The sequence below is a fragment of the Lissotriton helveticus genome, chromosome 11, assembly GCF_964261635.1.
Source record: "Lissotriton helveticus chromosome 11, aLisHel1.1, whole genome shotgun sequence".
Lineage (NCBI taxonomy): Eukaryota > Metazoa > Chordata > Amphibia > Caudata > Salamandridae > Lissotriton > Lissotriton helveticus.
Genome location: NC_136072.1, coordinates 1,202,326,657 through 1,202,398,745, shown reverse-complemented (window position 1 = coordinate 1,202,398,745; position 72,089 = coordinate 1,202,326,657).

The following is a 72,089-nucleotide window of genomic DNA, read 5'->3' as shown; positions in this document are numbered from 1 at the left end:
CCAGCACCACTGCCAGAGTACTGAACTCTCCCGCACCACTGCCAGAGTACTGAACTCTCCCGCACCACTGCCAGAGTACTGAACTCTCCCGCACCGCTGCCAGAGTACTGAACTCTCCAACACAGCTGTCAGAGTACTGAACTCTCCAGCACTGCTGCCAGAGTACTGAAATCTCCAGCACCGCGGCCATAGTACTGAACTCTCCAGCACCACTGCCAGAGTACTGAACTCTCCTGCACCGCTGTCAGAGTACTGAACTCTCCAGCACTGCTGCCAGAGTACTGAACTCTCGAGCACTGCTGTCAGACAACTGAACTCTTCAGCACCACTGCAAGAGTACTGAACTCTCCCGCACCACTGCCAGAGTACTGAACTCTCCCGCACCATTGCCAGAGTACTGAACTCTCAGCACCAGTGCCAGAGTACTGAACTCTCCAGCATCCCTGAAAGAGTACTGAACTCTCAGCACCAGTGCCAGAGTACTGAACTCTCCAGCACCGCTGCTAGAGTACTTAACTCTCCAGCACCACTGCCAGAGTACTGAACTCTCCAGTACCGGTGCCAGAGTACTGAACTCTCCAGCACCGCTGCCAGAGTACTGAACTCTCCAGCACCGGTGCCAGAGTACTGAACTCTCCAGCACCGCGGCCAGGTTACTGAAGTCTCCAGCACTGCTGCCAGAGTACTGAACTCTCCTGCCCCACTGCCAGAGTACTGGACTCTCGAGCACCACTGCCAGAGTACTGGACACTCGAGCACTGCTGTCAGACAACTGAACTCTCCAGCACCACTGCCAGAGTACTGAACTCTCCCGCACCACTGCCAGAGTACTGAACTCTCCCGCACCACTGCCAGAGTACTGAACTCTCCCGCACCGCTGCCAGAGTACTGAACTCTCCAACACAGCTGTCAGAGTACTGAACTCTCCAGCACTGCTGCCAGAGTACTGAAATCTCCAGCACCGCGGCCATAGTACTGAACTCTCCAGCACCACTGCCAGAGTACTGAACTCTCCTGCACCGCTGTCAGAGTACTGAACTCTCCAGCACTGCTGCCAGAGTACTGAACTCTCGAGCACTGCTGTCAGACAACTGAACTCTTCAGCACCACTGCAAGAGTACTGAACTCTCCCGCACCACTGCCAGAGTACTGAAATCTCCCGCACCATTGCCAGAGTACTGAACTCTCCAGCACAGCTGTCAGAGTACTGAACTCTCCAGCACTGCTGCCAGAGTACTGAACTCTCCAGCACCGCGGCCATAGTACTGAACTCTCCAGCACCACTGCCAGAGTACTGGACTCTCCAGCACCGCTGCCAGAGTACTGAACTCTCCAGCACTGCTGCTAGAGTACTGACCCCTCCAGCACCGCTGCCAGAGTACTGAACTCTCCAGCACCGCTGCCAGAGTACTGAACTCTCCAGCACAGCTACCAGAGTACTGAACTCTCCAGCACTGCGGCTAGAGTACTGACCCCTCCAGCACTGCGGCCAGAGTACTGAACTCTCCAGCACTGCTGCTAGAGTACTGACCCCTCCAGCACTGCTGCCAGAGTACTGAACTCTCCAGCACCGCTGCCAGAGTACTGAACTCTCCAGCATCCCTGAAAGAGTACTGAACTATCCAGCACCGCTGCCAGAGTACTGAACTCTCAAGTCCCCCTGCCAGAGTACTGAACTCTCCAGCATCCCTGAAAGAGTACTGAACTCTCCTGCTCCGCTACCAGAATACTGAACTCTCCAGCACCACTGCCAGAGTACTGAACTCTCCTGCACCGCTACCAGAGTACTGAACTCTCCAGCACCGCTGCCAGAGTACTGAACTCTCAGCACCAGTGCCAGAGTACTGAACTCTCCAGCATCCCTGAAAGAGTACTGAACTCTCAGCACCAGTGCCAGAGTACTGAACTCTCCAGCACCGCTGCTAGAGTACTTAACTCTCCAGCACCACTGCCAGAGTACTGAACTCTCCAGCACCGCTGCCAGAGTACTGAACTCTCCAGCACCGCTGCCAGAGTACTGAACTCTCCAGCACCGGTGCCCGAGTACTGAACTCTCCAACACCGCGGCCAGGTTACTGAAGTCTCCAGCACTGCTGCCAGAGTACTGAACTCTCCTGCCCCACTGCCAGAGTACTGGACTCTCGAGCACCACTGCCAGAGTACTGGACACTCGAGCACTGCTGTCAGACAACTGAACTCTCCAGCACCACTGCCAGAGTACTGAACTCTCCCGCACCGCTGCCAGAGTACTGAACTCTCCAACACAGCTGTCAGAGTACTGAACTCTCCAGCACTGCTGCCAGACTACTGAAATCTCCAGCACCGCGGCCATAGTACTGAAATCACCAGCACCTCCACCAGAGTACTGAACTCTCCAGCACCGCTGCAAGAGTACTGAACTCTCCAGTACTGCTGCCAGAGTACTGAACTCGTCAGCACCGCTACCAGAGTACTGGACTGTCGAGCACCAGTACCAGAATTCTGAACTCTCCAGCCATGCAGCCAAAGTACAGAACTTTCCAGCACCGCTGCCAGAGTACTGAACTCTTCAGCACCGCTGCCAGAGTACTGAACTCTCCCGCACTGCTGCCAGAGTACTGAAATCACCAGCACCTCCACCAGAGTTCTGAACTCTCCCGCACCGCTGCCTGAGTACTGAACTCTTCAACACCACTGCCAGAGTACTGAACTCTCCAGTACCGCGGCCAGAGTACTGACCTCCCCAGCACCGCTGCCAGAGCACTGAACTCACCTGCACCTCCACCAGAGTTCTGAATTCTCCAGCACCACTGGCAGAGTTCTGGACTCTTCAGACTGTGGAGGTGTCTGTCCGAAGCGGTTGGGACACCAAGCCCTCAGTTTAGGTCATCCAAAATGCACAGGTCTTGGGAGATTCCTGGGAACTGCACAACACTGCATTTATCACCCACCCGCATCACGTTCCCCATTTACCAACCACCTGCACTACCTTCGGCATTTCCCACCCACCCACAATATCTTCTGCAGTTACCACCCACCCTCATTGATGTCTGCAGTTACCACTCCCCCTATCACCTTCTGCAGTTACCATACCCTCACCACCATTTGAATAGGAAAGCCCTGCGTTCTGCCACCCAACTAGGCTATAATCTCTTTGATACTTCCCTCTTCACTCAAATGCATACAAATAATATCCGGTCTCCTGGCATCCCCCCACCACCACACTGTGTGCTCCCCTCGCCGTTCCCACCTGGAGCTGTGCTCTCTGCTCTCCTTAGGAGCAGAGACCCAGAGCCCCTCTGACAGGCCCTCTGAGAGTCCTGTGAGAGGAGCCTGTGAGTCCTGTATGAGGCAGCAACGGTGGGAAACACATGTTGTTTGCCATTCTTATCACCTTGCAGTGCATCAGCAGATGTAGCCTTTGATATTCAGCTCGTGGCATCCGTGACAGGCTCACAGGACCTGCAGTCACTCCTCCAGCTGATTGTGCCCAACACATTGGAGTTTAATTGGCATTAAAACAGGACCTCATTCAGGAGTGGAAGAAATGCCAAACTCTTCCTTTAGTTGCTGAGAACCCGGCGCTCCTCCTATTCAAATTCAATTTGCATTTCATTACAGACTGTTACAGGACTCACGTTGAATTACAGTCGAGTGCCCAGAACATAAAACTACTGCAAGCACTACACTAATCAAGGGGAGGCGAATATATTGCCTTATTAAAAACAAACATTTGCCTGCGCACAAAATGCTTTTGACTAAACCCCAAACCTCAGTTTTGTTTTCATGTCGATATATTTCAAGAGGCCAGGATTGGAGGCTGAGAAAGGGGTGCACGTGTCTCTCGGTTTGTTCTTCTGGGGGGCGGGCGGCCCCTCTTTTCTTTTTAATGCAGAATAAACACGAATCTGGTTTTCACTTTGGAGTTTTTATAGTATCCTCATTGATTTATTCGCCCTGAAACTGCCTCTCTTCTGTGCTCAGTGAGTGATGCTTTTGGTGGTTTTTCGTACCCAGGTGGTTGTAAATATTGTGAGCCTATTTACAAGCTCCTTGCGTCACTGGTGCGTCACTTTTAATATGGGAAAACGTGGCATACCGGCGGCGCAAGGGGATTGTAAATAAGCCCTTTGTTTGGACGCCGCGTGCGCCCTCTCGAGCTCTCTGATGTACACCCAACACTGGCTCCTTGCTCTGCTTGTTCACTGACTCCACCTTTGCACACGTGCCACACCGCGCATGCGCGTTGCGACAGTGCACGAATCTGCTTGTTTCTCATTGAAAGTGTCCAGAAGTTGGACATCGACTGCGTTAAGCCGCATGACCTTGGATTACAGTCAGCGTGAGCTGAGTGTTGAGTGAGGCGTTAGTCCTAAGAGCGCGTCTTATTGTCGCGTGAATGTATTAATTACCCCAGGACTGGGATCTGGTCTTCAGCCATCTCACAGCTGGAGATCAGATTCCGGTGGTGGTGAAGGCTTCAAATACTTACCGGCAATTGCATTACTCTGAGCACTCTTTCACCCTAATTACTTAACGAGGCACAGCATCCTTATTCAGTAACTAATAGCGGGGGTGGGGAATGTAATGCGGAAGCAATGTACGTTGGTGCGCTCCATTGAGGATTAACAATAAAGAAGTCCAATGACGTACAGAGCTGGTACTCTCTTCCCCCTTTCACGTCACCGCAGCACATTACTAATGCCGCCCGGCTCCTCGCTTCCACATCTTATACTCTTATACACCCATCTTGCTAGTTGTATCACCTCTTTCATAACTCTATTAAATCTCTCTACCTGCCCATTTGCAGAGGCATTGTACAAAGCTGCTCTTGAATGTTTAATACCATGTTTCTTCAAAAACAATTAATTTTATCAGATGTAGGTTGCACTGGATAGCTTGATTCCAGTGGCATGGAGAGCACAGGACTCATGTCTGAGCATACCCAGCCCACTCGGGGTGACAAATGCAAAGACAACAGTTGATGGACAGAATGCAGAACAATGTCATACATTCACCCCAGTACAGAGATCTAGGCCTAAATCCATCGTTTTTTGCTCACCATGCGATTCCAGTTTGAACCCAACCATATTCAAGTCAGTCTTGACCCTGTGCCCCCCTGGGAACAGTCCAGTCCGAACTGCCAGGCCAGGTCCTCTCTGGACTAGACACAAGCATCCTAGGACCGGTTTTGGGCTTTCAGCCCTCATCAGCCTGGATAGCTTGATTCCAGTGGCATGGAGAGCACGGGACTCAGTCCCACTCGGGGTGACAAATGCAAAAACAACAGTTGATCGACAGAATGCAGAACAATGTCATACATTCACCCCAGTACAGAGATCTGGGCCTAAATCCATCGTTTTTTGCTCACCATGCCATTCCAGTTTGAACCCAGCCATATGCAAATCAGCCTTGACCCTGTGCCCCATGGGAACAGTCCAGTCCGAACTGCCAGGCCAGGTCCTCTCTGGACTAGACACAAGCATCCTAGGACCGGTTTTGGGCTTTCAGCCCTCATCAGCCTGGATAGCTTGATTCCAGTGGCATGGAGAGCACGGGACTCAGTCCCACTCGGGGTGACAAATGCAAAAACAACAGTTGATCGACAGAATGCAGAACAATGTCATACATTCACCCCAGTACAGAGATCTGGGCCTAAATCCATCGTTTTTTGCTCACCATGCCATTCCAGTTTGAACCCAGCCATATGCAAATCAGTCTTGACCCTGTGCCCCATGGGAGCAGTCCAGCCCGAACTGCCAGACCAGGTCCTCCCTGGAATGGAAACTGGAATGGCATGGGGAGCCAAAAAACGATGGATTTCGGCCCAGATCTCTGTACTGGGGTGAATGTATGACGTTCTTCTGCATTCTGTCCATCAACGGTTGTTTTTGCATTTGTCACTCCATGACCGTCCTGACTCTTTTTCACTAACCTCTCTCACACCCCTTTGGGAGGAATAACCTTAACCCCTCTTAACACCACTCCATTGCAGAAGGACAATTCTTCCTTTAATTCCCAAAACGGAGACCCATCGCCTCTCATCAGGCGCTCCCTAGGCAACCTTTGGTAATGTATTATTTAACCATTTGCATCTCAACATCTTTCTCCATTTCTTGCCGCCACTCTGTTTCCGACATCACCTCCTGCTCCAACTTCTCCCCCATGCCCTACAATCCACCCTCATATGTTAATCGGAAAGATGCTTATCTTTATTAAAACATAGATTGGGTGCAGTTAGTTTCAGAGAATTTACCACCTATAGATAATCTGGGTGATGCAGATGCATACCAAATTGTGAAGAAACTATAGCAAGAGCGGTATAATAGGAAGATTTGTGTAGTATTAGAAAAAAAATTCTAGAGCTCAGCATGAGGATGAATCTATTGACCAATCTGTGGCAGCACTCGGAGTGTTTGTTGTTAATTGTAATTTTGAGGACATATCATATGAGCAGGTATTAAGAGACCAATTATGGATGAGGAAGAAATCTAAGACGATACAAGAAAAATTATGTTCACGTGGCGAAGTGAGCTTAAAAGCTGCCATGGGTGTGGCTAGGAGCACAGACGTGTCTGGGAAATGTCTCCAGACTGTACGGAAGGGATCTAGCGGCAGTAATGTAGAATCTGTTAATGCTTTACAAGTCCAAAGAAAGTAAAGAAAAAGGAAAAAAAAGTGATCCACAAAAACCTTTATTTGGCAACTTCAAAATTGTGCCCCTCTGTGGAAAACATTTGCAGAATGCGTAAAAAGATTCGCCATTTTAGCAGAGTTTGTAAAGAAGGGGTCTCATTTATGAGGCCTTGCGTCAGTTTTGTGCTTCCGATGCGTCACTTTTTGTGACGCATCGGCGACGTAAAACATGCGTCCTGTTGCGCACTATTTACAAAGTGACGCATCTAAGCAAATGCGTCACTTTGTAAACCCCTGCGCTACATTATACCTGTGTCAGGTATAATGTATGCAGGGGGGGGCGTTCTGACGCAAGTAAGCCTCGTAGAAGTGACGCAGTGAAATCTATGAGATTTCACTGCGTCACTTCTAGGACGGAAATGCGTCAATATCTTACACCTGCCTCACAGCAGGCGTAAGACTGACGCAGGCCCTTTCACATAGGACTTGCCCATGTGAAAGGACGCATTGCTGGAGTTGTGTCAGTTTTGTGACACACTCCAGCAATGCGTCACTTTTGCGCTTACAGATACGTCAGAAATACTGACGTATCTGTAACTCCTTGCGACATGATGTGTCATACATTAAATATGACGCATCAGGTATGTCGCAAGGAGTGCGCACTGAGAAGTGACGCATCGCTGCTTTCACGCAGCGATGCGTCACTTTTCATAAATGAGGCCCAAGGTGTCAAGAGAAATGGGGAGAGAATTTGGCCTAACGGCTAGGGCGGTCGACCTCGAATCTGGGGAACTGGGTTCAAGTCTCGGCAAGACGCTGAACATCCTGTGATTCTGGGCAAATCAATTAATCTCCCGTGCCTAACAAAAATGAATGTGTCCTCATGTAATGTAACTGGTGCTACGTAAAGCGTTCTGATACCCCATTCGGGTCAAGTTCGGGCTATATAAAACCCTGTTAAAATTAAGGATGGACGGGCGTGTAGTAAATGCCATGGGAGACTCTGGTGCCTGGTGCTCAATCATGAGCAGAATTGTGTTTGACAAATCATGATCAAGAAGAGAATTGTATCCCTTGGCTGTGAACCCTGGCAGTTATGCAGGTCACACAATACCCACGGTGGGTGCTGCTCAAGTACGAATTGAGCTTGGTGATAGGAAATGCAGTGGCAATGGGCATGTTGATGGCAAAGGTGGATTGATCTTGAGATGCCTCACATTAATGAATGAGGTATCAAATTGGGTCCTAATAGAGACCCGCGGGGTATGTCGTACCCGCTGGGGTATGTCATACCCGCTGGGGTATGTCGTACCCGCTGGGGTATGTCGTACCCGCTGGGATATGTCATACCCGCTGGGGTATGTCGTACCCGCTGGGGTATGTCGTACCCGCTGGGGTATGTCGTACCCGCTGGGATATGTCATACCCGCTGGGGTATGTCGTACCCGCTGGGGTATGTCATACCCGCTGGGGTATGTCGTACCCGCTGGGATATGTCATACCCGCTGGGGTATGTCGTACCCGCTGGGGTATGTCGTACCCGCTGGGGTATGTCGTACCCGCTGGGATATGTCATACCCGCTGGGGTATGTCATACCCGCTGGGGTATGTCGTACCCGCTGGGGTATGTCGTACCCGCTGGTCTATATAGAACAGGGTTCGTGTGAGGAATGGACGGAGTACGAGACCTGGAAGGGGAAGTTCCCTGAAGTCTTTAAACAATCCTTAGGTAAATAGAAGAAATTTAAAGACCATATTATACTTGGAGAGAATGTAAATCCTGTAAGACAAGAGGCACGCAATGTGCCAGTAAACTATGGGTCTAACCTCATAGACATGTTGAATGAGCTGTGTGAAAAGGGAATTATTGAGAGCTCTGACTGGATTTCACCTGTTGTGATTATTAATGATATGTGATGGGCAGACCCTGGAGGAACAAGAACGCGCTTGACCTGGAGAGTGGAAACATCGAAGTTCCAAATATTAACTCCAAAAAAACCCAACTCCTGAAGCAAGTGCTCCCTGGTACCAGGCAGGATTAGAGCTCTCGGAGTAAAGCCAAGAACTTTACCTGAGATTCCAGCATTCAGGATACTACTGAAGAGCGCCTTCACAGCTCTTCCAAATGATACAAAGCATGACGGGCCTCATTTATGAAAAGTGACGCATCGCTGCGTGAAAACACCGATGCGTCACTTTTCACTGCGCACTCCTTGCGACACCAATGATGCGTCATATTTACAGTATGACGCATCATAGCGCGAGGAGTTACAGATACGTCAGTATTTCTGACGTATCTGTAAGCGCAAAAGTGACGCATTGCTGGAGTGTGTCACAAAAGTGACGCAACTCCAGCAATGTGTCCTTTCACATGGGGCAAGCCAAAAGTGAAAGGGCCTGCGTCAGTCTTACGCCTGCTGTGAGGCAGGCAAAGAAATTTACGCATTTGTGTCCTAGAAATGGCGCAGTGAAATCTTATAGATTTCACTGCATCACTTCTACGACCCTTTCTTGCGTCAATACACCCCCCCAGCATACATTATACCTGGCGCAGGTATAATGTGGCGCAGGGGTTCACAAAGGGACGCATCTACCTAGATGCGTCACTTTGTAAGTATGGTGCAACAAGGCACATTTTTTACGCTGCTGGTGCGTCACAAAAAGTGACGCACTGGCGGCGTAAAAGTGACGCACGGCCTCATAAATGAGGCCCAACATTTCTAGTGAATTCCATCGCATCTTATAACCATTATAATGAACTCTTCTGGGGTATATCATCAAGAGGGGGCAATAATTATCACTAAGTTCACTTAGCGCTAGGATAATTATCGCTGCCCAACTCTGAATTTTATCACGGAGATAGCGTGCTATCAGCAACGCTCATCCCCACAGCGATAGAATTCAGAGTGCAAGCTGCCAACTGTGCAATTATCACTGGAAATCCAGCGATAATCGCACAACTTTTGGCAATAGCTTACTGATAGGGCCTCACATACTAAGCCATGATATCCACCTTCCATAGCATATCATGGCTAAGTCAGTTTCAAAGCAGGCGTAAGGAAAGTAGCGATAACAGAGGTTATTGCTACTCTTCCTGCCGCTATGCTGCTTTGCATGAGGCTTGATAATAGGAGAAATGTCGCTTAGCGACATTTCTCCAGTTATTCAGGGGAGGAACGCTCACTTTGCATCTGATTAGAGATGCAAAGCTGGGCGTTAAGGGAAAGTGCAAAGAAGCATGGATTCACGCGTTAGCATGTCCTTACTAATAGGGCGTTAAAATTAATGCTGCTTTTCAGCCGAAAACGGATGCTAAAGCGGCGATAATTTTACCTCCGGCCCTTGCTGATATGCCCCTCTGTGACCTCGGCCGCTTGCTCTACACCCCTTTTCTCTGATTCAGATTCTGACTTTCCTCACCCCTGCTGAACTCGGATTCAGCCTCTCTCCACTAGAGTGGCTCTTAATCTCCGAGCCCCTTTCTCCAACTTGTTTCTTCATTGTCTTCGGATTGTACTTTACTGTTCTTTATGAAGCTCTCTCCATACAAGTTTTGCACAGTGGGGAAATTATAGGCTAATGTTTTGGGGCAAAATGATTGAATTTCCACATCATATTTTAGATGGGTATTTAAGGGATATTTTATGGTGAGCCTGGGGCACTTGCTTCTAGAGCAGATCTTTACAAATTTATTTGAAAGAGTTTCAAACTTGACATTAATAAATCCTATATATGACATTGCCGTGAGTAAGGACATCTGAGGGCAGAGGCTGTAAGATTGATGTAACCTTACATATACCTGTTATCTAAACCTGGGTAACAGTTGCAGTAACCTACGGCCTGATTTACGTCTTTGCGGTATAGACCTCTGTCACAATGGCGATGAAGTATCTGTACTGTCAATGCTGGTGTCCGCTCCAAAATTATATGGGACAGACTTTAAGTTTAATCATGGTGTAGGCTACTCTGTCTCAATATTGATAAACCCCTGAGACGGCCAATCAATTATGGGCCGTTACAGTATGACTTCAAATTCCTTCCACCTAAATTAGATGGGGGACTTGGAGGTCAGTTTATGCTGCCCGTCACCATCAGGAAACCCTAGTCAGAAGGGGAAGTGAAAACTGCTATATGCTCCCCTCACTTTGGGAAACAACTCCCACGGTGAGAGGAGCCCTGTCTTTTTTATTTTAAAAAGAAAATCCCGCTTTGAGATTTTCTTTTTGGAAAAAAAAAGAGTTTGGCGCAGTCATCTGCTTTCTTCCTTAAATTGATATGTATGTACTTTACGTACACTCCAGATTGTATACTGGGGAACCCTAGTCAGTTCCTAGTATATGGTACACCATGACCCAGGGCATAGGTACCAAGTAAAGAATTGGGGGGACCCCCTCTAGAGCATTTCCTTTTAGGTCAGGGAGAAGAGGGGAAAAAGGAACAAACAAATTGAGAAAAACTCCCTCGTGACCTATTCATTTCTCAGGGTAATTACTCCAATTATACAGGCATATCAATACAACACATTTGTGTTACTTTTGCATTCTTTTTTATTTTTCAAATTCCTTTAACATTCAGCTAATTCTTTTTTCATGATTTTCTTAAAAACACATTTTTCTTAAGTATCAAAATTCCATCATAAATAGCAACAAATTATTCAAAATCCACATTTCATTGTAACTAAACCTTTATACATATATAACCAGTTAGACAAAAGGACCAAAGCAGCAGACCTGGTCATGCACAACAATTCATTTGTTTCCCAATTAATGGTGGTGCAAACACTTCTAACATCCGCTGCCGTAGGATGCGTAATTTACAAGAATATTGAAACAGAAAAAGAAGGTGCACTCTAAGAAAAATCAATATCCGAAGTTGCTTTTTTTTTTTTTTTTGTTTTGTATAAATTCTTCTTTATTTTGGATTTCTTTCAAACATCAAAGGCACAGCCAACGCATTTCGTTCCACTCTTTGCCTTTTGGAACTTCGTCAGGGCTGTAATAATTATAAACATATATACACACATAAATATTCAATTGGCAAAACCAACAAAAAGATAAAAGTACAAAAAAAATTTTTACAAAAAGAAAAAGATAACATTTATACAAATGTATTACACATACAACAAAGCCGAGGAGATACAAACTCAAAATAATACACCATATTTAAAAAAAGGGGAGCTAAAATCGGTTATACCATTTCTAATGTTGCCATAACATCTTTACAGTATAGCCAGAACAAGTGACTGCCATGATTGCATTGATATAATTTTTAGAAAGCATCATATATGTTGAAAAGACTGTCATGGTTTAATGCCTTTCTACTGATGTTAAATGAAAGGAAAGAACGGACAAGTGTCATACTTTCCAAAATGATATTTATCATTTCAAGGAGCATTTCGTTGAAATCATGTAGTTCTGCTCTCTCTTTATCGAGAAAAGATCGTACCGCAGTTTTATCAATTTATATCAATGCAATCATGGCAGTCACTTGTTCTGGCTATACTGTAAAGATGTTATGGCAACATTAGAAATGGTATAACCGATTTTAGCTCCCCTTTTTTTAAATATGGTGTATTATTTTGAGTCTGTATCTCTTTGGGTTTGTTGTATGTGTAATACATTTGTATAAATGTTATCTTTTTCTTTTTGTAAAAAACATTTTTGTACTTTTATCTTTTTGTTGGTTTTGCCAATTGAATATTTATGTGTGTATACATGTTTATAATTATTACAGCCCTGACGAAGTTCCAAAAGGCAAAGAGTGGAACGAAACGCGTTGGCTGTGCCTTTGATGTTTGAAAGAAATCGAAAATAAAGAAGAATTTATACAAAAAAAAAAAAAAAAGCAACTTCGGATATTGATTTTTCTTAGAGTGCACCTTCTTTTTCTGTTTACATATATAACCAGGCAGAGAACAAAAAATACCACACATACCACTCTCACTCTTTTACAATCACAACTTCACACATCTGGGTTTATAAACACGTCTATTTAGTTGTTATCTTTATTGCCCAATATGACCACTCTAATTGGTGGGATCTTAAAAGGACACGTCAACGCGTTTCGGTGGGTTTGAGCAGCAGTGGAAACCACCTTCATCAGGACCCGCCAGATAGAAAATATGTTCTCTAAGACCTGGAAATATTCATAGTATTTCTTCAGAGCAGATAACAGTAAATCGTCAAGAATGTTTCTTACAACCAGGCAGTGACCACGAAAAGCTTAAATAATCTTTACAATGAGACTGGAAGAGGATGTCACTCCTATTGATGGCACTAAAACTACCCTCCCTTACGTACGGTTCGGAACTTTTCAGAGGCAAAGATGCTAACTTCGTGAATTTAAAACAGTCAGATCTGTTTAAATACATCTTTCATATACCAAGATTTGCATCACAAGCGCAAGTCCGCCTTGAATTTGGGCTATCGAATCAGCAGCAAGTTAGACAAGCCGTGTTACTAAAAATGTGCTGGAAACTAAGAGCAGCACAGGAAGCCACGTTGATGGGTCAGTGTTGGTCCGAAATTAATAACCGAGTAAAAAACGCATGGAAAACATCATTGGAAGAGCCGCTGATACAACTTAACATGCAAGAGGCATGGAATACAAATTACTCTTTCGCGGCCTTTAAAAAAATAGCCAACAGTGCTGCAAAACAAAAATCCTGGATCACCGACAAAGCCGCACTAGTAAAGAAAAAACATGGCTGGATGGTGCTAGCCACGTATGAGAGAAGTGCTCCGCAACCATACTTAGTCAACTACATATCTCCATCCACTCTACAAATGCTCCTAAGAACACGCCTTGGAACCTACATGTCCAAGGATCAGACTCCCGCATGGAAGCAAACATGGCAGACACCGCTTTGCAGACTATGTGGCCGAACCGAAGAAACACTGACTCACATACTGTGCATTTGCCCATCCTTGTCCATTCTGAGACGTTATTACTTATTAAATACATTTCGTTTACACCAAATCAGAACATGTCGGCCCGCCGTCATGTTAGCATTGAACAGTTTCCAGCTGCAATCAGCCTGTAGGGCCACCAAATTCCTACAGAACGCGAGCATCCTAATCATGAAAGCAGAAAAAACGGTGACCCCCAGCCTTACAATGAAAGACGGATGAGCAAGAAAAGGCTCAGACTACTGACAATGTAATACTGTTTTAAAAAAAAAAAAAAAAAAAAAAGGGAACTACGTTTTAAAGAATGTTAATGTATTTTATCAAAGGCTAGCTCGTTTATTTTTTAGTTTGGTTTTGAATGTATTCAATATTGTAAAGGTTTTAATTAACCAAACACAATAAATTATTTACTTACTTACTAAAACTTTTTGGAAATTCCTGCTTTTTTTCAAATATCTAGCCAGCCATATACCTCTAGGGCTCCACAGGGGAGGATTCTTCTTTAAGTGAAATAGCTCCAATGTTTGTACATCTGGACAAGAGGACACCTTGAAATTATGTTCCTTTCCACTCCATAATCATTCCCTTTCTTTCTTTGGGTAACGATGATCAACCGTCTCGATCAACAGTTATTTGGCAGTACGTCACGTCACTGTCACTATGATATCGCGTTCGCCTCCGTCACAGTCCGTCTCCCTATGTGATGCCGCCCGACCGAGGCATAGGTACCCCAGAGGCCTCCCATGGGCTGCAGCATGTATTATGCCACCCATGAGAGGCCATTCAAAATGACCAGACAGGCCGGCTACAGCAGTCTGTGAAAGCCAGTGCTTGCACCACTTACTTAGATATAGGTTCACTATATCTATATAAATCAAAACACTTAAAAACCTATCAGCCATCCCTATGGCAGACCTTATCAATCCTGAAGACAGGGTGCTGGGTTTTACGTGAGAGGGTGCCCCTGCATGACTAGGGCCAGTCTGTCTTCTCTCTCGACTGTTGCGAGTGTTAGAACACATCACATGATCTGGTAGGCCGGCCTTTATCCGCAGCCTTGCCCAGATGCCATTCTCCACGAGGGAACCCCAAGGACTGAAATGCTTCGCAGCACTGCCAGTACTTCAGCGTGGGGTTTGTCAGACGGAAAGCCAGATTCCAAGCTGCCCAGCTGGACTGCTTTCACGTGTCCCCTCGCAACATTGTTATGCGTCTGGAAACCTTTTTTTCGCTACTCCTATAATCCTACAGCGACTAGCATTCCTATCTTTGGATCCATACCTCCGATAAACAGATTAAGGTTGCCTTTGAGCCAGATATTGAGTAGTGTTCAATTTCAAACAACACATTCACATCTCCAACTGTACACAGGAGATCCTTTCAGCTCGAAGTGAAGCATTCGACATCGGATGATCCAGATAACGTTTACTTTACTGGTTCCTGAACGTGGTACCTGGTTGATCCTTCAACCCCACTGCCAATTTTTGGCCTCAAAGCAGTATCCTGAATCCTGTTCTGACCCCCTCCTACCTGTAAAAAATATAGACTAGACCCACCACTTCTGCAACGATAATAACTTGTAGCACTCCTGACGAACGCACCCCTGGTGCCGAAACACGCGTCGAGAACTCCCACCATACAGCCACGTTGTACTAGTCCTTGTTTTAATATATGTCCTTACTTTAATATTTTAGTATTCTTGACTGTTTAGATCAAATTGTCTACTAAACTATCATAATTAGACATGAATGTACTATATTTAGTGTGTAAAAGATTTTGTATCCGAAACCATTCTTAAAATGCATTCTTCTTTTACCAAAAATATGAATAAAATGACATTTTGTATGTTTCTTCTTTACACTGAGTTCAAAATTATCAGTTGAGTCTTGATGAAACAAATGTGGATGTAATGTGCACCAATTGAACTGCCTAGGAATTGTTTCTGCAACTGTTGTCTGTGATGCAGACAGACATATAGGTTAAGTTGCATTATAACCTTGCGGTAAAAGCTAACTTTAAAATGGCTGCTTAGAAACATGTTGTGTTTGGTGTCAAACACCTTGGAATCATACCTCCACACCAGTAACTGGTGTTGAGGTATGATTCCACACTTATGAAGCGAGCTTTGTGGGGTCACCGGTCTACCCGGTACCAGCTTTCCTAACCCGGGCCCCACAAAATGGACGCTGCCAGCCACAAACACATTTCTGCCCTCCTGCTGCTGAGCCAGGCTTGACCAGAGGTAGACCTGATAATAGGTTACCTGTCACAGGGAGGTGTAACCACCTCCCAGACAGGGTTTAGTGTATTGGGGCTGTGTGGGAGCACTCTGAGAGTGCCAGAAAGTCTGCACTGGGGTCACATTTAGTGTCCCTGTGCATAGTCCAGCTCAAATCAGTTCTGGGAGCCATTGGCTCCTGCTCTTGAATGAAACTGGCCACCCTTCTGCCTGCCCCTCCCTTAGGAGGCTCCCTGAATCCGTCCACCCCTTCCCACGGGTATAAAATGGGTTACCTGGCTACAGGACATTGGATTTTACCTGGACAAGATTCTGCTAAGAAGAAACCAAGGGGCATATTAGCAACAAATAGCGATATTTATCGTTAAATGAGCTTAGCGCATTTTTTTTCTCGCCGCACATCACTGGATATTATCGCTGATATAACGTGCTATTAGCAACATTTATCTCAAAAGCGATAAAAGATCCGGCAATAGCGGCTCAATGCATGAATATCGCTGGAAATCCAGCGATATTCAGGCATTAATGCCAATAGGGTCTTAACCTGAATATTCACCTCCCATTGGATATACAGGTTAAGAAGTGGTCTGAGCAGGTGTTAGGTTTTGACGATATTCGCGCTTAGCGCACATTTTTTTATCACTTCACCTGCCTTGATAATAGGCGATAGCGTTGTTTGTAAGCGACTACTTTCAGTCGATAACAGTGTGGATACGCCCACTTTGCATGTCATTAGCGATAAATATCGCTGACATGCAAAGCGGGCCCCACACCACTCGCTATCGCCTAAAAGCTGTCGCTAACTGCTGTTAGCGGCAGCTTGCTGATAGGGCGAGAAAAATATCGCTGCTTTTGCGAGAAAAAGTCCATCAAAAGCGGCGATAATGCCCTTGATAATATGCCCCCAAGTACTTTGACTGTCTGCACGACGCTGGACGACTGAAGAATCTGCCTTGGAGTAAAGGAGTTACTCCCCTGCCCTAGCAGGCACCTGAGTGCAGCTGACCGGCTTGCTACTCCTGAGCTCCTGTGGACTCCGAAGATGTCATCAACACAGGAGGTGGGTTTCCTGAGGTCCCTGAGGTTGATCTGCCCTCTCAGCAATTCTGAGGCCAGTATCCCTCGTGGGGACTGCGTGACCCGAACCCCTGTGCATTTGCAGTTGCATATGCTTCTTGGCAATTCCTGAGCTTGTGCATTGGACTCCGAGTAGTCCTGACCCCGAGCATTATTTGCACCGAAGAACTCTGGCCTCCTCACACCAAGTACTCCATGGGCTGGTACTTGATGAACTTGCTTGAGGTCTCCTCGCGATCCCCAGAGAGGTGTGGTACAGCGGCCAGGGAAGCTGACTTCGGAGCACAGGGCTCTTGGTTCCATCCCCAGCTCTGGTGGCAGATAAGCTCAGCACCATGTGACTCTGGGCAATAGCTCACTTAATGTCCACGACGGCCAATAGTGCCTTGAAACCCTTAAGGGTGAGTAGTTTGCGCTTTACAAATACCGGATGGATGTACAGGTATTTTCATGGCTTAGTTGGTCCATTGGCCTGTGGGTCCTGGCGAGGGCCACCTTGTTTGTTCTTGGGCTTCCCTGGCTGCACCAGATGTACCCTGACTTTTCATTGCTTAGAGAGTCCCCTGGACCTTTCTGGTCCACACCATAAACTGTTTGTCTTTCCTGCATGCGTTGCATTTGCCAAAGCTCGTTCGTGCTCCAGACGGACCCCGACCCCTCAGCACTTGTCCTCCTTCATGGGACAGCTCACCTCCAGATCCTGGTCATCCTCGATGTCTCCCGGTCCTTGTGGCTGAAGAGTCAAGCATCCCGTCAACACAACTGAAGCACCTGACATCAGTGGGCATTTGACTACTGAGCCCCTGGTCACCTGAAGTGACCCAGACTCTGTCCCCTCGGCTTTCAGGTTCCTCTCATCTAGAATCCAGGCATGGATTCCATGACACACTCCTCACCTTCTTGGCAGCAGTACTTCTTTGCAGCTCTCCATTAAAAACGACGGAGGTTTCCGACACCACTTGACCCCTGTGCACCCGGCTCCTCTGGGATAGGTAACTCGGGTACCTTGGTATCAACAGGTGGGTTGGTCTTAGAACCTCTTAAGTTCTAAAGGATTTGCTAAAAGTCCTCCTGAAGTGTCTTTAACTTGTAAAACTGTAACCACGACTTTCGCATAGAATTGTACCGAGCCCGCGCTTGTGTTCAAACACTGCACCCATCCTCCATGGGGTCCCAATCCTCACACCTGGGGGGGGTTCCTTGGGGTTAAGGAGAAGAGAGAAGACCCCTCGTGTTTCAGGGAACAGGGTACTATATGACCTTACAAGTCTAAGGGATATCACTGGAATGACTTATACACAATACATAATGGTTATATCACTGTGAGCCCACCTGGTCCATACCAAACCCTTCACAAGCAGGTCAAAAGCTAAAATGCAGCGTTAACACTCTTTATTAAAATTTAAAGATATACTTTGTTAAAATTTCAGAAAACACATGTTCTGAAGACATACCATATAAAAAACATTTCATACATTAAAAAATAAAATAAATAAAGAATTACGTTTCTACATAAATTTCTGAGGAGTACAGTACATTACAACAATTCCTAATAAAGTAAGCACAGAACATAATAATTCATTCCACAGCTTCAAAAACAAACAATAAACCCCATCTACTTAGATAGTTCAAACAATTTTTCTACCAATTGATAAGATCCAATAGCCTTTACACTGATAATACAGCAACACCAGAAGTATTGATTTAACGTATAGGTGATGCCTTCTGGGCTTTACTTGGATTCTCTAATGCACAGTGCGTCGACGCGTTTCGGTGTTAGTGCCGTTGATCTGGTCACACCTTCCTCAGGACAGATTTGTATGGGGTCATCACTTTCGTATGATTGGTGTCCTTCTAAATATTAGAAAGTTAACCATCAGTACAAGATAGTGTCTCTCCTAAACACGCATCACATTACATTTCTCGGGCATGTCATTAACATTTGTAAACTTTTCTCTTAAACATGTAGATACTCATTGCACTTTCAACATGTTCTCTAATCTTTGGTTCACGATATCTGCAGAGTATAGCTCATTTCCTGATACCTTTCCTTACTTTAGCTTGACACTAATCTCTTTCTTGGCCTAGCACATTTTGCATTCCAATAACTTCATGTCATCTGTAAATATAGACATCCGTTTCACTGTCACATTCACATTATTCTAATTTCCTTTCTGCCAGATGCATTTTATGTCTTATCAATATAACACCCATTCCCCTCCGTTGCATTTTAGTTTTTTGCCATCTATAAGAAAATTGTTTCCATCTGGATTACCATATATTACTACACGTGAGACTAATACCAACCTTAAATTTTATAATTAAGGATTCTGATGTGGACTGCTAACGATCACCTCGGGTATGAATATCAATCTTTCCCCCGCTTATTGGTGGATCACTGTTGGCCGTGGTAAAGTCTGTGGGGATTTTTTTTAAAGAAGAATTTCCTTATTTACAATCTTAGGAGCAAGCCAAAATTGGACTTCTGTCCTTTCATATAGCTACCCACCTTATGATGTTAGGTCGATGTCGCCAAAAAGTTAAATACGTTAGGCGACTCCTGTCCGCCGTTGGTGATTATAACATTCCCACCTTGATTGTTGTTTCGTCTTTGATCTAAGGGGATTTGCAACAGTGTCCCATTAATCCCCATTCCCTATAGCACTATTAATTACCTGTTCTGCTCTAATCATATCATTTAATTTTAATTTTAAGAACTTGAAAAGCGCGGCTGTCACCATTGCAGGCATCCTGGCGCTAACAGAACCCAAACCCAATAGAAGCAGAAGCAGCAAAAAAGTACCAGGGGAAAAAGGCTAGCCAGGGAAAAGCCAGGTTTTCACCTTTTTCCTAAACTGCAGAAGTTCATTAGTGGCCCTAATCTCGATAGGGAGAGTGTTCCAGAGTCTGGCGGCCGTCACCTGAAAGGATCTACCACCAGCTCTGACCTTCCTAAATCTGGGAACGACTACCAGTTTAGCATCCGATGAGCGAAGGTGTCTGGAAGGAGTATACCAAACAAACTTGGACCTTAAAGGAGCTGGACCGCACCCATGGAGAGCCCTAAAAACTATACAGAGGGCTTTAAATTGGATCCTCTGTCTAAGAGGAAGCCAATGTAGCTTTGCCAGGGCAGAAGGTCCGTGAGATCTCCTAGGCAGCCCCAACGCCAATTTAGCCGCCGCAGATTGGACCCTTTGGAGTCTGTCCAGTAGATACTCAGGGGACCCGAGCAGGAGGGCGTTACAATAGTCCAACCTGCTCAGGATGGTACATCTAAGCACTTGGGCACGGGCATGAGGGGGTAAAAGGGGCAGAACCTTCCTGAGTGAGCGCAGAATGGCAAAGCAACCGGCCGATGTTTTCTGTACCTGGGTGTCCATACTGAGCCCGTGGTTCAGCATGACCCCTAGGTTGCGGACAGAGTCCGCAGGCCGTACGGTGGAGCCAGATTCCGGGGGCCAGAAATTGTTAGGAAACGGTCGAGGGATCCTTGTTCCAGCGTTAAAAAGCACTTCAGTTTTCCCGGCATTAAACTGAAGCGAGTTTGCCTTTAACCAGCTTGCCGTGTTCCTTAGGCAGGTATGTAGGACCTCCACAGAGATAGACTCCTCTCCTTCCAAGGAGAGAATCATCTGCGTGTCATCGGCATAATTAACAATTCGAATGCCGAATCCTTTAATAAGCGAGATTAGTGGCCTAAGGTAAACATTAAAAAGAATAGGGCTGATGGCAGAGCCCTGAGGCACTCCATGCAAGACCGGGGAAAAGGATGATTGAAAAGGAGGCACTGAAACCGCCTGCTGCCTGTCCTGCAGAAAAGAATGGAGCCAACGCAATGCCGAGTCTCTCACCCCTGCCTCAAACAACCGCCTCAGCAAGATCTTATGATTTACTGTGTCAAAGGCGGCAGACATATCGAGCAGGATCAGAAAAGATGCCTGACTTCTGTCTGCGCGCCTTTGAAGTTCATCCATGGCGGTGATGAGGGCTGTTTCGGTTCAATGGGCCGGCCGAAAGCCGAATTGATCCTTGTCCAGAAGGAGAAGTTGTTCCAGGTGGGTGGAAAGACTGTTGCTAACCACCCGCTCAACTATCTTGGCGGGGAATGGCAGCAGTGAGATGGGCAGATAGTTTTGTGAGCACTCAGGATCCAAGGAGGGTTTTTTTAGCAGGGGGGAGACTAACGCCCGTTTTCAGTGAACAGGGACGATACCAGTCACAAGGATTGATTGCAGATAAGATGGAGTGGGGGAAAAAACTCATCTGCAAATTCCTTCCAAATTTTAGGGGGGACCGGATCCAAAGGAGAGCCGGAAGCAATCCCTCTCGCTATATTGGAGACATTTTCAAAAGTAAGCGGCAGGAACCTGAGCAATGACCTTGACGTGGAGGAGTGTGGCTCACTGATTAGAGCGGCAGACCCTGATGCAGAGGTCTGGCCCGGTACCAGGGTTCAATTCCCGACGCGGCAGGGTCCTGAGCCCAAAAATGTCCACGGACTCGATAATTCTCGCCTTGGTGCCTATTCTAATCATGGGGTCCCTCGCTGCAACTCTGGGCAATAGTAGCTTAATCTCCACTACGGCGGCCCACCCGCTGCGGGATGCCTGGCTTTCACCCTGGGGATACCCAGTAGGGGTTATCTCACAGGGAAAAGCCAGGACGGGTTCCCAAGGCAAGCGCCTTGATGCCTTCGGGTGATACGTGAGCTATATAAGTCGCAATACATTTACATTTACATTTCCAGAGCCAGAGCCGAGTCAAGTGCAGGGTTAACCGGTAGGACAGGTCCAGATTCAGGGAAAGAGTCACTGTCAAGGGGAATGTTCAGATCTTTAAGAATCAAGTCAATTTTTTCTTTAAAGAATATGGCAAGATTGTCACAGAGATCTTGGGACGGGACAATCACATTCTTGTACGAATCCGGAGTAGTAACGCTATTTAAGATGTTAAAGATACTCCTCGCATTATTGGTGGAATTACAGATCAAAGAGGAGTAGTATTCGGCTTTAGATCTTTTAATAAGATTTTTATAGGCAAGAATCTTAGTTTTCCATATTTCTCTAGAGAATTCATTGTAATCGCGTCTCCATTTCCTCTCTGCTTGTTTACATCCTAGTTTTAAAGTTTTGAGGTCGTCGTTGAACCATGGAGCGGAATTTCTACCTCTAAAAATCAGAGTTTTTAGAGGGGCGCGTGAGTCGACGACCAATGAAATACTGGTGTAAAAGGAATTATAGTTTTCATCCGCACCTTTGTTCACATCAAAAAGCGACTCCAGATGGAACAGTTCGCCAGAAGAGTGTGATCGTGAGAGCGCTTTCCAATCTCTACATTTAATTTCTCTAGTTGGGGCCGGTGCCTTATGGGAATCCAATTTTTTGTATAGAAAGAATTTAACTAAGGAATGGTCTGTCCAATCCATTGGCAGGGTGTCTCCCATGACAACCAGATCTGGTCGCGCAAAGACCATGTCCAAAAGGTGGCCAGCTTTATGGGTGGCTGTGAAAACCAGTTGGGAGAGACCGCAGCTGTCACAGGCTTGAAGGAGGTTTCCAAGAGCTGAGTCAAGTGTACCATTACGCCAAAGATTAAAGTCACCGATAATAAGCAACTTTTGATGGGATACGGCGATATTGGTTAGGGTAGAGATTAACGCTTGTTGCTGTAACAGGTTGAATGATCCTGGCGGGCGATAGCAGACTAGGCCAGTGACAATTGTCCCAGGGCGAGTCAAAATGGAGAGCCCCAACATCTCAGTGCCCAGAGTAGGGTCTAAGTTAAGGACCTTAATGTTGCAGGAGGATCTAAAGATCACTCCCACGCCCCCGCCTTTGCCAGTAGGCCTAGGGGAGTGGAAAAATGTAAACCCGTCAGGGCAGGCAAAGCCCGGATCGACCAAGCAATCTGGCCGAGTCCAGGTTTCTGTCATGAACAGAATGTCTAGTTATCATGCTTACCTCTTACCTCGTTTAGATCTGTGTTTCTCGGGCTATCTCGGTTCGTAGTTCTCTCTTTCCTTATGTGTTCGTTACGTTTTATTTGGTACACGCGTATCTAAATTTTAAGGGATAAAATACCATGCAATTACCCATCAGGCAACTCAACTGGCAGCATCCCTGCCCTATTTGTATAAAGAGAAAAAGGATTCTAATTCCCTTCCCTTACCTTCTTTTTAGAAAGTTGTTATCGTTATGATGCTCCGTATTCCCAGGGTTTTATTATGTACTCGGAGGCTGTATGTCGGGATGGCTCAATGAGTTATGTAGAACTGGATATGTTTTAGGGAGTAAAAAACATCATTTCGTTTTTGTCCTATTTTGTTATTTCGGCTCAGCTTTTTTTTAACATCTCATATAGTCAATCTCTCACTTCTAGTTGATTTCTTCCTCTCAACTAGAAGTGAGAGATTGACTATATGAGATGTTAAAAAAAAGCTGAGCCGAAATAACAAAATACCTCAGTCTTGTCTGGGTTAATTTTTAACAGGTTATCCGTCATCCATTGCACTGTGAAGATGTGTTGTTTTCCCTTCCTCTTAGCCCTGTCTCAAAGACTCCTCCAAAAGTCCAACTCACCCCTTCCACATCACGCTCCACCCCAAAGACACAGGATCCCCGGCCCCCTGAACCCAGCCCAAAACCAAAAAGCCAAAAAACCCCTCCCAAAGGCCAACCCATCCCTTCCACATTCCACTCCACCCCAAAGAAACCAGATCCCCACCCCACTGGTATCGTATGACACAATTTAATGCACACATCACGATAACTGATAATGAGTTGGGAACATGTCCATTTGTGTGGAATGTGCATGTGCAGTGACAGTGATCTGGGGACGTGGGCATCATACAAAATGTTTGACCAAGCCACCCTAACACCAACACCCTTGCCTGTTCCATGGCGGAAAATCATTTTGACGAGAAGTCTATGAAAACAGGTAGTAATATGCCTTACCGTCAGTTGTGTCCATGACGGTGTTGGTTTTTGATGTGATCAAGCAGGTACAGCAGTGGCAGGACGTGTACGATCAGCTCCATGGCAGCACAGGACGTGCAGACGTGAGTAGAGGTGAGTTTCAGCATTCTATACCTCCCCTTCTGCCTTCTCAGATATGGTGGTTGGACCGCCGCGGTCATGCCGGCTGTAAGGCAACTGGTAATTTGGCGACAGTTTCACTGGAAGTCCGAGCCTCATACAGACTCATTGGCCTATTCCGCCACCCCTGTGGTGAGAGTTTGTTGGTGGTTGCGGTGGGACCGCGGTGGTCTTTCATCTATGTAACGGCATGTCTCGTAATATTGCTGGTCAGAACACTAAGATTGCACATTTGCACCACCACTGCGGGTACATCGGTCTCAGGACTGACAAACTCATAATCAGGACCAAGTGCTGTAAATTATTAAAATTAATTACGGCAGAATTTTAACTAAATATTTATTTATTTTTTAACTTTGGCACATTTTTCATATTTGTATAAAATGGTAAGACTAATTTTAAGTTTCGTTTTAGGGATTTTGCCATTGGAGGATGTGTTTAGGTTTAGTATTATTAGTATAGGTTAGTGTTTCATTGTCGTGGACTGGCTAATTGTTAGAGCTTTGTTTTAGTATTGGACTGTAGTGCGGTAGGCCTTAATTTATTATGAATGTTTTAATTTAATGTTTTTATAAAGTGTATTATATGTATGTATTAAAAAATTTATGTTATTTTAATGGTTGTAATTATTAGGCTATTTTTAGGGATGGGTGGTAAACCTTCCTCCTGACACCACTTTTAACAGAAGCAACTCAATTGCAAAATCCTAAGTGATTAGGGCGCACCTTAACGGAACACAAATGTGCCAAGTGGTTGTAGTTTATTCTTACTTCTTCGCATTGCAATGGCACAGTAGGTAATGTAGGCAGTGCTGCACAGTCTAAGAAGGTGTCTACAATGGTATTAGGGAGCAAATAGCCTTCTCTTATGGTATTTTCCAAACAACTCCCTTCAATTGGGGCAGAGCTACAAGGAAGTGCAAGCCCTTTGGCTGCGCCACGCTGCGGCACTTGCGAAGCACTGGAATGCAACATAGTTACAAGAAAATGTTGCATCTCTGTGCTTCCCCGTGCGCACACAAACTGCTGCCATGCACTGGCGCAGGCACCCTTGCACCATGGTGCAAGGGTGCCTGCGTCATGGGGAGATTGTTTTTGTGCAGGAAGGGGCACCTTCCTGCACAAAAACAATCACTACAGGCATTTTCTTCTTTCAATGCGTGCTGTAGAATTCAGCACACATTGAAAGAGGAAAAAACGAGGAGAAATTAAAACATCCTCGTTGCGCCTCGCTCCGCCACCTCTAGGGTGGCATAGCATTCAGACGCATCTCCAGATTCGCGATTTCTCGTATATCTGGAGATGTGTCGTGTTCCATGGGTGTTGCGTGGGAACAGCCACAGCAACACCCATGGAGCGCCCCTTCCACGTAAAGTGCTGCGTGTGAAGGGACCGTATTTACAAGGACAGGAAAAGTCACGCAGGGTGGCTTTTCCTCTCCTTGTAAATATGGAGGAGCCCCCTGCACCACCAGTACGTCACGAAAAGTGAGGTATTCGTGGCGCAGGGGGCTTGTAAATCTGCCCCTATGTCTTTGCTGCAGGACTCATGGAACTTGGTTTGCCCTGGGCCTAACTTTCCCAAAAAAAGCTGATCACTTTGATTTCTAGATCACTCACAATTTGTCTTGGTGTCAGTTGCAGGCTCAGATACTCTACGCAGATCACATCAAGGATGGTTAATCTGTGCACTTGACCAGTAAGGCTGATCATGTGTCAGAGAAGGATTCACCAATTTCAAGGATCGGTCTGTTCCTTCAGCAGTGTGTTTTTCTTTATGCCAATCTAGATTAAAAATCAACAATGGACCCCGCATATGCTGGAATGGTTCTGTGAACATAGATGGTTATGCAGACTTGTCCAGTGATGCCTGGGTTTCCTCAAAAGGACCATCCGCTATGGACGCCCAGCTAGGAGTGAGAAGAGAGATCCAATGGAGGTGGAGACAAACTTAAGACAGACTTAAGACAACTTAGGATTTTGTCTTAAATTTGTCTTAAGAGAAACTTAAGACAGACTTAAGACAGACTTAAGATAGACTTAAGACAAACTTAAGACAAAATCCTAACTTAAGTCTATCTTAAGTCTGTGTTAAGTCTGTCTTAAATCTGTCTTTAGTTTGTCTTATGTCTGTCTAAAGTCAGTCTTAAGTTTTTCTTAAGACAAGCTTAAGACAAAATCCTAACTTCTGTGAGTACTAAAAGTAGTAAGTTCAGGATTTTGTCTTAAGTTAGTTCTGTGAATCGGGCCCTACTATCTTGCTGATTGGACATGTTAAATCAGTTGAACTCTCTTTACACTGGTAGGAAATGAATCAATAGGTCACAGGTAAGACAGGACTAAGGGAAAAGCGGAACTCTGAACCAAGTCAAAGTTGGATCGCTGGGCTGAGGTACAAGGGGGCCCTGTTACCGAGGACAGGGAAGATGTGTGAACCTAGAGAAAGGAGGAACCATGACCTGAGATACAAAGAGGACCCAAAAACCGAGGGCAGGGATGATTCATGGACTTAGGGGAAGGATGAACGATGGACTGAGATACAAAGAGGACCCAGAAACCAAGGCAGGGATGATTTGTGGATGGATGGGAAAGGAGGAACCATCAAATCAAATCAGGGACATTTTTATCGCGCACAAATAACATCCAGGGAGTCTCATGGCGCTAGCAGATGGCTCTGACATGGGAAATAGGATGCTAGGATGACTTAATTAGCAAAAAAGTCAGGTCTTCAGCTTTTTTCGAAAGAGGCTGTGTTCAGAGATAATGTGGACACCAAGGGGAATTTTGTTCCAGGAGGCGGGGCAAGAAAAGAAAATGCACGACCGCCATTTCTGGAAGTTTGTATTCTTAAGGGTGTCAGCAGGGATTCGTTACTGGATCTGAGTTCTCTTTGGGGCTTGTACCATCTCGGTTTCTTGGACCAGTATCTTGGACCACTTTTATACATATGTTTGTGCACCAAGCAGAACAGTTTAAAAAGAATACACTTCTTTACCGGGAGCCAGTGAAGACTTTTCAAACAGAGGGTAGATGAAGATCGTCACGGGATGCCAAGAACCAACCATGCCACGGTGTTCTGAAGAGCCTAGAGTCCATTCAGGTGATTTTCGTTTATAGAAAGTAAAAGTGCATTCCCATAGTCCATTCTATTTATGATTAGACCCTGTACTAGTGGTTTCCTGGCCTCAACAGAGATCCACCTAAAAATCTTCCTCAAACTGCGCATTAGCCCAAAGCAAGTACCCACAATATGATTAATTTGGTTTTCCATGGACAATTTATTATCCATGTAAAAACCCACATTTTGGACTGACTCCTTGGGCGTTGGACAACTGCCTAATTCGATTGGCCACCAATCTTGGGTCCAATGTTCTGCTGCTTTGCCAAAAAGCAGAATTTCTGATTTGCTACCATTTAACTGCAAATGGTTAGCATTCATCCATGACTCAACATGGATCAAGCAGTTTTTGAAACGTTGTTTTGTTTAATTTAAATCTGGGCCCAATGTGATTAAGATCTGGGTATCATCGGCATAGGACAAAACGTCAAAGCCGTAGGCCCTAATCACTTTAGCCAGTGGTGTCATATAGACATTAAAAAGCGTAGGGCTCAAGCTCGAGCCCTGTGGCACGCCCATTCTAACAGATCTTTTTTCTGCCTTGTTTTTGTCAATCTGGACAGAAGTAGACCGATCAGATAAATAGCTTGAAAACCATTTTAGGGCATTTCCTCTGACACCAATCTCCCACAGCCGTTGTATTAAGACGCGATGGGAGATGGTGTCAAAGGCCGCAGACAGATCGAGCAGGACGAGGATAGTTGATTGATGATTATCTAATGCCAGTCTGATATTATCAACAACCTCGACCAACGCTGTTTCCGTGCTGTGGGATGGCCTAAAGCCAGACTGTGACGGGTCTTGGAGTCCATTGTTTTCAAGATGACTCACAAGCTGTGTGTTGGCGAAGGATTCCAGCATTTTTCCAAAATACGGAAGTAATGAAATGGGTCGATAATTTAACAAGATGTTGGGGTCGGCTGTGGGCTTTTTTTAAATTGGTCTAATTTTTGCCGCTTTCCATATGTTGGGGAAGTCTGCGTCTAAGAATTATTTATTAAAAAGAATAGTCAGATGTTCTACTAGCACAGGGGCAAGTATAGAAAAGATTGTAGAGGAAATCTGATGAGAAGGTGATCCAGACTTTATTTTCAGACCAATTGAAATGGTTGTATCACAATCGAATTTTAAAAATTCGCTCATTACATGTGGTGGGTCAGAGGTCAGATTTACCAAAGCTTCGGACTGCCCTATATTTCGATTGGGAAGACAAGAGTGATGAATGGCCGTTATTTTATCCTAAAAAAAATTTGAGAGAGCATTGGTCCATTCTTGAGAATTAGGTATTTCCGACATACTTCTGGAGATAGTAAATTCTTTTAGGGTTTGAAAAGGTTCTTTAGATGAATTTTCCGCTTTATTTATCCGTTCAGTAAGAAATACTCTCTTTGTCACTTTTATGTTATGCATATAGCTGGAATGCAATGGTTTATATTTTTGCCGATCGGCCTGATCTTTGCTCTTCCGCCATTTTTTTTCAGCGGTTCTGCATAGAGATTCCGTGTTTTTTACTTGATCTGTAAAACAAGGGGCCATTCTAATCTTACGCTTAACTTTACTCAATGGGGCAATTTTATCCAAGGCTATCTCTATGGCATTTTCAAATTGTAGTGCTGCTGTACTTGCGCTCATGGCTGGTGTGAGTTCATCTAGATAAACCTTTTCTAAAAATGAAGGTACTGTAATTTTTTTCAAAGGCCTACGCAGTATCTGTTCATTTTCCAATGCCATCTTGGCAGTAGTCATAGGGAGAGAAAATGTTAGTAAGTAATGATCTGCCCAGAGTAATGGAATAGGAGAATCAATTGGAACATCTGGAGAGTTTGAGAAGAGAAGATCTAGCGTGTGACCGGCCCGATGTGTGGGGCCAATCACCTTCTGAACAAGGCCCAAGGTATTCATATTAGTAAATAGCTTTCCAGTATCTAAATTAGATTGTATGTCTGCATGATGGTTAAAATCACCTATCAAAAGGAATTTATTAGCATCCAGGACATGTGGTGCAATAATCTTAAGTAACTTGTGGCCTGAGATACAAAGTAGACCCAGAAACCGAGGGCAGGGATGACTTGTTGACCTAGGGGAAGGAAGAACCATGGGCGGAGATACAAAGAGGACCCAGAAACCGAGGACAGGGATGATTTGTGGACTCAGGCAAAGGAGGAACCATGGACTAAGGGACAAAGAGGACCTAGAAACCAAGGGCAGGGATGATTTGTGGACCTAGGGGAAGGAGGAACAATGAACTGCGATGGAAAGAGGACCCAGTAACGGAGGGCAGTGAAGACCCATGATCAGTGCCAGAAGGAGGGGACATTGCAGGTGCTTTCATCCTTTGATCCTGGCCCTGTGTATCAACCACAGAGCAAAAAGAACTATTGATGGACAGAATGCAGAACAATGTCATATATTCACCCCAATACAGAGATCTGGGCCTAAATCCATCGTTTTTAGCTCACCATGCCATTCCAGTTTGGACCCAGCCATATGCAAATCAGTCTTGACCCAGCGCCAAATCGGAAAAGTCCAGCCCGACCTGCTAGTCCAGGTCCTCCATGGACTGGAAACAAGCATCCTAGGACCGGTTTTGGGGTTTCACCCCTCTTCAGCCAGGATAGCTTGATTCCAGTGGCATGGAGAGCATGGGACTCACGTGTGAGCATACCCGTCCCACTCGGGGGGACAAATGCAAAATGAACTATTGATGGACAGAATGCAGAACAATGTCATACATTCACCCCAGTACAGAGATCTGGGCCTAATCCGTCGTTTTTCGCTCACCATGCCATTCCAGTTGGGACCCAGCCATACGCAAATCAGTCTTGACCTTACGCCCAATGGGAACAGTCCAGCCCGAACTGCCAGGCCAGGTCCTCCCTGGACTGGAAACAAGAATCCTAGGACCAGTATCGGGGTTTCACCCCTCTTCAGCCAGGATAGCTTGACTCCAGAGGCATGGAGAGCACAGGACTAACGTCTGAGCATGCCCTTCTGAATTTAGACATGGCATATGGGCAGGTCTTAACTGGGGTGGCGTGGTGAGCAAAAGAATGATGGATTTAACCCAGATCTCTTGACTGGGGGTGAATGTTTTGATATGTTCTGCATTCCATCCATCAATTGTGTGTCTTTCGCTTTCAACCACAGAGTGCCTGGCCTCATTACACCTTTTTTTAACCCACGAGGCTCATCTTAAGAGTTTTTGAGGGTTCACAGAACAATTTATTGTGCGGAGCTGTGGGTGGAATAGAAGGAAAATGCTGTAAATTAGATCCATCGGCACATTATTGAACTTGCACAAAGATCCCTGGAGTGCCATTCTTTTGAGGGATAATTCTCATATTGTGAACCTTTCATACAGTTATGACAAAGGAATTGTAAAAAAGGGGAATTAACAAGATTCCAGCAGAAAGAAGACGCACCAGGACGGATTGTAGACATTGTTACTCCGCAGCTGAGGCGAGCTCTGATGTCTGTGTGTTTCCAGAGCTGGTTTCACTTCTCTGCTGGAGATGCAGCACCTGCCCTCTCAGTGACAGGCTGAGAATCTTCATCTCAGGTGTCAACTGTGGCTCATTCTTGCAACGCACCCCTCCTCCTGTCTGCGAGGTCACCTTGGCGGCTGATGTGTTTCCTGATAACGCTTCAAAATCTCTTGTAACTAAAAGTGGAGCCTTCGAATATCACGTTCAGGATTCAGGGGGCTTAAAATCTTGTGAAATCTTTATGAATAAAACAGTGTTGATTGTTGGAGACAAGGAAACCTTTAAAGTTATGAAACAAAATCCTGATATGCCTTCTAAAGTGGGTGTATGACGTTACAACGCATACTTTTACAACGCATACCTTTACAACACATTTTTTACAATGCAACATCCATTACAACGCATTCCATTACAATGCTTGCCATTACAACGAATTTTTAAAGACAACCTTTACAATGCATTCCATTACAATGCATAATACCTTTACAACGCATACCATTACAAAGCATACCATTACAAAGCATACCATTACAAAGCATACCATTACATTGCATGTATGGTAAGTGTTGGATAGTGTTGGGGTAAAAATTACTGTTCTAACTCCAGGGGGTGCAACAGTAGGGTAAGTGTTGGATAGTGTAAGGGTACTATGCATTGTGATGGTATGCGTTGTAATGGTATGCGTTGTGATGACATGCGTTGTAGTGGTATGCGTTTTAATGTCATGCGTTGTAATGGTTGCGTTGTAATGGCATGCGATGTAATGAATGTTGCGTTGTAAAAGTTTCGTTTTAATGGTAGTGCGTAGTAAAAGTTGCATTGTAAAGGTTGTTTCCCTTCCAAAGTGGTACAAACAGGAGGCTGTTTGTGTGACTTGCTCAGTTGTCAATACATTTCTCTCTGTTAATCCTTAGCCCTATAGCATATTTTAAATAGAATCTTTAAATACATAGGGGCATTATCTTATAATACTATTGTGGTGTGGACAGTCACCTGATGCCCATCTTGTTGCTGCCAGAAAGTCTGATTGGTTGAAGGTCCCATCAATTACCTTTCAGAAAAGCCTAATTGGTTGATTGCTCTTTCTGTAGCAAGGCAGGGAAATCTCATTGGTTTATCACTCTTCGTGTGACAATTCCCATGCATCTGATTGGTAGATGCTCCATGCTGTGACTCTGCCACAGCTCCATCATTCTCAGGTCAAGTTGTAAATTCCTTCAGTCATAAAGTTGTTCTCATGATTGTCTCTGCTTCCTCTACTGACAAACTCTCCTGACGTCAGCATGGCAGGCATCTGTAAGCAGCAAAGCCTCACTGCATCTCACTATAGAGACGCCTTGGAGTCACCCTTCTCCAATGTCATTCTCTCTTTGACGAAGGACAAAGACAGCTCTTGCGCTCCTCGACCTCTCATTGGCTTACCATGTTGTCAATCACTCTGGTACTGGACCAGCACCCTTTAACTTCCAAATGTAGGCTAACAATACACAAATCTAGAATCCGCTGCGTGGCACTCATGACCACTCAACCAGCATCACCTCTGGCCTGAACCATTCTCACCCGGATGAAGGGGGGGCATCCGTGCATGGACGCAGCCAAGCGACATCGGAGGGAAGCCAGAAAGGATGGATGTGATCAAGAAAGAACCACAGCCCCTGGGAACTGCTCTAGCCTCAGCCAGTCCACTGCTTCCGTGCACCCTGTGCACATCAGACAGGAACAGACACGTGCAACTCAACGCTGGACCAGCTGCTATGGGAACGGTACAACCAGAACTGCCAGACCAGGTCCACCCTGAACTGGAACACAAACAAACCCAGACCAGTTCTGGCCTCTTTGAGCCTCTTCAGTGGGGCAAAGCATGGTTCCAGCGGCACAGTGGGCACAGGGCCACATCTGGGCACAGCTGTCACACTTAAAGCGTTGCACTGAGGAAACACAATACTAATGGGTGGAACGACTGGATTATTCTCAGCCTTCTGTAATTACTTGGACTGCACCCCAGCCGTGTTTCCTTTTGCCCCCCAGGCCGCCTCAGACAGGACCCAGCCTTATGGAAATCACCTTTGGAGGGACCCTTTTCACGAGGGCAGGTTCAGTGCTGGTTTGGATAAGGCGTGCCTCTCTCTAGGGTAGAACAGTGGGAGAAAAACGATGGTTTGAATTGCTAGGCTGAGGCATTGCCAGTGATTCGACTTTTCACACGCGTTCCTCGCATCACTTTTTGTGTTTGATGTAATAAGTGGTCAAAGGTCTGTCCAGATATGGGTTCCCTGCTCTCTGTGCCACAGGAACCAAGCTCGACCTCACAGCAGGCGTAAGACTGACGCAGGCTCTTTGACATGGGACTTGCCCATGTGAAAGGAGACATTGCTGGAGTTGCGTCACTTTTGTGACACACCCCAGCAATGCGTCACTTTTGCGCCATATAAATACGTCAGCTTGCGCCATGATGTGTCATACTGTAAATATGACGCATCATTGGTGTCGCAAGGAGAGCGCAGTGAAAAGTGACGCATCGCTGTTTTCACGCAGCGATGCGTCACTTTTCATAAATGAGGCCCCAAGTATGTTGTAATAGTTCCAGATTATCGAGGCCCCTACTACCGCACAGAACGCTTGACATCATTGTACTAGAAAGGCCAGCTATTTACTTGTTGCAATTTGTCCAACGCTTATTTATCTGCATAATATGAACTTTATAGCGTTTATTTTTTGGTCAACATCTGAAAAAAGAGAAAGGAGTATTTTTGAAAGGTGGCAGCAGTTTTCATGCTTGTCAATTGCAAAAGTAGTAATTGCAGTCAGAGGGGTAACCTGTAAAACTCTCCTACAAACTCATGCATACATTGTTTCGCTGTGAGCTCCTTCTCATGTGCTAAAATACTCTAATTCTGCATCCTATCATGAATCATTTTGCAGCGGAAAGGTGTGAGGACACGGGATAGGGTTAAAGAGGAGGCTGTGGTTGAAACCCTAGAACCTGCACAGATACATTCATTTTATGAAGCGCCCGGAAAGCTTCGGCATAATCCTGCACCAGTTCACAAATGGTGGCAACATCTGCACCATCTGCGACTTTGTTTGTAGCAATGGCTTTGCAACAATTAGTTGTCCTGCAAGAGTAGCTTTGCTTACATTATTTAAGTTTAGGAGATGTGCACACTTGAACATATCAAGAAAATGAAGCAATGAGGGAACCAAGATAGAAATGGCTTCAATAAGTTCAACGTTCTTCTGGGAGAATCTTGTCTCCATTTCAGCTGTTGCTCAGTCCGGGATGATCAAGAGGGAATGCCTGAGCACTTGCTGTTGAGATAAGGAAGTCTCTGTTTCAGATTGTCCAACTGCTGAAAGTACCACTGAATCCACTCAATCGTCATTTGAGAATCCTCCTCCTTTTTGGTCAATTATTAACATGTGTGGTTTCGTCTGACACGTCATCTGAAGACCAGTACTTGGTAGAAAACATCGGATCCGCACGCATAAAGATTTCCCAATACCATGAACATTTTCCCTTTGATTGTGAGACAATAAGCCACATGCTTCTGCCTTCAACTCGGATGTAGCATCGTCATCACGATATATGTCTGATATAAGATCGGAAACTGTCTCAATGTTTTCAATCACACATTTTGTAACCTCATAATAGCTAGTCCATCGAACTTCAAGAAGATGTTTGCGAGTCAGTCCATTATATCCTTGACTCACATAATGACGATGAAAGAAGTTGTGCAGCGCATTACAAAGATCAAAGGATCAATTTGCCCTTGGCTCACTCTGGATGGCATGCATGACAACACGATGAAGCTGATGAATACAACAGCGTATGTAAGGAATATATTTATATAATCTTCTCTCTATCACAGCCTTAAAGCACCCCTTTCATCCACTCGTCACTGATGCTCCATCACAGCACTGACTTGAAATGTCTTTTGCTTGAAATCAAAGGCAACCAAGTGGCTTAAGATCCGATCAGCGATATATTCAGCATCTAATTGTTTCATCTTTAGAAGACCAATTAAATGCTCCTCGGCTTGGCTTTGCTCACAAAACGCACCATGAGGGACAGATTTTTAATATTGTATTTATCACGGGTGCAATCACTTTTAATACAAAAACCTTTTGAATCACAATGTTTATACTGCTTTTTGACTTGTGAGAGAACCATGCCAGTTAAAGTATCTATTACTTCGCTTTAGATATATTTAGATACATATTTTGTATTTAGGGGAATAGAATGTTTAATTTCAGCTAGCTTTTTGTTTTTCAAAGTGTATTGGAAAAGCTTGAAAAATAATCCACTTGTTGAATCAAAAACATCTTGTTTTTAACCACGCAGGGAGAGTTCATTTACAACAAGAAATTAGGGGGCATATGCAACATTTCATATATTAGCGACTCACAATTTGCAAATTTTACCGAATCGCAATTTGCGTGTTGCAAAATGCGATGCAACAAAAAGATCGCAAAAATAATTCAAATCAGTAAAATTCGCAATTGCCAATTGCGATTACGCTATTTGCGAGTCGCAAAAATTGTGATTACGCTATTTGCGAGTCGCAATTTCCGATTCCCAGAATACTATTCACCATTATGATGTCAGAACCGGGAAGTGGCCACACCCATCCAGTTACCTGTGTTGTGAGACAGATGAGGAGGAGGAAGAACACTGGAGAACAGCAATTGGGAAAAGTTTGTGAGTTGGAAACTGTTACAGACATCAGCATGGCAAAGGAAACACCCCTGAAGGAGTGAAAAAGGCAGAAGTTCTTAGAGAAGAAATTGGAACTGCTAATTGAAGAGGTGGGGAGGAGCCATGACAAATTATTTGGTAAACTGTCTATGCAAGTGCCAGAATCTGAAAAAAGAAAATTGTGACTGGCAATGCAAACCAAAATTAATGTTGTGGGAGTTGCACACTGCAGCAATGGAGAGCTGCACAAAAGATGGTACGACCTGTGCAGTCGTGCAAAAGAAAGGGTTGCGGAGAGGCTTGCAGAGGCAAAAAAAATGGAGGTGGATCATCAAGCCAAGCCAGCCTCACAGCCATGGAGGACCTTGTGGAGTCCACCCTGCAGCCAGAGGCAGTAGTCAGAGTCACAACAATTGATTCCTCTGCACCACCCAGTACCTCCCAAGGTAAGATGCATGCCACTTAATTGCCGCATTTCAGTGTTAGCCAACAAGCATTGTAAATCAGATCAGGTTTGTGCAGGAAAAATGAATCCAGCACATGTTTTACTTATGACACACCAATGCATTATGGGAAGTGTAGTCAGCAAAAGCACAAGGGCAGTCTGGTGTCTAAAAAAAATGACTATTTACACTATGGACGTCAGTCCACACACACACACAATTGATAAAATAATTTATTGTACAAAAGTTTGTAATTAGTAAACATGTTGTAACAGGATGTTAATAATGCACTGTTCTACATCATTGATACACTTGACCAAGATTAAGAGGAGACTGATGGCCATGCACCAGCAGAGAGTGAGTCTCACTCAGAAAGAGGACTTGCTGTCTCACCTACACCTACCGCACCAGCGCCAACAAAACGCAGGACCACTCTGGCCCATTGCCAGCATTTGGTAGTGAGGACGATGGATAAGCAGACCCCACAATATCAGACGAAGTAGTAACACCCACATCCAGACCACGCGAGCAGCTGTGTCATGGGAAGATGCACGCGTGGAGAAGCAGGGCATCAGCACTGTTGAAATCTGGCGCAGCATTAAATCCACATCGCATGATGGGCTGGAGAGTGCCATGTTACGGGTACAGCGCCTGCAGGTGAGACACATGCATTTAATGCAGGGAAACCTTACAACACTTGCATTACTACTGCTGTGCTGGAAGGTAGCAGGGAGGACAGGGAAGATCTTAGAGAACTGACTGGAGTACTCAGGGAGCTATGCAAGGGGCTAAAGGAGGATCAGGTGTCCCATCGCAAGAGACACACACAATTACTCAGGCGTATGCATGGGTACACAAGGGCCACCAACCGTCTAAGTACTGCCACAACACAACTATTACGGCGTGCAATAGCCATGCAGTTAGAGATGAGCCATGCTGCAGAGATGTTGCCAGGGGACTGGTCCCTGTGACCAATGCTGTGGCTCAGATGCAGACCAATGCTATTGCTGCCAGTAGTGTGATGGGGGGTGAAGGTGAGGATGCCTCCAGTCACAGGAGCAGCTTGGCACCAGTGCCAGACCCTAGAAGGCGCAGCACACGGAATACTGCAGGATCTGATACCTCACAAAGGGATGCGTCTTACTCCCCAGAACGGGCGATGGGAGTGAGAGGCCGCAGGAAAAGTGTGGTCATGTTCACAGCAAAGGTCACTGGTGAAGCAACCAGTTACTACTGATGTCTGGACTGAACCTAAGTTCCATGACATACCATATTTTTGACCATTATTTTTGTTTGGAACATTGTAATCAGGCTATGCTAGTGTGCATTAACACAACAGTTTAACTTGTTTTCAATAAATCTATTTCACAAAGTAACAGTCTTGTGTTGTGTGGCATTAGTACTCACATGAAAAATAATTCTGTGTGATTTCTGCACGACGCCTCCTCCCTTCAGCTGCACTCGCTGCATTTCCGCCAAGTTGTGGGTTGATGTTATCCTCTTCATCATCGGGGTCACTATCAGATGTCTCAATGGGTATACCTCAGGCAGCTGCTATATTGTGCAACACAGCACATGTGGCGATGATCATGCAACCAATGCCCGGCCTGTATTGCAAGGCACCCCGGGTTGAGGGATGCTGATGGATGCGGGGTGCTCCTGGATGCGGGGTGCTCCTGGATGCGGGGTGCTGATGGATGCTGAGGTGCTGATGGATGCATTCACAGCTTTAGTATAGTCAGTAAACCTGGGATTGTCCCAAAACAGTTTAACTCCCAGACCCAGGTGTAATGAGGAGAAATATCTTTATTGAAAGGTTGGCCCCACAAAGCTGCTTAGACGTGGACGAGCGCTCCAGGGTTAGCTCAAGAGAAATGATCTCGGGGCTGCACTGACTTTAAAGCAGGTGCAGAAAGTCCATTAAGTAGAACCACCGAGGTACCACCCTCCCTGTCAGGGGCTGTACCAGTGGTGCAGCCAGTGCAGTGGCACCAGGTACCAGAGGGGCCGAAATAGAACTAACTTAAGAAAAAATCCTAAACTTACTACTTTTGGTATTCACAAAAGGCATTTAGTAGTAGTAAAGTTAGGATTTGGTCTTAAGTTTGACTTAAGACTAACTTAAGACAGACTTAAGACAGACTTAAGACAAACTTAAGACAGACTTAAGACAGCCTCAAAACACACTTACGACAGACTTAAGTTAGGCATTTAGTAGTAGTAAAGTTAGGATTTTGTCTTAAGTTTGACTTAAGACTAACTTAAGACAAACTTCAGACAGACTTAAGACAGACTTAGGACAGACTTAAGACAAACTTAAGACAGACTTAAGATAGACTTAAGACAAACTTAAGACACAATCCTAACTTAAGTCTGTCTTAAGTGTGTCTTAAGTGTGTCTTAAGTCTGTCTTAAGTTTATCTTAAGTTTGTCTTAAGTCAAACAAGACAAAATACTAGCTTTACTACTACTAAATGCCTTCTGTGAATACCAAAAGTAGTACGTTTAGGATTTTGTCTTAAGTTAGTTCTGTGAATCGGGCCCAGAGATCTGAGGGGGCCAGTCTGGCCTGTGCCAGCAAGCAAGTTCTAACTTTCACTTGTCAGTGTCTGTCTGGGGGGGGGCTCCCTGGCTGCTTTTAGCAGGAGTGGGACCATGAAAAGGAAAGCTACAGGCAGGTCCAGGTAAGCAACATAATGGAGTGTGAAATGGCTAACCCGGAGAGGCCGCCTCGTGCTGGGCGTGGGCCAGGGGCATTATAAGAGGATATAGGCACAATATGTCATCCAATAAAAAGCAGTTCTGCCCTGGCACGTGCGCACCCTTAGTGCCAAGGGTAACACAGAGCCCTCTCTGCTTGCACGTTGACTGCTGATGGCTGACCAGGCAAACTGGTGGCTGGTGACTGAGTCGCCTCCAGGTGGCTCGTGAGTTCAGTTGTGGGTGGGTGTCAATAGCGGGGCATGATTGAGAACCATAGAGCTGTGACTGAGGCAGTACAAGTTTCTCAGTCTGTCTGTTAGTAGGTCATATCGGGCCCGATTCACAGAACTAACTTAAGACAAAATATTAAACTTACTACTTTTGGTATTCACAGAAGGCATTTAGTAGTAGTACAGTTACGATTGTGTCTTGCGTCTGTCTTAAGTCTGTCTTAAGTCTGTCCTAAGTTTGTCTTAAGTCTGTCCTAAGTTTGTCTTAAGTTTGTCTTAAGTTTGTCTTAAGTCTGTCCTAAGTTTGTCTTAAGACTGTCTTAAGACTGTCTTAAATCTGTCTTAAGTCTGTCATAAGTCTGTCTCAAGTCTGTCTTAAGTCAAACTTAAGACAAAATCCTAACTTTACTACTACTAAATACCTTCTGTGAATACAAAAGTAGTAGGACAGACTTAAGACGGACGTAAGACAGACTTACGACAGACTTAAGACAGACTTAAGACAAACTTAGGACAGACTTAAGACAGAGTTAAGACAGACTTAAGACAAACTTAAGACAGACTTAAGACAGACTGAAGACATACTTAAGACTGTTAGAAAGGCGACCCCGGGGGAGGCAGAAGATGTCTGACTGACCACCCCTAGGTCCACCTCTCCGTCGAGAAGTAGCCGAGCGTTTACCGAGAGGCCTCCCGAATGAGGGTCCTCTCCTAGGATCGTACAGCAGAGTAATCACAACACTACAGATGGACACCACACAAGAGATCAAGTTCTTAAGCTTTTATAGATAATAAAAGGTTGCGGGTTCTTGACAGTATATACAAGCGGATCAAGGGATCTCTAAAGTCTCGTAAAAGGGGGTAAGGTAGCGGGACAGTCTTACTCTGGGTGGAGGAAGGGATACCCTACGCACAGCTCTCAATCCTCGAGCTGGGGGGTTCCGAGAGGTCGAGCCGCGGCAGCGCAAGCAGGCTTGCAGGATGGTTCGGTGAGGTAGGCCGCGGCAGCGCCAGCAGGCTCGTAGATGTCTCAGCAAGTTGGGCCGCGGCAGCGCCAGCAGGCTCACAGATGTTTCAGCACGGTAGGCCGCGGCAGCGCCAGCAGGCTCACAGATGTTTCAGCACGGTAGGCCGCGGCAGTGCCAGCAGGCTCTCAGATAGTTCAGCAAGGTAGGCCGCGGCAGCACCAGCAGGCTCTCAGATGGTTCAACAAGATAGGCCGCGGCAGCGCCAGCAGGCTCTCAGATGGTTCAGCAAGGTAGGCCACGGCAGCGCCAGCAGGCTCTCGGAAAGTTCAGCAAGGTAGGCCGCGGCAGCGCCAGCAGGCTCTCAGAAGGTCGTCGGGTTACGGGGAGAATGAGTTCGTCTGGTGTCGGCCGTGACAGCGTCAGCAGGGCTTCCAGTCCAGGATACAACTGAAGACCTAATCCAGGGCTGGCCCAGATATAGGTCTGGAGGTCTTTGAAGTCCAGACCCTCGTGCCTGGGGGTCAGAGGGGCCGGGATGAAGGTGTCCAGACACCCAGCAGGGGGGTGGAGCCAGCGCCCAGGGAGGCCGGAGGGCGATCGATACCAGGCGTCCGGGGACGGCTGGAGGGCCATCGAAACTCCTCTTCCTCCGGGATCTGTCGAGTGGCCACTCGACCACCTGGGTGGATCTTGGTGCCTCGATGTCGGAGCTTCGCTGGGGCCTGGGCTGGGGCCGAGGCCACGTGGTTGTGACGTGGCGGGTCCAAGATGGAGTCGGGCACGGCCTCGTGCTGAGGTCGTGATGGGCTTACGCTGGGGTCAGGCCTGCGCTGGTGGACCGGGATGGTAGCCGGCCCTGTGGTGTTAGGGCGTGCAGGGTCGGGCCGAAGGGGCCGCCCGAGGTCTGGTGGAGGGCGGATATCGTCCCGGGCCCACCATGCGGGAGGGGTAGGACCATGCCATGAGGCCGGGTCCAACACGCGTCCCCCCCAGCTGAAGGCAGGGGAGAGTCACCCATCCTCTTGGGGATTCTCCTCGCCAAGGCGGAAGAATCTGGACAGGCCGTCAGCATTGGCGTGGTCGTTGCCGGGGCGATGTTCCACGGTGAAATCCATTCCCTGCAGCGAGATGGACCAGCGTAGCAGCTTCGGGTTTTTTCCCCGCATCTGCATCAACCAACGCAGGGGCTGGTGGTCGGTCTGGACCCGGAAGTGGGTGCCGAAGAGGTAGGGCCGGAGCTTCTTGAGGGCCCACACCACGGCGAAGGCTTCCCTCTCGATGGTGCTCCAGCGTTGCTCTCTCGCCAGCAGGCGCCGGCTGATGAAGGCCACAGGCTGGTCGATTCCTTCGGGGTTGACTTGGGACAGGACCGCCCCGATGCCATGCTCCGAGGCGTCGGTTTGGACTACAAACTCTCTGCTGTAGTCGGGGGCCTGGAGCACAGGGGCGGTGCACATGGCAGTCTTTAGAGTCTCAAAGGCCGTTTGGCACGCAGGGGTCCAGTGCACCTTCTTTGGTAGTTTCTTGGAGGTTAGTTCTGTAAGGGGCCCCACAATGCTCCCGTAGTCTTTTATAAAACGCCGATAATATCCGGTGAGCCCCAAGAAGGCTCGGACGGCGGTCTGGGTGACCGGGGGCTCCCAGTCCCGGATGGCGTCTATCTTTGGTTGGAGGGGAGCCACGTGGCCGCTCCCCACTTGGTGTCCCAGATAGGTCACGGACCCTTGGCCTATCTGGCACTTACTGGCTTTGATGGTGAGTCCGGCCCGCCGAAGGGCCGTCAGGACCGTCCAGAGGTGGGTCAGGTGCTCACCCCAGTGAAGGCTGTACACAGCAATGTCATCGAGGTAGGCGGCGCTGTACTCCTCTAGTCCGGCCAGCACCTGGTTCACGAGTCTCTGGAAGGTTGCGGGTGCGTTCTTCATGCCGAAGGGCATCACTTTGAAGTGATAGTGGCCGTCTGGGGTCGAGAAGGCTGAGCGCTCCTGTGCACCAGGGGTAAGGCCGATCTGCCAATACCCCGCCGTGAGATCGAAGGTGCTGAGGAATTTGGCAGCTCCTAAACGATCGATTAGTTCATCTGCCCTGGGGATAGGATGGGCGTCGGTCCTGGTGACTGCATTTAGTCCCCTGTAGTCAACACAAAACCGGAGCTCCGGAGCCTCTCCGGGGGCGGCGGCTTTAGGGACCAGGACAACGGGACTGGCCCAGGGGCTGTTGGAGGGTTCGACCACCCCCAGAGCCAACATCTTGGCCACTTCTGATTGGATGCAGGCCCGAACCCGGTCGGGTACTCGAAAAGCTCGATGTTTCACCGGCGGGCTGTCTCCGGTATCCACATCGTGGACACACCACCGGGTGACCCCCGGAGTGAGGGAAAACAGATCCGCAAACTGCCCCAGCAGCTTCCGGCAGTCTTGTTGCTGCTCTGGGGTCAGGGTAGAGGAGAGCCGGACCCCTTCGAAGGAGCCGTCTTTCTCGGAGGTGCTGAGGAGATCTGGCAGTGGGTCGGAGTCGTCTTCCGCTCCGTCATCGGTCGCTAGCAACAGACTTAGTTCAGTGCGGGCAAAGTGCGGCTTAAGTCGGTTAGCGTGTAGAACCCGGAGAGGGTTCCGGGGGGACTCCATGTCCACTAGGTAGGTGACGGGGCTCTTGCGCTCCACCACCTTGAAGGGCCCCGTCCACTTGTCCTGGAGGGCGCAGGGTTCGACCGGGGACATGACCCAGACCTGCTGGCCCGGCTCGAATTCGATGGACGAGGCGTTCTGGTCATACCCGCGTTTCATCTCCTCCTGACTAGCTTCTAGGTTGGCCTCGGCAAGTTCCCAGAACTTCCGAGTCTGGTTGCGGAGTGTCAGGAGGTACCGGTAGACATCAGGCGGGGCGTCTCGGACTGCCGTCTCCCAGCCTTCCTTGACCAGGCTGAGGGGGCCTCGGACCGGGTGTCCGTACAAGAGTTCAAAAGGACTGAACCCCAAGGACTTCTGGGGTACCTCTCGGTAGGCGAACAGGAGGCAGGGCAGCAGGACATCCCACTTGCACCGGAGTGGCTCTTCTAGGCCCTTGATCATTCCCTTCAGAGTTCTGTTAAATCGTTCTACTAGTCCATTGCCTTGGGGATGATACGGGGTGGTGAACTTATAGGCGACCCCGCACTGTTGCCATAGGGACTTCATATGCTTCGAGATAAAGTTGGAGCCCCGATCACTCACGACCTCTCGGGGGAAGCCGACTCGGGAGAAGATGCTCATGAGGGCTCGGCCCACCAAGGGGGCTGTGATGGTTCGGAGGGGGATGGCTTCGGGATAGCGGGTCGCATGGTCCACCAGGACGAGGATGAAGCGGTGCCCCTGCGAGGTGCGAGGGTCCAGGGGCCCTACGATGTCGATCCCCACTCGCTCGAAGGGGGTGGTGACCACGGGAAAAGGCTGGAGCGGGGCTTTGACTTTCCCCCCGCTCTTCCTGCTGGCTTGACAGGTCGGGCAGGTCCTGCAGTGGTTATGCACATCGTTCCGCATTTTCGGCCAGTAGAAATGGGTCACCAGGCGGCTGTAAGTTTTGTCCTGCCCCAGGTGCCCGGCGAGGGGCACATCGTGTGCTAAGTTTAGGAGGAAGTCTCTGAATCGGAGGGGCATGACCAGCACCCGGCTGGCCCCTAGTTCGGCAATCTTCTGCTCACTGTAGAGAAGGTCGTTGTCCCAATAGACCCAGTGGGAACCCGCGGGCCTCCCGCGGCCTGTGTAGCGGCTTGCTGTCGAACCCCCTCAAGGGAGGGGCAGGTTTTCTGCTCCTGCCGGAACTGTTCGCGAGTGGGACCCCCTTCTTGGCGCCATTGAGCGAGTTCGGGTAGGTGTTGGAGCTCTGGGAGATTTTCTTGCTCGGGCTCTTGGGAGCCGTGTTCAAGGCCAGGGTCCTCGGGGATGACGGGTGGCGGCGGTGCGGGCCCCTCCGGCTCTTCGGTCGGAGCTTCCCCCGCTGGGGTGGAGGCTCGGGCGGACATGGAACGTGTGGTCGCGCAGACCCATTCGGGAAGGCCTAGCATCCCTAGGTGCTCTCTTCTTTCGACGCCCGCCCATGGGGAACTTTCTAGGTCGTTCCCAAGGAGGCAGTCCACGGGGGCATCGTTGCGGACAGTCACTTTTAACACGCCCGACACTCCCCCCCACTCGAAGGGGATGCGGGCCATCTGGCACAAAGTCTCTGAGTTGTCTGTGGACCGGACTGGGCACAGGACGTTAGGGAGGATCTGTTCGGGGGTCACCAAATGGCAGCGGACGGCTGTCACGCTGGCTCCCGTGTCATGGAGGGCTTCGGTTCGGTGACCATTGATGGTGACCCACTGGCGGTATTTCTGGGTGTTGCCGGGGATCGGGCCTCGGGGGATCATATCGTGAGTCCCCAGGCAGGCTAAGGTCATGGCGGCGGGCTCCCACTCGGCCTGCTCGGGCCGTTGTCCTCTTCCTCCCTTCCCTCTTCACCCAGGGCCGCGGCCATTATCTGGCGGGCTGGAGGGCCGGTGGTGCCGGGTCGCTGGTTCATCGGGCAGAGGGGGTCATTCGCGTAATGACCCTGTCGCTGGCATCTGTGGCACGTAACATTCGGGCGGGGCCCGGGTCTGGCTGGTGGGCCCCCTCTCTGGCCCAAGGGTGGCGACGTGGAGGCAGGGGATGACCCCTGGGAGGCGTCCCGTCCCCGGCTCTGGCCTACTCTGCCGCCTCGGGGTCGGTGGTTTCCCGGGGATCCCCGGCCGGAGTCTTCCGCCGGACCCCGAGCGACTCGGGTGCTCGCCCATCTATCCGCCTCGACAGCGAGTTTTCGTGGCTCAGTCAGTTTGCTGTCGAGGAGGTGTTGCCGGAGTTCGATGAAGCAGTTATTGGATAGATGTTCCCACAGAATGAGGTCGACCAGCTGCTGGTAGGTGGTGACCTGACAGCCCCGAGTCCACCCCTCGAAGGCTCTGCTGTAATAGTTCACGTACTCCACCCACGTGGTACCGGGGATTTTTTTGCAGTCTCGGAATCGCTGCCGGTACATCTCGGGGGTGAGTCCGTAGCGAGTGAGGACGGCGGTATTCATGGGCTCGTACGAGGTCATCTCGGTATCAGGGAGCTCCAGCAGGGCGTCTCTCCCTTCGTTGATAAACTTCCCCCACAGGCCGGCGCCCCAGTCCTTGAGGGGTACTCGATGGGCGGTCATGGCGACCTCGTAGGCTTTGAACCACTGTTGGATGTCGTCGTTCTTATAGTACTCTTTGACGACATCCTTGGGTATATGTACCTTTGTGTCCACCGGGGGAGGTGAGGCCTTCCCCCCGGAGAGGCCAGTCTCGTTGGCCTTGGCTTTAAATTCCATTTCTTTGAGGACGCGCTCGTGCTCGAGCATGAGTTTTTTCTCCTCGAGATCTCTCTGTCTTCGCTTTTCTTCCAGGTCTCCTTCTAGCCGTAGCTGCTCGAGGGCTAACTTCCTTTCTGCCAGTTGGATCTCTCCTTCTTGTCTGAGTCGAGCGAGCTCCAACTCGTGGAGCCGGTTCTTCTCTCGTTCTCGGGCATCTTCGTGGGAGAGGCCCGTGACTGGGTTCGCGGGTCTCCCTCCCGCAGGGTTCGTCGCAGCCTCCGGGCCTCCGTTCGGGCCCGGGTTATCTTCCCTCGGGGGTGGCGCCTCGCCGGCGTCCACCCAGGCCTGCAGGGCCGATTTAAAGCCTTCTTTGGTGCTTAAGCCAGTGGTAGCGATGCCTAGGTCTTTGCAGAATTGCTTTAGCTCCTTGTGACTGTAGTCTTCCATTCTCTCTTTCTGGAATTCTGTGCTCATGGTCGCAGTGGGTTTTTCTTGGTAGTGAGCGAACTACTCTCTGTACGATCTACGTGGGCTCGGATCCCAGCGCTTGCCACCAATGTTAGAAAGGCGACCCCGGGGGAGGCAGAAGATGTCTGACTGACCACCCCTAGGTCCACCTCTCCGTCGAGAAGTAGCCGAGCGTTTACCGAGAGGCCTCCCGAATGAGGGTCCTCTCCTAGGATCGTACAGCAGAGTAATCACAACACTACAGATGGACACCACACAAGAGATCAAGTTCTTAAGCTTTTATAGATAATAAAAGGTTGCGGGTTCTTGGCAGTATATACAAGCGGATCAAGGGATCTCTAAAGTCTCGTAAAAGGGGGTAAGGTAGCGGGACAGTCTTACTCTGGGTGGAGGAAGGGATACCCTACGCACAGCTCTCAATCCTCGAGCTGGGGGGTTCCGAGAGGTCGAGCCGCGGCAGCGCCAGCAGGCTTGCAGGATGGTTCGGTGAGGTAGGCCGCGGCAGCGCCAGCAGGCTCGTAGATGTCTCAGCAAGTTGGGCCGCGGCAGCGCCAGCAGGCTCACAGATGTTTCAGCACGGTAGGCCGCGGCAGCGCCAGCAGGCTCACAGATGTTTCAGCACGGTAGGCCGCGGCAGTGCCAGCAGGCTCTCAGATAGTTCAGCAAGGTTGGCCGCGGCAGCGCCAGCAGGCTCTCAGATGGTTCAACAAGATAGGCCGCGGCAGCGCCAGCAGGCTCTCAGATGGTTCAGCAAGGTAGGCCGCGGCAGCGCCAACAGGCTCTCGGAAAGTTCAGCAAGGTAGGCCACGGCAGCGCCAGCAGGCTCTCAGAAGGTCGTCGGGTTACGGGGAGGATGAGTTCGTCTGGTGTCGGCCGTGACAGCGTCAGCAGGGCTTCCAGTCCAGGATACAACTGAAGACCTAATCCAGGGCTGGCCCAGATATAGGTCTGGAGGTCTTTGAAGTCCGGACCCTCGCGCCTGGGGGTCAGAGGGGCCGGGATGAAGGTGTCCAGACACCCAGCAGGGGGGTGGAGCCAGCGCCCAGGGAGGCCGGAGGGCGATCGATACCAGGCGTCCGGGGACGGCTGGAGGGCCATCGAAACTCCTCTTCCTCCGGGATCTGTCGAGTGGCCACTCGACCACCTGGGTGGATCTTGGTGCCTCGATGTCGGGGCTTCGCTGGGGCCTGGGCTGGGGCCGAGGCCACGTGGTTGTGACGTGGCGGGTCCAAGACTGAGGTCGTGATGGGCTTACGCTGGGGTCAGGCCTGCGCTGGTGGACCGGGATGGTATCCGGCCCTGTGGTGTTGGGGCGTGCAGGGTCGGGCCGAAGGGGCCGCCCGAGGTCTGGTGGAGGGCGGATATCGTCCTGGGCCCGCCATGCGGGAGGGGTAGGACCACGCCATGAGGCCGGGTCCAACAAAGACAAACTTAAGACAAACATAGGACAGATTTAAGACAAAATCCTAGCTTTACTACTGCTAAATGCCTTCTGTGAATACCAAAAGTAGTACGTCTAGGAATTTGTCTTAAGTTAGTTCTGTGAATCGGGTCCAACGTGTCCATGACCTGATCATCCAATTATTGGCCTCTCTGCAGAGTGTGTAAATTGAGGGCCACATCTGTGGCACTTGCAAGTAGCATTGTATACAAAGGGAAAAAGGAAAATTAGAAAGGTGGTTAAAGATTGACGGGGTCAAAAGAAAATGCTTTGCTTACAGGCGAGGTATTGAATGAAACTCCAACAAGCTCTGGCTAAGTAAGAGCTCTCGCTTCTCTTATGCATGTATTTTCTTTGTTCTTTTTTGGATAAGGTCTAGCAAAGGTAACAAAAGCGCACAGAGAGGCAGCTTAATCCTGGCAGCTTATCGAAGCGATACGAGGCATTCTTGTGGTGCCCCCTCAACAGATCACACCCCTGTCCTGTCACACCCTGACCACTGCCCCTCCCCCCAACAGATCACACCCCTGTCCTGTGCACACCCTGACCACTGCCCCCCAACAGATCACACCCCTGTCCTGTCACACCCTGACCACTGCCCCCCAACAGATGACACCCCTGTCCTGTGCACACCCTGACCACTGCCCCTCCCCCCAACAGATCACACCCCTGTCCTGTGCACACCCTGACCACTGCCCCTCCCCCCAACAGATCACACCCCTGTCCTGTCACACCCTGACCACTGCCCCCCCCAACAGATCACACCCCTGTCCTGTGTACACCCTGACCACTGCCCCTCCCCCCAACAGATCACACCCCTGTCCTGTCACACCCTGACCACTGCCCCTCCCCCCAACAGATCACACCCCTGTCCTGTCACACCCTGACCACTGCCCCCCCCCAACAGATCACACCTTTGTCCTGTGCACACCCTGACGACTGCCCCCAACAGATCACACCCCTGTCCTGTCACACCCTGACCACTGCCCCCCCCCCAACAGATCACACCTTTGTCCTGTGCACACCCTGACGACTGCCCCCAACAGATCACACCCCTGTCCTGGCACACCCTGACCACTGCCCCCCAAAAGATCACACCCCTGTCCTGTATACACCCTGACCACTGCCCCCAACAGATCACACCCCTGTCCTGTATACACCCTGACCACTGCCCCCCAAAAGATCACACCCCTGTCCTGTATACACCTTGACCACTGCCCCCAACAGATCACACCCCTGTCCTGTACACACCCTGACCACTGCCCCCCAAAAGATCACACCCCTGTCCTGTATACACCCTGACCACTGCCCCCAACAGATCACACCCCTGTCCTGTATACACCCTGACCACTGCCCCCAACAGATCACACCCCTGTCCTGTGCACACCCTGACCACTGCCCCCTCCCCAACAGATCACACCCCTGTCCTGTACACACCCTGACCACTGCCCCCCAACAGATCACACCCCTGTCCTGTCACACCCGGACCACTGCCCCCCAACAGATCACACTCTGTCCTGTGTACACCCTGACCACTGCCCCTCCCCCCAACAGATCACACCCCTGTCCTGTGTACACCCTGACCACTGCCCCCAACAGATCACACCCCTGTCCTGTCACACCCTGACCACTGCCCCTCCCCCCAACAGATCACACCCCTGTCCTGTGTACACCCTGACCACTGCCCCCAACAGATCACACCCCTGTCCTGTGCACACCCTGACCACTGCCCCCTCCCCAACAGATCACACCCCTGTCCTGTACACACCCTGACCACTGCCCCCCAACAGATCACACCCCTGTCCTGTCACACCCGGACCACTGCCCCCCAACAGATCACACTCTGTCCTGTGTACACCCTGACCACTGCCCCTCCCCCCAACAGATCACACCCCTGTCCTGTGTACACCCTGACCACTGCCCCCAACAGATCACACCCCTGTCCTGTCACACCCTGACCACTGCCCCCCAACAGATCACACCCCTGTCCTGTCACACCCTGACCACTGCCCCCCAACACATCACACCCCTGTCCTGGCACACCCTGACCACTGCCCCCCAACAGATCACACCCCTGTCCTGTCACACCCTGACCACTGCCCCCAACAGATCACACCCCTGTCCTGTGCACACCCTGACCACTGCCCCCTCCTCCAACAGATCACACCCCTGTCCTGTCACACCCTGACCACTGCCCCCTCCCCCCAACAGATCACACCCCTGTCCTGTCACACCCTGACCACTGCCCCCCAACAGATCACACCCCTGTCCTGTCACACCCTGACCACTGCCCCCAACAGATCACACCCCTGTCCTGTGCACACCCTGACCACTGCCCGCTCCTCCAACAGATCACACCCCTGTCCTGTCACACCCTGACCACTGCCCCCTCCCCCCAACAGATCACACCCCTGTCCTGTGTACACCCTGACCACTGCCCCCAACAGATCACACCCCTGTCCTGTCACACCCTGACCACTGCCCCCTCCCCCCAACAGATCACACCCCTGTCCTGTGTACACCCTGACCACTGCCCCCAACAGATCACACCCCTGTCCTGTGCACACCCTGACCACTGCCCCCTCCTCCAACAGATCACACCCCTGTCCTGTCACACCCTGACCACTGCCCCCTCCCCCCAACAGATCACACCCCTGTCCTGTCACACCCTGACCACTGCCCCCCAACAGATCACACCCCTGTCCTGTCACACCCTGACCACTGCCCCCAACAGATCACACCCCTGTCCTGTGCACACCCTGACCACTGCCCCCTCCCCAACAGATCACACCCCTGTCCTGTATACACCCTGACCACTGCCCCCTCCCCAACAGATCACACCCCTGTCCTGTGCACACCCTGACCACTGCCCCCTCCCCCCAACAGATCACACCCCTGTCCTGTCACACCCTGACCACTGCCCCCTCCCCCCAACAGATCACACCCCTGTCCTGTCACACCCTGACCACTGCCCCCTCCCCAACAGATCACACCCCTGTCCTGTGCACACCCTGACCACTGCCCCTCCCCCCAACAGATCACACCCCTGTCCTGTCACACCCTGACCACTGCCCCCCAACAGATCACACCCCTGTCCTGTACACACCCTGACCACTGCCCCCAACAGATCACACCCCTGTCCTGTATACACCCTGACCACTGCCCCCTCCTCCAACAGATCACACCCCTGTCCTGTATACACCCTGACCACTGCCCCTCCCCCCAACAGATCACACCCCTGTCCTGTACACACCCTGACCACTGCCCCTCCCCCCAACAGATCACACCCCTGTCCTGTATACACCCTGACCACTGCCCCCTCCCCAACAGATCACACCCCTGTCCTGTATACACCCTGACCACTGCCCCCTCCCCAACAGATCACACCCCTGTCCTGTACACACCCTGACCACTGCCCCTCCCCCCAACAGATCACACCCCTGTCCTGTATACACCCTGACCACTGCCCCCTCCCCAACAGATCACACCCCTGTCCTGTCACACCCTGACCACTGCCCCCCAACAGATCACACCCCTGTCCTGTGCACACCCTGACCACTGCCCCCTCCCCAACAGATCACACCCCTGTCCTGTATACACCCTGACCACTGCCCCCAACAGATCACACCCCTGTCCTGTGCACACCCTGACCACTGCCCCCCAACAGATCACACCCCTGTCCTGTCACACCCTGACCACTGCCCCCTCCCCAACAGATCACACCCCTGTCCTGTGCACACCCTGACCACTGCCCCTCCCCCCAACAGATCACACCCCTGTCCTGTCACACCCTGACCACTGCCCCCCAACAGATCACACCCCTGTCCTGTATACACCCTGACCACTGCCCCTCCCCCCAACAGATCACACCCCTGTCCTGTCACACCCTGACCACTGCCCCTCCCCCCAACAGATCACACCCCTGTCCTGTATACACCCTGACCACTGCCCCCTCCCCCCAACAGATCACACCCCTGTCCTGTCACACCCTGACCACTGCCCCCTCCCCAACAGATCACACCCCTGTCCTGTATACACCCTGACCACTGCCCCCAACAGATCACACCCCTGTCCTGTGCACACCCTGACCACTGCCCCTCCCCCAACAGATCACACCCCTGTCCTGTCACACCCTGACCACTGCCCCCCAACAGATCACACCCCTGTCCTGTATACACCCTGACCACTGCCCCCAACAGATCACACCCCTGTCCTGTGCACACCCTGACCACTGCCCCTCCCCCCAACAGATCACACCCCTGTCCTGTGTACACCCTGACCACTGCCCCCAACAGATCACACCCCTGTCCTGTCACACCCTGACCACTGCCCCCCCCCAACAGACCACACCCCTGTCCTGTCACACCCTGATCACTGCCCCCAACAGATCACACCCCTGTCCTGTGTACACCCTGATCACTGCCCCCAACAGATCACACCCCTGTCCTGTACACACCCTGACCACTGCCTCCAACAGATCACATCCCTGTCCTGTGTATACCCTGACCACTGCCCCCTCCCCCCAACAGATCACACCCCTGTCCTGTGTACACCCTGACCACTGCCCCTCCCCCCAACAGATCACACCCCTGTCCTGTGTACACCCTGACCACTGCCCCTCCCCCCAACAGATCACACCCCTGTCCTGTCACACCCTGACCACTGCCCCCCAACAGATCACACCCCTGTCCTGTCACACCCTGACCACTGCCCCCTCCCCAACAGATCACACCCCTGTCCTGTGCACACCCTGACCACTGCCCCTCCCCCCAACAGATCACACCCCTGTCCTGTCACACCCTGACCACTGCCCCCCAACAGATCACACCCCTGTCCTGTATACACCCTGACCACTGCCCCTCCCCCCAACAGATCACACCCCTGTCCTGTCACACCCTGACCACTGCCCCTCCCCCCAACAGATCACACCCCTGTCCTGTATACAACCTGACCACTGCCCCCTCCCCCCAACAGATCACACCCCTGTCCTGTCACACCCTGACCACTGCCCCCTCCCCAACAGATCACACCCCTGTCCTGTATACACCCTGACCACTGCCCCCAACAGATCACACCCCTGTCCTGTGCACACCCTGACCACTGCCCCTCCCCCCAACAGATCACACCCCTGTCCTGTCACACCCTGACCACTGCCCCCCAACAGATCACACCCCTGTCCTGTATACACCCTGACCACTGCCCCCAACAGATCACACCCCTGTCCTGTATACACCCTGACCACTGCCCCCAACAGATCACACCCCTGTCCTGTGCACACCCTGACCACTGCCCCCTCCCCAACAGATCACACCCCTGTCCTGTACACACCCTGACCACTGCCCCCCAACAGATCACACCCCTGTCCTGTCACACCCGGACCACTGCCCCCCAACAGATCACACTCTGTCCTGTGTACACCCTGACCACTGCCCCTCCCCCCAACAGATCACACCCCTGTCCTGTGTACACCCTGACCACTGCCCCCAACAGATCACACCCCTGTCCTGTCACACCCTGACCACTGCCCCCCAACAGATCACACCCCTGTCCTGTCACACCCTGACCACTGCCCCCCAACACATCACACCCCTGTCCTGGCACACCCTGACCACTGCCCCCCAACAGATCACACCCCTGTCCTGTCACACCCTGACCACTGCCCCCAACAGATCACACCCCTGTCCTGTGCACACCCTGACCACTGCCCCCTCCTCCAACAGATCACACCCCTGTCCTGTCACACCCTGACCACTGCCCCCTCCCCCCAACAGATCACACCCCTGTCCTGTCACACCCTGACCACTGCCCCCCAACAGATCACACCCCTGTCCTGTCACACCCTGACCACTGCCCCCAACAGATCACACCCCTGTCCTGTGCACACCCTGACCACTGCCCCCTCCTCCAACAGATCACACCCCTGTCCTGTCACACCCTGACCACTGCCCCCTCCCCCCAACAGATCACACCCCTGTCCTGTGTACACCCTGACCACTGCCCCCAACAGATCACACCCCTGTCCTGTCACACCCTGACCACTGCCCCCTCCCCCCAACAGATCACACCCCTGTCCTGTGTACACCCTGACCACTGCCCCCAACAGATCACACCCCTGTCCTGTGCACACCCTGACCACTGCCCCCTCCTCCAACAGATCACACCCCTGTCCTGTCACACCCTGACCACTGCCCCCTCCCCCCAACAGATCACACCCCTGTCCTGTCACACCCTGACCACTGCCCCCCAACAGATCACACCCCTGTCCTGTCACACCCTGACCACTGCCCCCAACAGATCACACCCCTGTCCTGTGCACACCCTGACCACTGCCCCCTCCCCAACAGATCACACCCCTGTCCTGTATACACCCTGACCACTGCCCCCTCCCCAACAGATCACACCCCTGTCCTGTGCACACCCTGACCACTGCCCCCTCCCCCCAACAGATCACACCCCTGTCCTGTCACACCCTGACCACTGCCCCCTCCCCCCAACAGATCACACCCCTGTCCTGTCACACCCTGACCACTGCCCCCTCCCCAACAGATCACACCCCTGTCCTGTGCACACCCTGACCACTGCCCCTCCCCCCAACAGATCACACCCCTGTCCTGTCACACCCTGACCACTGCCCCCCAACAGATCACACCCCTGTCCTGTACACACCCTGACCACTGCCTCCAACAGATCACACCCCTGTCCTGTATACACCCTGACCGCTGCCCCTCCCCCCAACAGATCACACCCCTGTCCTGTACACACCCTGACCACTGCCCCTCCCCCCAACAGATCACACCCCTGTCCTGTATACACCCTGACCACTGCCCCCTCCCCAACAGATCACACCCCTGTCCTGTATACACCCTGACCACTGCCCCCTCCCCAACAGATCACACCCCTGTCCTGTACACACCCTGACCACTGCCCCTCCCCCCAACAGATCACACCCCTGTCCTGTATACACCCTGACCACTGCCCCCTCCCCAACAGATCACACCCCTGTCCTGTCACACCCTGACCACTGCCCCCCAACAGATCACACCCCTGTCCTGTGCACACCCTGACCACTGCCCCCTCCCCAACAGATCACACCCCTGTCCTGTATACACCCTGACCACTGCCCCCAACAGATCACACCCCTGTCCTGTGCACACCCTGACCACTGCCCCCCAACAGATCACACCCCTGTCCTGTCACACCCTGACCACTGCCCCCTCCCCAACAGATCACACCCCTGTCCTGTGCACACCCTGACCACTGCCCCTCCCCCCAACAGATCACACCCCTGTCCTGTCACACCCTGACCACTGCCCCCCAACAGATCACACCCCTGTCCTGTATACACCCTGACCACTGCCCCTCCCCCCAACAGATCACACCCCTGTCCTGTCACACCCTGACCACTGCCCCTCCCCCCAACAGATCACACCCCTGTCCTGTATACACCCTGACCACTGCCCCCTCCCCCCAACAGATCACACCCCTGTCCTGTCACACCCTGACCACTGCCCCCTCCCCCCAACAGATCACACCCCTGTCCTGTGCACACCCTGACCACTGCCCCTCCCCCCAACAGATCACACCCCTGTCCTGTCACACCCTGACCACTGCCCCCAACAGATCACACCCCTGTCCTGTGTACACCCTGACCACTGCCCCCTCCTCCAACAGATCACACCCCTGTCCTGTGTACACCCTGACCACTGCCCCTCCCCCCAACAGATCACACCCCTGTCCTGTCACACCCTGACCACTGCCCCTCCCCCCAACAGATCACACCCCTGTCCTGTGTACACCCTGACCACTGCCCCTCCCCCCAACAGATCACACCCCTGTCCTGTACACACCCTGACCACTGCCCCCTCCCCAACAGATCACACCCCTGTCCTGTGCACACCCTGACCACTGCCCCTCCCCCCAACAGATCACACCCCTGTCCTGTCACACCCTGACCACTGCCCCCAACAGATCACACCCCTGTCCTGTCACACCCTGACCACTGCCCCCCAACAGATCACATCCCTGTCCTGTCACACCCTGACCACTGCCCCCCCCCAACAGATCACATCCCTGTCCTGTACACACCCTGACCACTGCCCCCAACAGATCACACCCTGTCCTGTATACACCCTGACCACTGCCCCCAACAGATCACATCCCTGTCCTGTCACACCCTGATCACTGCCCCCAACAGATCACACCCCTGTCCTGTCACACCCTGACCACTGCCCCTCCCCCCAACAGATCACACCCCTGTCCTGTCACACCCTGACCACTGCCCCCCAACAGATCACACCCCTGTCCTGTATACACCCTGACCACTGCCCCCTCCCCCCAACAGATCACACCCCTGTCCTGTCACACCCTGACCACTGCCCCCTCCCCAACAGATCACACCCCTGTCCTGTATACACCCTGACCACTGCCCCCAACAGATCACACCCTGTCCTGTGCACACCCTGACCACTGCCCCTCCCCCCAACAGATCACACCCCTGTCCTGTCACACCCTGACCACTGCCCCCCAACAGATCACACCCCTGTCCTGTATACACCCTGACCACTGCCCCCAACAGATCACACCCCTGTCCTGTATACACCCTGACCACTGCCCCCAACAGATCACACCCCTGTCCTGTGCACACCCTGACCACTGCCCCCTCCCCAACAGATCACACCCCTGTCCTGTACACACCCTGACCACTGCCCCCCAACAGATCACACCCCTGTCCTGTCACACCCGGACCACTGCCCCCCAACAGATCACACTCTGTCCTGTGTACACCCTGACCACTGCCCCTCCCCCCAACAGATCACACCCCTGTCCTGTGTACACCCTGACCACTGCCCCCAACAGATCACACCCCTGTCCTGTCACACCCTGACCACTGCCCCTCCCCCCAACAGATCACACCCCTGTCCTGTGTACACCCTGACCACTGCCCCCAACAGATCACACCCCTGTCCTGTGCACACCCTGACCACTGCCCCCTCCCCAACAGATCACACCCCTGTCCTGTACACACCCTGACCACTGCCCCCCAACAGATCACACCCCTGTCCTGTCACACCCGGACCACTGCCCCCCAACAGATCACACTCTGTCCTGTGTACACCCTGACCACTGCCCCTCCCCCCAACAGATCACACCCCTGTCCTGTGTACACCCTGACCACTGCCCCCAACAGATCACACCCCTGTCCTGTCACACCCTGACCACTGCCCCCCAACAGATCACACCCCTGTCCTGTCACACCCTGACCACTGCCCCCCAACACATCACACCCCTGTCCTGGCACACCCTGACCACTGCCCCCCAACAGATCACACCCCTGTCCTGTCACACCCTGACCACTGCCCCTAACAGATCACACCCCTGTCCTGTGCACACCCTGACCACTGCCCCCTCCTCCAACAGATCACACCCCTGTCCTGTCACACCCTGACCACTGCCCCCTCCCCCCAACAGATCACACCCCTGTCCTGTCACACCCTGACCACTGCCCCCCAACAGATCACACCCCTGTCCTGTCACACCCTGACCACTGCCCCCAACAGATCACACCCCTGTCCTGTGCACACCCTGACCACTGCCCCCTCCTCCAACAGATCACACCCCTGTCCTGTCACACCCTGACCACTGCCCCCTCCCCCCAACAGATCACACCCCTGTCCTGTGTACACCCTGACCACTGCCCCCAACAGATCACACCCCTGTCCTGTCACACCCTGACCACTGCCCCCTCCCCCCAACAGATCACACCCCTGTCCTGTGTACACCCTGACCACTGCCCCCAACAGATCACACCCCTGTCCTGTGCACACCCTGACCACTGCCCCCTCCTCCAACAGATCACACCCCTGTCCTGTCACACCATGACCACTGCCCCCTCCCCCCAACAGATCACACCCCTGTCCTGTCACACCCTGACCACTGCCCCCCAACAGATCACACCCCTGTCCTGTCACACCCTGACCACTGCCCCCAACAGATCACACCCCTGTCCTGTGCACACCCTGACCACTGCCCCCTCCCCAACAGATCACACCCCTGTCCTGTATACACCCTGACCACTGCCCCCTCCCCAACAGATCACACCCCTGTCCTGTGCACACCCTGACCACTGCCCCCTCCCCCCAACAGATCACACCCCTGTCCTGTCACACCCTGACCACTGCCCCCTCCCCCCAACAGATCACACCCCTGTCCTGTCACACCCTGACCACTGCCCCCTCCCCAACAGATCACACCCCTGTCCTGTGCACACCCTGACAACTGCCCCTCCCCCCAACAGATCACACCCCTGTCCTGTCACACCCTGACCACTGCCCCCCAACAGATCACACCCCTGTCCTGTACACACCCTGACCACTGCCTCCAACAGATCACACCCCTGTCCTGTATACACCCTGACCACTGCCCCTCCCCCCAACAGATCACACCCCTGTCCTGTACACACCCTGACCACTGCCCCTCCCCCCAACAGATCACACCCCTGTCCTGTATACACCCTGACCACTGCCCCGTCCCCAACAGATCACACCCCTGTCCTGTATACACCCTGACCACTGCCCCCTCCCCAACAGATCACACCCCTGTCCTGTACACACCCTGACCACTGCCCCTCCCCCCAACAGATCACACCCCTGTCCTGTATACACCCTGACCACTGCCCCCTCCCCAACAGATCACACCCCTGTCCTGTCACACCCTGACCACTGCCCCCCAACAGATCACACCCCTGTCCTGTGCACACCCTGACCACTGCCCCCTCCCCAACAGATCACACCCCTGTCCTGTATACACCCTGACCACTGCCCCCAACAGATCACACCCCTGTCCTGTGCACACCCTGACCACTGCCCCCCAACAGATCACACCCCTGTCCTGTCACACCCTGACCACTGCCCCCTCCCCAACAGATCACACCCCTGTCCTGTGCACACCCTGACCACTGCCCCTCCCCCCAACAGATCACACCCCTGTCCTGTCACACCCTGACCACTGCCCCCCAACAGATCACACCCCTGTCCTGTATACACCCTGACCACTGCCCCTCCCCCCAACAGATCACACCCCTGTCCTGTCACACCCTGACCACTGCCCCTCCCCCCAACAGATCACACCCCTGTCCTGTATACACCCTGACCACTGCCCCCTCCCCCCAACAGATCACACCCCTGTCCTGTCACACCCTGACCACTGCCCCCTCCCCCCAACAGATCACACCCCTGTCCTGTGCACACCCTGACCACTGCCCCTCCCCCCAACAGATCACACCCCTGTCCTGTCACACCCTGACCACTGCCCCCAACAGATCACACCCCTGTCCTGTGTACACCCTGACCACTGCCCCCTCCTCCAACAGATCACACCCCTGTCCTGTGTACACCCTGATCACTGCCCCTCCCCCCAACAGATCACACCCCTGTCCTGTCACACCCTGACCACTGCCCCTCCCCCCAACAGATCACACCCCTGTCCTGTGTACACCCTGACCACTGCCCCTCCCCCCAACAGATCACACCCCTGTCCTGTACACACCCTGACCACTGCCCCCTCCCCAACAGATCACACCCCTGTCCTGTGCACACCCTGACCACTGCCCCTCCCCCCAACAGATCACACCCCTGTCCTGTCACACCCTGACCACTGCCCCCCAACAGATCACACCCCTGTCCTGTCACACCCTGACCACTGCCCCCAACAGATCACACCCCTGTCCTGTCACACCCTGACCACTGCCCCCCAACAGATCACATCCCTGTCCTGTCACACCCTGACCACTGCCCCCCAACAGATCACATCCCTGTCCTGTCACACCCTGACCACTGCCCCCCCCAACAGATCACATCCCTGTCCTGTACACACCCTGACCACTGCCCCCAACAGATCACACCCCTGTCCTGTATACACCCTGACCACTGCCCCCAACAGATCACATCCCTGTCCTGTCACACCCTGATCACTGCCCCCAACAGATCACACCCCTGTCCTGTCACACCCTGACCACTGCCTCCTCCCCCCAACAGATCACACCCCTGTCCTGTACACACCCTGACCACTGCCCCCAACAGATCACACCCCTGTCCTGTGCACACCCTGACCACTGCCCCTCCCCCCAACAGATCACACCCCTGTCCTGTACACACCCTGACCACTGCCCCCAACAGATCACACCCCTGTCCTGTATACACCCTGACCACTGCCCCCAACAGATCACACCCCTGTCCTGTATACACCCTGACCACTGCCCCCAACAGATCACACCCCTGTCCTGTGCACACCCTGACCACTGCCCCCTCCCCCCAACAGATCACACCCCTGTCCTGTCACACCCTGACCACTGCCCCTCCCCCCAACAGATCACACCCCTGTCCTGTCACACCCTGACCACTGCCCCCAACAGATCACACCCCTGTCCTGTGTACACCCTGACCACTGCCCCCCAACAGATCACACCCCTGTCCTGTCACACCCTGACCACTGCCCCCTCCCCCCAACAGATCACACCCCTGTCCTGTATACACCCTGACCACTGCCCCTCAACAGATCACACCCCTGTCCTGTATACACCCTGACCACTGCCCCCAACAGATCACACCCCTGTCCTGTATACACCCTGACCACTGCCCCTCCCCCCAACAGATCACACCCCTGTCCTGTCACACCCTGACCACTGCCCCCCAACAGATCCCACCCCTGTCCTGTCACACCCTGACCACTGCCCCCCAACAGATCACACCCCTGTCCTGTCACACCCTGACCACTGCCCCCCAACAGATCACACCCCTGTCCTGTCACACCCTGATCACTGCCCCCCAACAGATCACACCCCTGTCCTGTCACACCCTGATCACTGCCCCCAACAGATCACACCCCTGTCCTGTCACACCCTGACCACTGCCCCCTCCCCCCAACAGATCACACCCCTGTCCTGTACACACCCTGACCACTGCCCCCAACAGATCACACCCCTGTCCTGTACACACCCTGACCACTGCCCCCAACAGATCACACCCCTGTCCTGTATACACCCTGACCACTGCCCCCACACCCCCAACAGATCACACCCCTGTCCTGTCACACCCTGACCACTGCCCCCAACAGATCACACCCCTGTCCTGTGTACACCCTGACCACTGCCCCTCCCCCCAACAGATCACACCCCTGTCCTGTCACACCCTGACCACTGCCCCCAACAGATCACACCCCTGTCCTGTGCACACCCTGACCACTGCCCCTCCCCCCAACAGATCACACCCCTGTCCTGTCACACCCTGACCACTGCCCCCAACAGATCACACCCCTGTCCTGTGCACACCCTGACCACTGCCCCCTCCCCCCAACAGATCACACCCCTGTCCTGTGCACACCCTGACCACTGCCCCCTCCCCCCAACAGATCACACCCCTGTCCTGTGTACACCCTGACCACTGCCCCCTCCCCCCAACAGATCACACCCCTGTCCTGTGTACACCCTGACCACTGCCCCCAACAGATCACACCCCTGTCCTGTCACACCCTGACCACTGCCCCCCAACAGATCACATCCCTGTCCTGTGTACACCCTGACCACTGCCCCCAACAGATCACACCCCTGTCCTGTCACACCCTGACCACTGCCCCCAACAGATCACACCCCTGTCCTGTCACACCCTGACCACTGCCCCCAACAGATCACACCCCTGTCCTGTCACACCCTGACCACTGCCCCCCAACACATCACACCCCTGTCCTGGCACACCCTGACCACTGCCCCTCCCCCCAACAGATCACATTTTCAGATTGTGTCTCCTGATCACATGTAACCTGATCCAGACAGCACTGATTTCTCAAAGTAAATGTCACAATCAGGATTTATAATGCAATTTAACTTTCATTAGTTACAATAATTTGTAGCATCTTTCAGTAAAAAGCCATTAGCAGAGATCACCGAGGGTGACAAAGCAATATTTCATTTAATCACTTGAAATTAGCTAAGTAATTTGTGCTCTATTTAATTCCTGCTATTTACATTACAGTAATGAGCGGTTTCCAATCTTTTGTGCCCCCCTTATTACAATACCAGGAGCCCCCGCCGTGAGTCAGGGGGGGGTCACTCTATTCACTGCAGCGCCCCCTGCTGTCACTCCTCGGTTTACCCTCTTCATTAGGGAGCCCTCTACAGCTGGAGGGGAATTAAATCCTGCCATAAAATTAATTATTTCAAAGGTGACCATAGTTCGTGGCTGCAGAGATTGGACAGAATGTGTGTCTCTCACAGGGAGCCAGATGACAAGACTCCCAGAAGCCCCTACAGTCCTCGTGCCCAGCCTCTGGGAGGGCAGTCTGTCCACTGCACACTCAGCAGGGTGACAACCAGCAGTGAGGGCTGTCCATGCACACTCAGCAGGGTGACAGCTAGGAGTGAGGGCTGTCCATGCACACTCAGCAGGGTGACAGCTAAGAGTGAGGGCTGTCCATGCACACTCAGCAGGGTCACAGCTAGGAGTGAGGGCTGTCCATGCACACTCAGCAGGGTGACAGCCAGCAGTGAGGTCTGCCCATGCACACTTGCGATTCTCATATTTACATGACTAGAGAATCTGGATTTCATTAAAGACTCGGAGGCTGACATTATGCATTACATCTTTAATGCAGATCCCAGCAGCCGCATCACAATATAACAGTTCCAAAACAGAACAAAGGCAACAGCTAAGAGCCATGAGCCAACAACACACAGCCTCTTTTAAATGAGGAAAAAAAGTAGAAAAGTTCAGGAAGAAATCAAAGGCTTGAGTAGAAACTCCACAACGATGGAAGGCAGAACATCACGAAACTTGACTGTAGAAGGTAGAAGGAAGAAATCCAGGAAGGATGTCCCAGGAAGTTCTCTTGAGAGACGAATACAGGATCAGGCAACATCTGAAAGGACAACGGAATTAGTCCAAGAAGCCCAAACGAAACCAATCCAAACATGTCACAAGAGGAAAAACAAAGGCAGTAAGCATTGCAATACATTACAATAAATTGTACATGGTAAAATGCAAAAATTGAAATGCCTCCGGTGGAGGGAGGGGGGGATAATGTCAGCCTCCGAGTCTTTAATGAAATCCAGATTCTCTAGTCATGTAAATATGAGAATCGCAATTTCATTACAAGACCGGAGGCTACATTATGCATGTTGGAAGCTTCCTAAAACAGCATCAGACATGTGTTGGATAGGTTTACAGTAATGACGCGCAAAGGTACCGGCATTGGACCAGTCAGCAGCTTTCAAGATGTCATCCAACCTACCTCCAGACCAGAGTGATTTGCTAGCCATAGCACCTCTAAGGGAGTGAGCTTGAAATTTGGTCAAATCCACTCCAGCTAAGCTCATAGTGGATTTAATCCATCTAGCAATAGTGGGGGAGCTAATAGCTCTATGAGGTCTAACAAAGGAAATAAGTAATTGATTAACGCCGACTGGACGAAGTCCAGACATTCTAAGGTCATACTCTTTCATGCAGTCGACAACGCAGAGTTTAGGATGAAGGTCAAAACGAGGATAAAAAATGGAGTCAGACATAGTTTTTGTCCTCCTGTAGACGTCAAACTTAACGCCAAACGGGTTATAAGAGCGATAAGTAATATCCAGGGAACGAATGTCTGAAGACCTTCTGCAAGAAACAAGGCATAGAAGGGTAGCCAGTTTAAAAGAAAGATTTCTCCTGTTAAGGAGAGAGTTAGAGGGCCAGTCCGAAAAGAGACAAAGAATCAAATCAACGTCCCAAAGGACGTCATATTTGGGTCTAGGAGGCCTTTTGATACGAATAGCCTTCATGACCCTACAAATAATGACATTTTTACCAATGGACCTACCATTAACAAGGGAATGGCCTGCAGAAATTGCAGATCTAAAACAGTTAATAGACCTGTAACTAAGACCCTTCTCGTAAGCAACCTTTTTTTAGTCGAAAAAAAGGACAAGGGTTGAAGGCCGGTTATAAATCTCCGCCAAGTGAACAGATTCATCTCTTACAGACATTTCAAGATGGAGGGCATTCACCTCCTGCGAGACCTTCTTCTGGAAGGGGACTGGTTAGTCAAGCTAGACCTCAAAGACGCCTATTTTACCATTCCCATGGCCAAGATTCATCAGCGTTTCCTCCAGTTTCTCTGGAAGGATCGCTTATACCAGTTTCAAGCTCTACCCTTTGGTCTTTCTTCCGCACCATGGTGCTTCACCAAGGTTATGAGGGCCGTTGTGTCTCACCTAAGATCAAGAGGCGTTCGTCTTATTATCTACCTGGACGATATCCTCATTATGGCGCAGGAAAAAGTGCATTTAATTCAGGACCTGGATTTCTCTATGAAACTCATAGAAAGCCTAGGCTTCATCATAAACAAGGAGAAATCTTCTCTGACTCCCTCAAAATCAATAGAGTTCCTGGGCTTCACAGTCGACACCTCTCGTTGCATTCTCGACTCTGCAGAACAGAGCCACATTGAAGGCACTCGCCTCGATGCCGAATTAATCAGGGGCTGGAGCCAAAGGGCCATTATCCTCTTGGGAAATGCGAACGCAAGCATCAACGCCGAAAGGCGTAGAGTGGTTCTCACTCGGATTAACCCTAAGCTCAGTGATCTTGCCGATAAAGAACCTACTAAAAACCAAAAAGGACTCCTCTTTGGGGAAGATCTAATTAAATCCCTTGGGAAATATGTCTCGACTTTTACGGCCCTCGACAGGGCACAACAAAACATGCGGAAAGTTTTTAATTCAGGCAATAACCTTTTCGGAAGGGCCGGAAGACGAGGCCAACCTTCCGGCCGCTACTTCCAGAGGCCCAATTTCAGATCACGTGGAACTGGCAGAGGATACCAGCAATTTCAGCAGTACCAACAATACTCAAGCCCGCAATTCTACCCCCAGAGAGGTAGGGGACAGCGCGGCAGAGGCTTCAGATCTCGTGGATCGAGCGTCCAGAACAATCCCTCAGGTGAGTGCTCCCCCCCTCCCTTCCCTTTCTTTCCCCTTAAAGGTAGGGGGCAGACTGAAATATTTCTTAAAAAATTGGGAATGCATCACTCAGGATGCGTGGGTTCTGAGCACCGTGAAAGGTTTTACAATAGATTTCGAGTCCGAACCCGTCCAGACTTCACTCCCGATGAGTATCCCCATGTGCCCGGCTCAACAAGGCATCATCGAAGAGGAAATCTCTTCAATGATTCAGAAAGGTGCAATATTGGAGGTTCCCATGGATCTCATGGGTTTCGTAAGCAACCTTTTTTTAGTCGAAAAAAAGGACAAGGGTTGGAGGCCGGTTATAAATCTCCGCCAAGTGAACAGATTCATCTCTTACAGACATTTCAAGTTGGAGGGCATTCACCTCCTGCGAGACCTTCTTCTGGAAGGGGACTGGTTAGTCAAGCTAGACCTCAAAGACGCCTATTTTACCATTCCCATGGCCAAGATTCATCAGCGTTTCCTCCAGTTTCTCTGGAAGGATCGCTTATACCAGTTTCAAGCTCTACCCTTTGGTCTTTCTTCCGCACCATGGTGCTTCACCAAGGTTATGAGGGCCGTTGTGTCTCACCTAAGATCAAGAGGCGTTCGTCTTATTATCTACCTGGACGATATCCTCATTATGGCGCAGGAAAAAGTGCATTTAATTCAGGACCTGGATTTCTCTATGAAACTCATAGAAAGCCTAGGCTTCATCATAAACAAGGAGAAATCTTCTCTGACTCCCTCAAAATCAATAGAGTTCCTGGGCTTCACAGTCGACACCTCTCGTTGCCTCCTCCTCCTTCCCTCCAAGAAAATCTCAAAGATAAAGAAGCAAATAAAGCATGCTTTAAGCCGTCAGAATCTCTCCCTCAGGGACCTGGCCAGACTCCTGGGCCTTCTTTCATCTTCAATTCAAGCAATATTTCCAGGCCCACTCAACTATCGGGCTCTTCAGAGGGTCAAGGCAAGAGCCCTGAGATCAGGTCTCTGGTATGGGGACCTTGTTTCTCTGGATTCGGATTCTCGCTCAGAATTGCTTTGGTGGCTGAACAACCTGGAGGCATGGAACGGGAAAGCCATTTTCGGCTCCTCCCCGGATTTCGTCCTGGAATCGGATGCCAGCCTGCATGGCTGGGGTGCTTGCCTCTCGAATCAAAACACAGGAGGTCTTTGGTCTCAGGAGGAATCTCTCCACCATATAAATTTCCTGGAATTGACCGCCGGTCTTTATGCTCTCATGAGCTTCAGGAATTCTCTCCAGGGGAGGTCTGTCCTTTTGAAGATGGACAACATGTCAGCGGTGGCCTATATCAATCGCCTTGGCGGCACGAAGTCTGCAGACCTCTCGGACCTAGCCAAGAAGCTTTGGATGTTCTGCCTAGAGCACAAGATTGCTCTGAGAGCAGAATACCTTCCAGGTGCTGCCAACTCCTCCGCGGACTGGAACTCGCGTTTCCTTGTGGATTTCAGCGACTGGAAGCTGAATCCTTACGTCTTCAGGACCCTGAATCAGATCTGGGGCCCTCTAGAGGTGGATCTTTTTGCAAGCAGACTCACCTTCCAGCTTCCGGATTATTTCAGCTGGATGCCCGACCCGGGTGCTCGGGCATTCAACTCCTTCCTCCAACATTGGGGCAATCTCCGGGGTTATGCCTTCCCTCCTTTTTCAATGATTCAGCGAGTACTTCAGAAGGTGAGACACGACAAGTGTCTCCTCCTTTTAATAACTCCTTTCTGGCCCTCCCAGGCCTGGTTTCCCACTGCCCTGGAATTGACTTGCAGCGTTCCCTTCCTGATCCCTTCACTGGAGGATCTCCTCGTAGACTCGGACGGTCGCATTCACCCTCTTATCCTCAATCGGAGTTTATCCCTTCTTGCCTGGAAGGTGTCAGGAGATCTAACGAAATCTCAGGCCTTTCGGACTCAGCTTCAATCCTCCTCAGGGAGTCTTGGGCCCCAGGCACCCATTATAGATACAATAGAATCTGGAAACTCTGGGTTTGTTGGTGCCTGGAAAGGAACCTGGATCCCTTGGAGGCCCCTATTGTTGATGTGACCAACTTCCTGGTTGAGCAATTCGAGAAGGGTCTTAGTTACAGGTCTATTAACTGTTTTAGATCTGCAATTTCTGCAGGCCATTCCCTTGTTAATGGTAGGTCCATTGGTAAAAATGTCATTATTTGTAGGGTCATGAAGGCTATTCGTATCAAAAGGCCTCCTAGACCCAAATATGACGTCCTTTGGGACGTTGATTTGATTCTTTGTCTCTTTTCGGACTGGCCCTCTAACTCTCTCCTTAACAGGAGAAATCTTTCTTTTAAACTGGCTACCCTTCTATGCCTTGTTTCTTGCAGAAGGTCTTCAGACATTCGTTCCCTGGATATTACTTATCGCTCTTATAACCCGTTTGGCGTTAAGTTTGACGTCTACAGGAGGACAAAAACTATGTCTGACTCCATTTTTTATCCTCGTTTTGACCTTCATCCTAAACTCTGCGTTGTCGACTGCATGAAAGAGTATGACCTTAGAATGTCTGGACTTCGTCCAGTCGGCGTTAATCAATTACTTATTTCCTTTGTTAGACCTCATAGAGCTATTAGCTCCCCCACTATTGCTAGATGGATTAAATCCACTATGAGCTTAGCTGAGTGGATTTGACCAAATTTCAAGCTCACTCCCTTAGAGGTGCTATGGCTAGCAAATCACTCTGGTCTGGAGGTAGGTTGGATGACATCTTGAAAGCTGCTGACTGGTCCAATGCCGGTACCTTTGCGCGTCATTACTGTAAACCTATCCAACACATGTCTGATGCTGTTTTAGGAAGCTTCCAACATGCATAATGTAGCCTCCGGTCTTGTAATGAAATTGCGATTCTCATATTTACATGACTAGAGAATCTGGATTTCATTAAAGACTCGGAGGCTGACATTATCCCCCCCTCCCTCCACCGGAGGCATTTCAATTTTTGCATTTTACCATGTACAATTTATTGTAATGTATTGCAATGCTTACTGCCTTTGTTTTTCCTCTTGTGACATGTTTGGATTGGTTTCGTTTGGGCTTCTTGGACTAATTCCGTTGTCCTTTCAGATGTTGCCTGATCCTGTATTCGTCTCTCAAGAGAACTTCCTGGGACATCCTTCCTGGATTTCTTCCTTCTACCTTCTACAGTCAAGTTTCGTGATGTTCTGCCTTCCATCGTTGTGGAGTTTCTACTCAAGCCTTTGATTCAGGACCTGGATTTCTCTATGAAACTCATAGAAAGCCTAGGCTTCATCATAAACAAGGAGAAATCTTCTCTGACTCCCTCAAAATCAATAGAGTTCCTGGGCTTCACAGTCGACACCTCTCGTTGCCTCCTCCTCCTTCCCTCCAAGAAAATCTCAAAGATAAAGAAGCAAATAAAGCATGCTTTAAGCCGTCAGAATCTCTCCCTCAGGGACCTGGCCAGACTCCTGGGCCTTCTTTCATCTTCAATTCAAGCAATATTTCCAGGCCCACTCAACTATCGGGCTCTTCAGAGGGTCAAGGCAAGAGCCCTGAGATCAGGTCTCTGGTATGGGGACCTTGTTTCTCTGGATTCGGATTCTCGCTCAGAATTGCTTTGGTGGCTGAACAACCTGGAGGCATGGAACGGGAAAGCCATTTTCGGCTCCTCCCCGGATTTCGTCCTGGAATCGGATGCCAGCCTGCATGGCTGGGGTGCTTGCCTCTCGAATCAAAACACAGGAGGTCTTTGGTCTCAGGAGGAATCTCTCCACCATATAAATTTCCTGGAATTGACCGCCGGTCTTTATGCTCTCATGAGCTTCAGGAATTCTCTCCAGGGGAGGTCTGTCCTTTTGAAGATGGACAACATGTCAGCGGTGGCCTATATCAATCGCCTTGGCGGCACGAAGTCTGCAGACCTCTCGGACCAAGCCAAGAAGCTTTGGATGTTCTGCCTAGAGCACAAGATTGCTCTGAGAGCAGAATACCTTCCAGGTGCTGCCAACTCCTCCGCGGACTGGAACTCGCGTTTCCTTGTGGATTTCAGCGACTGGAAGCTGAATCCTTACGTCTTCAGGACCCTGAATCAGATCTGGGGCCCTCTAGAGGTGGATCTTTTTGCAAGCAGACTCACCTTCCAGCTTCCGGATTATTTCAGCTGGATGCCCGACCCGGGTGCTCGGGCATTCAACTCCTTCCTCCAACATTGGGGCAATCTCCGGGGTTATGCCTTCCCTCCTTTTTCAATGATTCAGCGAGTACTTCAGAAGGTGAGACACGACAAGTGTCTGAGCCTGAAATTTAGAAAGGTCAATACCAGCAAGGTTCATGGCCAACTTAACCCATCTAGCAATAGAGCAAGATGAAATGGGTTTAAAAGGTTTGACATAGGAGACAAGAAGTTGATTTGCATTAGGTGAACGAAGGTCTTTCATTCTTGAGTCATATTCTTTCATGCAATCCACCACACAAAAGTTTTTTGCAGAAATCAAAACGAGGATAAAAAATGAAGTCAGACATAGTCTTAGTTCTTTTGTAGATTTCAAATTTAACGCCAAACATGTCATAACATCTATAAGAGATATCTAAAGCTTTGACGTCGGATACCCTGCGACAAGAAATCAGACATAAGAGAGAGGCAAGTTTAATTGAAAGACATTTTCTATTAAGGAGGGAGTTATCAGGCCAGGAGCAAAAAAGGTCAAGTAAAAGTTTAACATCCCAAACAGATTGATATTTGGGCCTAGGAGGCCTTTTAAGCCTGATACTTTTAAGAACTCTACAAATGATAACGTTTTTACCTACCGTCTTACCGTTGACGAGAGAGTGTCCTGCGGAAATTGCAGATCTAAAACAGTTAATAGATCTGTAGGAAAGACCACTGTCGAAAAGTTCCACCAGGAAATTCACTATATTGACGATAGGAGCTTCCACGGGATCCAAGTCCCTTTCCAAGCACCAACTAGACCATTTTTTCCAGATGTTATTATATCTGTAGTGTGTTCCAGGTGCCCAAGATTCTCCAAGGAGAGTGAGAGCCGAAGACGAAAGTCCAGACAATTAGGAGTGAGGGCTGTCCATGCACACTCAGCAGGGTGGCAGCCAGCAGTGAGGCCTGTCCATGCACACTCAGCAGGGTGACAGCCAGCAGTGAGGTCTGCCCATGCACACTCAGCAGGGTGTCAGCTAAGAGTGAGGGCTGTCCATGCACACTCAGCAGGGTGGCAGTGAGCAGGGAGGGCTGTCCATGCACACTCAGCAGGGTGACAGCTAGGAGTGACGACTGTCCATGCACACTCAGCCGGGTGACAGCTAGGAGTGAGGGCTGTCCATGCACACTCAGCAGGGTGACAGCTAGGAGTGAGGTCTGTCCTTGCACACTCAGCAGGGTGACAGCTAGGAGTGAGGGCTGTCCATGCACACTCAGCAGGGTGACAGCTAGCAGTGAGGCCTGTCCATGCACACTCAGCAGGGTGACAGCTAGGAGTGAGGGCTGTCCATGCACACTCAGCAGGGTGGCAGTGAGCAGGGAGGGCTGTCCATGCACACTCAGCAGGGTGACAGCTAGGAGTGAGGACTGTCCATGCACACTCAGCCGGGTGACAGCTAGGAGTGAGGGCTGTCCATGCACACTCAGCAGGGTGACAGCCAGCAGTGAGGCCTGTCCATGCACACTCAGCAGGGTGACAGCCAGCAGTGAGGCCTGTCCATGCACACTCAGCAGGGTGACAGCTAGGAGTGAGGCCTGTCCATGCACACTCAGCAGGGTGGCAGCCAGCAGTGAGGCCTGTCCATGCACACTCAGCAGGGTGACAGCTAGGAGTGAAGCCTGTCCATGCACACTCAGGCAGGGTGACAGCTAGGAGTGAAGCCTGTCCATGCACACTCAGCAGGGTGAGAGCCAGCCAGCAGTGAGGCCTGTCCATGCACACTCAGCAGAGTGGCAGCCAGCAGTGAGGGCTGTCCATGCACACTCAGCAGGGTGACAGCTAGGAGTGAGGCCTGTCCATGCACACGCAGCAGGGTGGCAGCCAGCAGTGAGGTCTGTCCATGCACACTCAGCGGGGTGACAGCTAGGAGTGAGGGCTGTCCATGCACACTCAGCGGGGTGACAGCTAGGAGTGAGGTCTGTCCTTGCACACTCAGCAGGGTGACAGCTAGGAGTGAGGGCTGTCCATGCACACTCAGCAGGGTGGCAGTGAGCAGGGAGGGCTGTCCGTGCACACTCAGCAGGGTGACAGCTAGGAGTGAGGCCTGTCCGTGCACACTCAGCAGGGTGACAGCTAGGAGTGAGGCCTGTCCATGCACACTCAGCAGGGTGGCAGCCAGCAGTGAGGCCTGTCCATGCACACTCAGCAGGGTGGCAGCCAGCAGTGAGGCCTGTCCATGCACACTCAGCAGGGTGGCAGCCAGCATTGAGACCCGTCCATGCACACTCAGTAGGGGGGCAGCCAGCAGTGAGGGCTGTCCATGCACACTCAGTAGGGTGTCAGCCAGCAGTGAGGCATGTCCACGTACACTCGCCAGTGTGACACAAGTCGGATCGTACACTTATTTAAGCGGCTTGGATCAGGTCTCTTAACCACCTTCCAGAACATATTTGGATTAATTCCAGCTTTCATACACTCTGTACTAGGAAGCGTTTTCAGAAGGATTCCTTTGGTCTTGCTATCAGTAGTGTGAATCCTGATTTTAATCCTATTGCTTCGCAATGGTCATCTTAATCCTCCAAGACATGGAGAGAACACTGCTGGCTGTTGTCGTGGGTGTATGGTGATCTACCTGACTACTCCTCGGCTTCGAGAGCTGAGTGAGCATTGGTTCCTGTTTTTTTAGACCGGTCTGGCTAGACTAAGTCCTGCCTGTGTTCCGTTGCTTCTTCTGCAGATTTGGATGCGTGTTGGATCTATGTCTGACACTACCATCGGTTGCGGCACCGGACATAGACGTGCTCCTGAAACACTTGCAGGCCCATATGTGTAGTTTTCTACAGTGTATTCCCATGTTGATCTCAGCATTTATAGAACCTCCAAGGGATGCTCCTGCTCCTGTTGGAAGGGAAATCGGCTCTGCTCCAGAGGTGCAGGCATCGGTATCAGGAGTGCAGGCATCTATATCTTCCTCGGCGGCTGCTCTGGGAACCATAGATGACCGTCTTTGCTCACTCGACATGATATTGGAAGTTCTGGAGGGATTGTCACCTGCAGATACAATGTTCAGCGATGTTGAGTCTTCAGCGCATTATTCTTAAACAATCTGGTCTTTCCTGTGCTGGGAAACATTTGGCAACTTTTTAAGCATTTACTAAATTGAAGGTTGAAACTTGACTTTGATTTATTTTTTCGTTCTCTGCTCTAACTGAGCATAATGGCTTTCACGGTGCTCAGTGTAATACCAACCACATATGCAAGATTAGAGGACCATTCTGAATGCTTTTTAGGGAGAAATTACTGTTTATGGACATTTTTAAGGCTTTTTAAGGTGCTTTGAGTGTTTTATTGTAAACGATCGTTATGCCTTTTAATAGCATTAGCTTTATCATTACCTAGCTGACCTTGCTGACCTTTTGTTGCGGAGTGGGCGTTCTGTCTTTTAGGATAGTCCTGTCATTATACCTCATTTGACATACACTTGTCCTATCCACACGACAATAACGATCATAAGCAGGTGACCTTTTACCTAGTAGCTTGCTCCTGTCTCTTTGACACCAGGCTCTCGGTATTGTATAATAATCCCTGTACCTGACGTACATAAACATGTCCTCAGGCACGGTATAGTTAATCTGATAAGGGTCACCACTTTTTTCATCCGTGGCCAACAGCCAGCTGCATGATCACATTTGTTTGGAAAAACATTCATGATTGTTTTCAAAACTATTACGGTTGTTTTTAAAACATTTTGATTCTAGAAGAAACCCTGGAGTGACCACTCTAGTATAAAAGACCCTCACTCCCCCTACAAATCAGAGGAGAATTCCTTCCAAGCTGACACAGGGTCCCTTATGCTGAATCTTCGACATGCAGCGGTCTGACATCCTCTGTGGGGTGTCATCCTCGAAGCAGAGACGGAGTCCTCTATTCTCAACCATCAGGTGAGTGGGATGGCTCTTCCCTAGGGGTGTCTTGGCTACAGCTACATACATATACGCATATACATGCAACACATACAGATCTAGGCTAGGTACATTTAGGCAAATTACTTAGGGTGCGCATTTTAGGAATATGCTAGTGCTACTGTTTTTATCTGAACTGCTTATGTTTATCTTATTAGCGCTACGGTAGAAATGTATCTACTATTTACTA